This window comes from Mustela putorius, unplaced genomic scaffold, assembly GCF_011764305.1.
Source record: "Mustela putorius furo isolate JIRA1106 unplaced genomic scaffold, ASM1176430v1.1 tig00003834_pilon_pilon_pilon, whole genome shotgun sequence".
NCBI lineage: Eukaryota > Metazoa > Chordata > Mammalia > Carnivora > Mustelidae > Mustela > Mustela putorius.
In genome coordinates this window covers 24791952-24864040 of record NW_025421987.1, presented here as the reverse complement: position 1 = coordinate 24864040, position 72089 = coordinate 24791952, and the positions used below count along the sequence as shown (strand labels likewise).

Here is a 72089-nt window from a genome sequence, read left to right as displayed (position 1 = left end):
AAAGACAACTGACAGAATGGGAGAAGATATTTGCAAATGACATATCAGATAAAGGGCTAGTATCCAAAATCTATAAAGAGCTTAGCAAACTCAACACCCAAAGAACAAATAATCCAATCAAGAAATGGGCAGAGGACATGAACAGACATTTCTGCAAAGAAGACATCCAGATGGCCAATAGACACATGAAAAAGTGTTCCACATCACTCAGCATCAGGGAAATACAAATCAAAACCACAATGTGCTACCACCTCACACCAGTCAGAATGACTAAACCTAACAAGTCAAGAAATGACCGATGCTGGTGGGGATGCTGAGAAAGGGGAACCCTCCTACACTGTTGGGAATGTAAGCTGGTGCTACCACTCTGGAAAAAAACATGGAGTTTCCTCAAGAAGTTGAAAATAGAGCTACCCTACGACCAGCAATTGCACTACTGGGTATTTACCCTAAAGATACAAATGTAGTGATCCAAAGGGGGACATACACCCATATTTTTAAAAAATATTTTATTTATTTATTTGATAGAGAGAGATATCACAAGTAAGCAGAGAGGCGGGCAGAGAGAGAAGGAAGAAGCAGGGTCCCTGCTGAGCAGAGAGCCTGATGCAGGGCTCGATCCCAGGACCCTGGGATCATGACCTGAGCTGAAGGCAGAGGCTTTAACCCACTGAGCCACCCAGGGCCCCCCCCAAATGTTTATAGCAGCAATGTCCACAATAGCCAAACTATGGAAAGAACCTAGCAACAACATGCATGGATAAAGAAGAGGTGGTATATATACACAATGCAATACTATGCAGCCATCAAAAGAAAGGAAATCTTGCCATTTGCAATCAGTTGGGTGGAACTAGAGGATATTATGCTTAGCGAAATAAGTCAATCAGAAAAAGACAAATATGATCTCCCTTAAGTGATGAAGTTGAGAGGCAATGTGGAGTATTTAGGGGTAAAAAAAGAATAAATGAAACAAGATGGGATTGGGAGGGAGACAAGCCATAAGAGGCTTTTTTTTTTTTTTAAAGATTTTATTTATTTATTTGACAGACAGAGATCACAAGTAGGCAGAGAGTCAGGTAGAGAGAGGAGGGCTCCCCGCTGAGCAGAGAGACTGATGCAGGGCTCAATCTCAGGACCCTGAGACCATGACCCAAGCCAAAAGCAGAGGCTTTAACCCACTGAGCCACCCAGGTACCACATAAGAGACTCTTAATCTCACAAAACAAATGGAGGGTTGATGGGGGGAGGCGGGTAGGGAGCAGGTGGTGAGGTTTTAGGCACTGGGGAAGGTAAGTGCTATGGTGAGAGCCATGAAGTGTGTAAACCTGGTGATTCACAGACCTGTACCCTCCTGGGGGGGTGAGAGCCATGAAGTGTGTAAACCTGGTGATTCACAGACCTGTATCCTCGGGGCTAATAATACATTATATGTTAATAAACAAATTAAAAATTTTTTAAAAAATGAACCAAAATCTGGGCCATAGGTATGCTAATTGCTTCTGCAAAGTCATTGCTTCTGTGCTCTGTCAGCTGACAGAGTGAGGGTACCTATGTATGTTTCTATCATCCATATTCTTGCCAGCAACTAGTATTTATTTATTTTTTTAAAATTTTAGCCAATGTTTTACATATGCCATTATTTTTTTAAATTTTTTAAATTTTTTCAATTTCTTTTTGGTGTACCAGAATTTATTGCTTATGCACCACACCCAGTGCCCCATAGAATATGTGCCTTCCATAATACCCACCACCAGGCTCACCCAACCTCCCACCCACTGCCCCTTCAAAACCCTCAGTTTTTTCTCAGAGTCCACAGTCTCTCATGGTTCATCTTGGCCTCCAATTTCCCTCAACTCCCTTCTCCTCTTCATCTCCCAATGTCCTCCATGTTATTGTTTATGCTCCACAAATAAGTGAAACCATATGATAATTGACTCTCTCTGCTTGACTTATTTCATTCAGCATAATCTCTTCTTGTCCCGTCCATGTTGCTACAAAAGTTGGGTATTCATCCTTTCTGATGGAGGCATAATACTGCATAGTGTTACCTTTCTTTTAATTTATTAAAACTGTGGTTTGAAACATAACTTAAAATTTACCATTTTAGTTATTTTAAAGTTAAAGTTCAATAGTGTTAAGTATATTCACATTGTACAATAGAATATCAATTTTTAAGGAATTGTGTTTCAATAGTTAACTCTAATATTAATACATAAAAATTTGTTTCATGTATTTCTATAGTCTTAACATATAGATTGTAGATAGAGGATGGAGAGTTAGATAATATGAATATGTATATATGAATGTGTGAGTGTTAGTGTGTCCTATGTATTCTATTTTCTCATTGAAGCTAGATTTTTCCCCCATTTCCTTAAAGGTATTGAAAATATTTTTATTATTATTGGTAGTACAGGATTTTTGCACTTTTTTTTTCTTTTCAGCATAACAGTATTCATTGTTTTTTGCACCACACCCAGTGCTCCATGCAATCTGTGCCCTTTCTAATACCCACCACCTGGTTCCCCCAACCTCCTACCCCCAGCCCCTTCAAAACCCTCAGATTGTTTTTCCGAGTCCATAGTCTCTCATGGTTCACCTCCCATTCCAATTTCCCTCAACTCCCTTCTCCTCTCCATCTCCCCTTGTCCTCCATGCTATTTGTTATGCTCCACAAATAAGTGAAACCATATGATAATTGACTCTCTCTGCTTGACTTATTTCACTCAGCATATTCTCTTCCAGTCCCATTCATGTTGATACAAAAGTTGGGTATTCATCTTTTCTGATGGAGGTATAATACTCCATAGTGTATATGAACCACATCTTCCTTATCCATTCACCCGTTGAAGGGCATCTTGGATCTTTATTTCATTAATTTGCAATTTTCTATGGCAAACACTGAGGAATAAATTTTCATATACTTATTTACCATCTATGTCTCTTTTTTGATAAAATGCTTGTTCAGACTTTTTACCCAATTTTTATTGGATTGTTTGCATATTTTCTGTTCATTGTTTATCAGTTTATCCACAAACATCTTGGATCTTTTCGTACAAATCTTTTATCAGAAACATGTTTTCCTGGTACTCCCAAAAGCACATGCTGATGGACTTAGTGCTGGCTTTATTTCTCAGAGGGTACGGCATGTCTTCTCATTCTTTTCCTTTCTTCTTTGGATGCATACTCTCTCTTGATAAAACTTCAATTTCACAGATCTTTCTTCTGTCAGTTTACATCTACAGTTGATTTTCTTCAGTGATTTGTTTTTTTAATTTCAGTTGTGCTTATCAACTACAGAATTTCCACTTCATTTTTTTCTTTAAACTTTCACTTTATTTATAGTCTCTGCTTCATATAGCAGTGCATTCATACCTTCCTTTGTTTATTTAATACTGGTTTCCTTTAGTCTGTGACTTTTTATCATGATTATTTTTAAGTTTTTTTTTTCTGTTAAATCCAGTATATGGTTGCTCTCACAGGCAGTTTATGTTTTCTGTTAATTTTCTGATGGGTGGGTGACACTTTTTGCCTATCTCATGACCTTTTCTTGTTGAGAAGAGGGCATTTAAGATAATACACTGTATAGCTCTGTATTCCCACTCATCCTTGGGTCTTGTTATATTTTTGTTTGCTCGGTGATTGGTGGAGTGTGTGTGTGTGTGTGTGTGTGTGTGTGTGTGTGAAGTCCATTTCCTCTGCAGTGTAAAGCCTCTATGCTGCCCTTCAGGGGATGTAGCATACACACAGTCCCTTGGGATGACCATGGCTCTATCAGAAGTCCCCTTATTTCCTACTTTGATCACATTCAGCTCTTAGGCCCCATGAACTCCCAGCAATAGTATGAGCATGCTCTCTCTCTCTCTCTCTCTTTTTTTAATGCCTTGGGGAAGAAGTTGTTCCACATTCATAAGCAATTGAATTTGGGTCCCTTTGAAACATAGTTTTTGAGGCTAATGCTTGAGGATCTTTCTGACTCAAGGCAAGCTCTTCCTTATTTTCTCCCATCCTGCATTTTTCTAGGTAAACCAGCTGGATGTTACACCAATAGTTCCACCATTCTCCCACTAATCATCTTTTGCCAATAGAATCGCTTTCTTTGAGGGATCCTTTGTAAGTCCCTGATCTTAACACCTTTCTTCCCTTTGGGGTAAAATCTCTGAGACTCAACTTTAGACATGGGAGTAGTGATAGTGACCCACTTCTCTCCATGTGCTATCCCAGCTATCAAAGCCATATCTAAGAGAGAGTCTCTATCATAAGAATGTGGACTGTGCAGAAGGGATTCCCAAACTCTTGATCACAATTGCCTAGAATTTACCTTCCAACAATACATAGCTGCAAAGAGGTGAGAAAAGTTGTTGGAAGTGACCCTCCTGGGAAGTAACACAGTTAACTACTAGGAGGTAGAGGGGATGTGGGGAGGGAGTTTTGTGTTCTTGTCTGCACCTGAATAAAGTGGACCTTTCCTCACACTGAGCTGGGAAGGCCCAGGTTATGATTCAAATGCTGTAAATTCTCATAGTTCTCATTGTTCTAACCAAATTTTAATACACTTTTTGAATGAATGTTTCATTGTTGCATACCCTAGCACAATTTCCAGCCAGAGACTTTTTTCTTTTCTTTCTTTCATTCTTTTTTTTTTTTTTTTAAAGAGGACATAAATACCCACAGCCAGGAACATCATCCACTTGGTGCCAAAAAACCTGTGGGCAGTGGGAGGGATGCAGACACCATGAGCTTACCCAGACTGCAATGGCCTGAAAGCAGAGTGGCCACAGATCCAGGTCTGAGCTCATAAGGAAGTGTGAGGTTTGCAGCAAACCCTGATCTGGGAGTGTCAGGGTCCCTAAGATGGAATAGTATAGATATGGACTCACTGGTGCTCTCAGGTGAGTCCTGTGCTCACAACACTTCAGCTTTCACAGCTTAATGTGGGCACAGAACCTAAAGCACAAGGCTGGCATGACCTCTAATGAGCACAGGTGTGTAGAGCAAAGCAGCGGTATGTGCCTTGTTGATATCCATCCTCACCTTGCTGTCAATGTCAGGCAGCCCCACGTTGCCATACCTCACCTGATGGTAGTTCTCATCTGTTTCTTAGACAAAAACTTTTATCCTGAAAATGTATGAGACTTTTAACATCACACACACACACAAAAGCAATGTGATGTCATAAAACTCTTCTCAGAGCATTCAGGTAAGGAAGTATTCAGATTTATCTTTACCTTTACAATTAGCATCCATAAATATTGATTTATCTGAATTATTTAGCATTTTTAATTGTTCTCGGGTTTCAATTCTCACTGTCACAACTGAAGGCTATTGCAAATTAACATGAGATTTGAACTCAGTTCATGCCAACCTTTTCTGATTATAAGGTAGATCTTCAAAACATCCTGGTAAGAATGCAGCTTATTTCTGCTACATAATTCAGGCAAGTACACTGAAAGTTATTTCTAACATAGCTGAATAATTAAATGGCTTATCTTTAGTAATTTAAAACAAGAAAATAAAACGTTCAGCCTGTGCTTTTATTTTGATGTTTTGAGTATGGAAAAATAAACCCATTTTGACCACAGAATTTACATAATTAGACACATTGGTCAAAATATCCTAACGGATCCCTAAGTAATAAAAGAAGATAGCCTTTGAGGTAAAACAAAATTTGTTCTCAAAAATCATATTTATTTTAAGATTTTTTTAAAATTTATTCATTTGAGAGAGAGAAACAGAGAGACAGAGAGAGCTCAAGCAGAGGGAGAGGCAGAGGGAGAGGAACAAGAAGAACTCCCACTGAGCTGGGAGTCAGACATGGGGCTCAGTCCCAGGACCTAGAGAATCATGACCTAAACCAAAGGAAAATGCTTAAATATCTTAGCCATCCAGGCAACCCATCTCAAAAATCATATCAAGATTTAAGATTTTTCTCTTTCTCTAAGTGTTATAAAACTAAAATATACAGGCAAGCTTATTATTATTAGCTTTCAAACTACTGGGACCTACTTCAGAAAATATTGCATAAGTTTCTTAGGAAGCGGGAAAATAGTAGCTGGGTCACTTCCAATAAGAGAATGATATATAAAGTTTTCTTAATGATAAGTTTCCAATAATTTCCCTTGTAGCCTGTTCTTCAAAACTAGCAGTCTCAATTTGTCAAGACCAAAGTGGTCACTAAGGATCAGTGACAGTCCACTGAAAACAAGTTCACCTATCTCAGGTCTTTGAAGCTAGGACTGGAATCAATACTTCCCCCCCCCCATAGCATTAAAAACTCTTATGAGAAGTAGAAGTCATACTGAACTCAAATGACTACAATTCTAATAAAGAAACTGTAAATGCATATGTAAAAAAAAAGCCATGTGTATTAAACATAAACAATGCTAGATGGTGTTGGCTATATAGGATATGTTTGAGGATGCAAGAAGTGAAAATCAGTGTGGTCTGGGGCATTTAGTTAAAACTTTCTTAAGTAGCATAATATGTAAAGGATGCTTTACATAAAGATGGAAAGGATTTCAGGATCTGGGCAAAAATCAACAGGAATGATGGCATGGACGAAATCAGTTTTTATGGGAATGGATCTAATACCGGGAACAGGGATGAGAGAGGTGAAAATACATAGATATTTATTTCCTTGGATATCCCAAGGAATTTCCTCTAAAGATTAAAGTCCTATTCTTAAATCTTTGTGATCTTCATACAATTTCAAAGGTATAAATTTAACATATCTGTTGTAAGCTCTTTTCAAGGATTCATTCCACGGGAGAGTATATGAAAACTTTTTGCTTAAAGAAAAGACAACTGACAGAATGGGAGAAGATATTTGCAAACGACATATCAGATAAAGGACTAGTGTCCAGAATCTATAAAGAACTTAGCAAACTCAACACCCAAAGAACAAATAATCCAATCAAGAAATGGGCAGAAGACATGAACAGACATTTCTGCAAAGAAGACATCCAGATGGCGAACAGACACATGAAAAAGTGCTCCATATCACTCGGCATCAGGGAAATACAAATCAAAACCACAATGAGATATCACCTCACACCAGTCAGAATGGCTAAAATCAACAAGTCAGGAAATGACAGATGCTGGCGAGGATGCGGAGAAAGGGGAACCCTCCTACACTGTTGGTGGGAATGCAAGCTGGTGCAGCCACTCTGGAAAACAGCATGGAGGTTCCTCAAAATGTTGAAAATAGAACTGCCCTATGACCCAGCAATTGCACTATTGGGTATTTACCCTAAAGATACAAATGTAGTGATCCAAAGGGACACATGCACCCGAATGTTTATAGCAGCAATGTCCACAATAGCCAAACTATGGAAAGAACCTAGATGTCCATCAACAGATGAATGGATCAAGAAGATGTGGTATATATACACAATGGAATACTATGCAGCCATCAAAAGAAATGAAATCTTGCCATTTGCAACAACATGGATGGAACTAGAGCGTATCATGCTTAGCGAAATAAGTCAAGCAGAGAAAGACAACTATCATATGATCTCCCTGATATGAGGAAGTGGTGATGCAACATGGAGGCTTAAGTGGGTAGAAGAAGAATCAATGAAACAAGATGGGATTGGGAGGGAGACAAACCATAAGTGACTCTTAATCTCACAAAACAAACTGAGGGTTGCCGGGGGGAGGGGGTTTGGGAGAAGGGGGTGGGATTATGGACATTGGGGAGGGTATGTGATTTGGTGAGTGCTGTGAAGTGTGTAAACCTGGTGATTCACAGACCTGTACCCCTGCGGATAAAAATATAAAAAATAAAAAATTAAAAAAAAAAAAAAAGAAATGTGTATACATGAAAATTGATAGTAAATTTATTTTAAGGATTTTGGGGGGAAAGATTTTATTTATTTGGCAGAGAGAGAGAGACCACAAGTAGGCAGAGAGGCAGGAAGAGAGAGAGGGGGAAGTAGGCTCCCTGCTGAGCAGAGAGCCCAATTCCGGGCTCGATCCCAGGACACTGAGCCACCCAGGCACCCCAAGGGTCTTTAATACCAAAACTGACACTGAAATTTTCATCAACAATGAACCAAATATAAGAATGCTAGATTTCTAGGGGCGCCTGGGTGGCTCAGTGGGTTAAGCTGCTGCCTTCGGCTCAGGTCATGATCTCGGGGTCCTGGGATCGAGTCCCGCATTGGGCTCTCTGCTCGGCGGGGAGCCTGCTTCTCTCTCTCTCTCTCTCTCTCTCTGCCTGCCTCTCCGACTACTTGTGATTTCTCTCTGTCAAAAAAAAAAAAAAGAATGCTAGATTTCTAGACTATTCATATGTGAATTCATAAAGACAAACCTTTTCCTCTGTAAGCATTCTGGAAATTACAAAAATATGTTCAGTTATAAAACTGACATTTTAGGGGAATGGCTATTCCCTAGAGGTTTTTGTGCCTGTATCCAGAGATGCTAGGAAGAGTTTAAAGAAGCTTCTCTCTTTGTTGAAAAAAGAAAAATTTGGAAGGAAAGTTTTACACACTAAATAACAATCTTATAATGTTTATTCTTCTGATCCATGATCATGGAATGTTCTTTGATCTTTTTGTATCTTCTTCAATTTCTTTCATGAGCATTCTATAGTTCCTTGAGAACAGACCCTTTACCTCTTTTGCTACATTTATCCCCAGGTATCTTATGATTCTTGGTGCTGTAGTAAATGGAATCAATTCTCTAATTTCTCTTATTCTTATATCTCCAGAATTCCTATCTCAACAGAGAAGGTGGATATGACTGACGATAACGACTCCTTGACCACCGAATTTATCCTCATAGGATTTACAGATCACCCAGAGTTGAGGAGCCTCCTGTTTGTGGTGTTTCTCACTATCTATGTGATCACTATGGTGGGGAATCTGGGCCTGGTGGTATTGATTTTCATGGAGTGTCGTCTTCACACACCAATGTACATCTTTCTGGGCAACCTGGCTCTGATAGATTCCTGTTGTTCCTGTGCCATTACCCCCAAAATGTCAGAGAACTCTAAAGACAGAATGATTTCCCTTTATGAGTGCATGGCACAATTTGATTTTCTCTGCCTTGCTGAAACTGCAGATTGCTTTCACCTGGCAGCAATGGCCTATGATGGCTATATGGCCATATGTAACCCTCTGCAGTACCACACGGTGATGTCAAAGAAACTCTGCATTCAGATGACCCCAGGGGCCTATATAGCTGGAAATCTGCATTCCATTTTTCATATATGGTTTCTCTTTAGTTTAACTTTCTGTGGGTCAAATCAAATTAATCACTTTTTTGTGATGTTTTTCCATTATATAGACTCTCTAGTGTTGACCCTTTATATCAATGAATTGATGATATTTTTCTTTGCAGGTTCAGTTCAACTCTTCACCGTTGGTAGTGTCTTAATACCTTACTTCTACATTCTCTTTACTATTTTCAAAATGAAATCCAAAGAGGGGAGAAGCAAAGCCTTATCTACATGTGCATCCCACTTTCTCTCTGTCTCAATATTCTATGGTTCTCTTATCTTTGTGTACATTTGACCACATTCAGTTAAAGAAGAGGATAAAGATATACCTGGTGCTGTTTTTTATACCATAGTAATCCCTTTATTAAACCCTTTTATTTATATTCTAAGAAATAAGGATGTAATAAATGCTATGGAAAAAATTATAAAGAATATTATATAATATTTTATTTTTTTTAAAGATTTTATTTATTTATTTGACAGACAGAGATCACAAGTAGGCAGAGAGGCAGGCAGAGAGAGAGAGAGGAGAGAGTAGGCTCCCCAAGGAGCAGAGAGCCTGATGTGGGGCTCGACCCCAGGACCCTGGGATCATGACCTGAGCCGAAGGCAGAGGCTTTAATCCACTGAGCCACCCAGGCGCCCCATATATAACATTTTAAAAGAAATATCATCATCTGTGGAAAATTAAATTTGATAAAATATTTTTCAAAATCATGGAATATTGAGAAAGTAGAAAAGGACCTCTTTGTCCATAAAATATTCAATTACTTATACATGTTGGTATAGAAATCAAATAAATAACTTCTGCAAAGAGAGATTCTGCTAATATGTATTCCAAAATTATAGCTACTAGCTCCCTTCAAGAATGAGTTAAATAATTATTATTGAGATTATATACTGTGCCACAGAAAAATTAGCTAAACTATTAACTAATTGTTTCAAAGAGTAATGAGTCACAATTTTCAACAAATGCTAGGAATACAAGTCAGTATATGAAAATATCACCTCCATTTAAAATTGATGACAAGTTTCTAGAATTCTGAAGCATAACATGTCCCATTCCAGGTTCTCAAGAATTAATCCCTTCTTAAACACTACCTGTTGGAAGTATACTGTATATATTTGATTCTTAATTTTCTTTGAGTTTATTCAAAGGACTATATGTGAATATCAATTCAATTCATATGAAGTATCTATTCTTTTTTTTAAAAGATTTTATTTATTTATTTGACAGAGAGAGATCACAAGCAGGCAGAGAGGCAGGCAGAGAGAGAGGAGGAAGCAGGCTCCCCCACTGAGCAGAGAGCCCAATGCGGGGCTCAATCCCAGGACCCTGAGATCATGACCTGAGCCAAAGGCAGTGGCTTAACCCACTGAGCCACCCAGGTGCCCCTGAAGATCTGTTCTTAAATCAAGAATATTTTCATTATTAAAAGGGGAAATTTTATTCTATATCTTTTTACCACAATTTAAAAATATTAAAAACAAGAAAAGAATGCTAGTCAAAATGTATAATAAGGAAAAAACTATATTCATCTTTATTGTTAGTCAACCTTACTCTCAGATTCTCTGAAATAGAGTATCTGTATCCACATGATTTAGCAAAATGTAGTTGAAATAGATGGAATTTATATGGAAATCCCTATTTCTTTCTCTCTAATATTACTTAATATGTATTTTGCTGGGAATTCCACCAAGTTGTACTGATTCCAATGTAATTTACTGATACATTCATAGCAGTAAGAAAAAGTTGGAGATGCTGTAAGCATAAATGAGACACATAATTGGGAACATTCTAAATACCTAAATATAAATATTTACTGACCCATTACATACAGAAATATGAAGGAGTTTCTCATGGTTCATCACCCAAATGGCAAAATTTTATTCTATCTGATGGCTAATATTGCACTTTATATATATATATATATATATATATACCACTTGTTCTTTATTCATTCATCAGCTCATCTTGCCATTTGCAACATCATATACAGAACTAGAGTGTATTAGGCTCAGCAAAATAAGTCATTCAGAGAAAGACAAATATCATATGACTTCACACATATGTGTAGTTTAAGAAACAAAACAGATGAACACAGGGGAAGGGAAGGAAAAATAAGATAAAAACAGAAAGAAGGCAAACCATAAGGTGCTCTTATATAGAGAGGAATAACAGGCTTGCTAGAGGGGAAATGTGTGATGGGATGGGGTAAATGCGTGATGGGCATTAAGGAGGGCACTTGGGATGAGCACTGGATATTATATGTTAACTGATAAATCACTAAATTCTATTCCTGTCTCCTAAGCATTAAGAGAAGGGAAAAATGAAGGGGGAGGAATCAGAGTGGGAGAGGAACCATGAGAGAAGACTACAACAAAACTTAGGATGCAGAGGGATAGGCAGACTCCCTGCTAAGCATAGAGCCCACCCTGAGGTTTGATCCCAGGATCCTGAGATCATGATGTGAGCCAAAGTCAGATGTTTAACCAACTGAGCCACCCAGGCACCCACATGTTCCATCCTTAATTCACTTTTGGGCATAAGGGACCAAAATGAAATCTATTTTTCAATTTAGTCTGGAGCAAAAACATGATCTCAGTGCTGTGGCACAGACTATATTCCAAACAGTGCTTTAACGGCCATATGACATAAATGACTTCTTAAGCAAATATCCCTATGCATGCAAACTACAATCTTTGGCAAAAGTTTTCCACTGAACTCTCAGCTTCTAGCAATGAATAATGTGATTTTGGAGTCATCAGAAAATATACTCATCAGAAACTAACAACTACAGTTATTTCAAGAGAAAATGGTTGGTCCATTAGAGTATTTTGGGAGAGCCAGCTCTCATCACTAAAGGAAACCAAATATTTTAATACCTTAAATACCTGTCATATAATTGGCAATGTCATAGATACATTCTAGTAAGAATTGATCAGTTTGGCATAGATCAGTCACAGGTCCTTGGGGCTATCAATAGAACCTCTCAAACAACTGCCCGCACTAATTTCTAAATAGTAAACTCTCTAATAATGCAAAGCACACTGCCTCAGTTACTAATGAATGTTACTAAATTAAGGAACATGATGTCATTTGGAAGCTTACAATCTTTCTCATGAATACTACACTGGTTAAAAACAGAACATCCAAAGAGAGGATAGACTCGCAGATACATTTATGAGGTTACCACAACCTGGACATGAGAAAGGAAAATTGTAGGACAGGCTGACTCATAAACCTATACCTCCTCAAATTCTTCAATTGGCAAACTGAATCTTGCATTCTATGAAAAATATAATATGATCAAAGTGGTGTCTTCCAGGGATTTAAGGATGCTTTAGTGCTTGAAAATTGATCAGTATACTTTGTCTCATTAGTAGATTAAAAGAAAATAATATGGCAGTTTAAACAGATGGAAAAAAGAAGAGTTGGTCAGATTTAATAATCTTTCGAAAAAATTATTTATTTATTTATTTATTTAGATTTTTTAAATTTATTTTCAGTGTAACAGTATTCATTGTTTTTGCACCACACCCAGTGCTCCATGCAATCTGTGCCCTCTCCAATACCCACCACCTGGTTCCCCCAACCTCCCACCCCCTGCCCCTTCAAACCCTTCAGATTGTTTTTCAGAGTCCATATTCTCTCATGGTTCACCTCCCCTTCCAATTTCCCTCAACTCCCTTCTTCTCTCTAATTTCTTTTGTGTTTCAGAATTCATTGTTTATGTACCACACCAGTGACATGCCCCACATAATACCCACCATCAGGCTTACCCAACCTCCAACCACCCTCCCCTCCAAAACACTTAGTTTTTTTCTCAGAGTCCACAGTCTCTCATGGTTTCTCTCCCCCTCAAATTTCCCCCAACTCACTTCTCCTCTCCATCTCCCTATGTCCGCCGTGTTATTTGTTATGCTCCACAAATAAGCGAAACCATATGTTAATTGACTCTCTCTGTTTGACTTATTTCTCTCAGCATTGTCTCTTCCAGTCTCACCCATGTTGATACAAAAGTTTGGTATTCATCCTTTCTGATGGAGCCATAATAAATTTAGTCATCTTCTATGAAATAACACTTAACAAATTAGAAATTAAAAAGAAGTTATTTAATAAAAAAATGAAGAACCAATAACAAATAAATATTGCCTTAATAGTGAATAGTGTATGCTTCCTTTTGAGTTCAGGACTGACACTAAGATGTCTATTGTCATCACTTGTATTTGGTTTCATAATGAATGTTACAGCCACTAAAATAGGAGAAAAAAAATGAATAGAAAGTAAAGAATCAAGAATGAGGAAAGAAGAATGCCATTTTTTGTAGACAAGAGGTCAAGGAAGGAGTCTGGGATTGAAAAATATATGCAGGAAACCTCTTATGTGAATCTAATATTCCATGTCTTGGTCTTTATGAATATTTCATGGGTGTTCGTTCACTCTCTTATAATTCATTGTGTTGCACATTTTTTCTTTATTTACTTTTTATATGCATCATATTTATAATTTTTATTTTTTATATTAGAAAAAGAAATTAAATTATATTTACTGAGATTGACCTGAAGATGTCACTGCAGAAGCCTAATCAGAATGGCCTATACCAAGCACCTCTTTAAGAATGGGTCTGTCTATATCCAGCAGTCATGAAGCCATTCCTACTGGTTCCCTAAGGAGGAAAGCAAATTCTCAATTGTACCCAACTGCTCAAGACTCACTGCTTCAAGAAGCATGGTCACAGACCCGTGCCAGCCACAGAGCATATCCTACAGCCTGGCTGGTCAGGGAGCCAAGCTAAAAGCTTTGCTTAACCATTGAGCATAATTTCTGGCCCTCATATCCAAGAAAACTGAATGGTGAACTTGAGCAGCCTTGGATCCCAGACTGCAAGGCCACCCAACCATGGAACCAAGCTTACAACTCCACCCAGCAGTGGAGAAAGTTCAGCATATGGCCATGCCCAATTGCTAAACATAGCCTAGGGACTGCCCAGGCAGGAAACCCAGTGACCACATTTAATCACAGAACATAGCCTGAAGTGTCACCTGATCAGAGAGCCTGGACAGTGAACCCTCCTAACTGCAGAGCATAGTCTCTAGTGCCACCTAGTTTTAGGGTATAGCTGGAAGCCCCACATGACCAGAAAGACAAGCCAGCAATGTCACCCAATCACAGAACACAACAGTCTACTTGATCACATAGTCTAGCTTACAGTCTGCCCAATGTCAGGGCACAGCTTGTCACCTGCCTGATGACAGAGCAGTCTGAGTATTCATCTGACTTTAAAGCCTGACCTGTGACTACCTCCATCCAAATATGGAGTCCAAGGAGTGACATAATACAGGTGGGGAACACAACCTGAGGCCCATTTTGTCCAGTAGTGATTGTGGAGCATACCTCCTAGCTGTGTCGAATAACAGAATACAAAAAGTGACACTGCCCTACAAGGCAGCACATCATGCGACTCTGGAAATCAGAGGTAATAGCAGAGAGCTCAGCTAGTAACCCTACCTGATTCCATACAGCTGGGCATCATGCCCAGCTAGGAAGCTCATACACTGAGCCCACTTGAGTACAGAGCACAGCCTACAGTTCCACCCTACCATGAAGTTTACATGCTTGTACTCTTCCCCCAAACACATACATACCACCATTTCTGATTATAGGCACTGGTCTCATCCAACAAAGATCCCCAAAACAAATCCCACCTGCCAAATGGATGCCACCAGTTGAAGCATCTAGGACCTCAAGCTGACACAACTAGGGAAGGCCTTTCCAAACAAATATATAAAGTATGGAAGAACAAACCACTTACTCAAATGCACAGATACAAACACAAGGATACAAGCTTCACAAGGAATTAGGTAAACATGATACCACCAGAAGAAACTAATAATGCTCCAATAACTGACCCTAAAGAAATGCAGATCTATGACCTGACAGAGTCCAGAATGATCTTCTTGAAGTAGTACAACGGAGTATAAGAACACTCAGGCAACTAAATGAAATTGGGAAAATAATGCATAAGCAAAATGAGAAGTTTAACAATGAAACAGAAACCATAAAATTAAAAAAAAACAGAAATTATAGATTCAGGACACTAGTCCTTTATCTGATATGTCGTTTGCAAATATCTTCTCCCATTCTGTCAGTTATCTTTTGATTTTGTTAACTGTTTCCTTTGCTGTGCAAAAGCTTTTGATCTTGATGAAATCCCAGTAGTTCATTTTTTCCCTTGCTTCCCTTGCCTTTTGCGTTGTTCCTAGGAAGATGTTGCTGCGGCAGAGGTCGAAGAGGTTGCTGCCCATGTTCTCCTCAAGGATTTTGATGGATTCCTTTCGTACATTGAGGTCCTTCATCCATTTTGAGTCTATTTTTGTGTGTGGTGTAAGGAAATGGTCCAATTTCATTTTTCTGCATGTGGCTGTCCAATTTTCCCAGCACCATTTATTGAAAAGGCTGTCTTTTTTCCATTGGACATTCTTTCCTGCTTTGTCGAAGATTAGTTGACCATAGATTTGAGGGTCTATTTCTGGGCTCTCTATTCTGTTCCATTGATCTATGTGTCTGTTTTTGTGCCAGTACCATGCTGTCTTGATGATGACAGCTTTGTAATAGAGCTTGAAGTCCGAAATTGTGATGCCACCAACGTTGGCTTTCTTTTTCAATATCCCTTTGGCTATTCGAGGTCTTTTCTGGTTCCATATAAATTTTAGAATTATTTGTTCCATTTCTTTGAAAAAGATGGATGGTACTTTGATAGGAATTGCATTAAATGTGTAGATTGCTTTAGGTAGCATAGACATTTTCACAATATTTATTCTTCCAATCCAGGAGCATGGAACATTTTTCCCTTTCTTTGTGTCTTCCTCAATTTCTTTCATGAGTACTTTATAGTTTTCTGAGTATAGATTCTGTGTCTCTTTGGTTAGGTTTATTCCTAGGTATCTTATGGTTTTGGATGCAATTGTAAATGGGATTGACTCCTTAATATCTCTTTCTTCTGTCTTGCTGTTGGTGTAGAGAAATGCAACTGATTTCTGTGCATTGATTTTATATCCTGACACTTTACTGAATTCCTGTATAAGTTCTAGCAGTTTTGGAGTGGAGTCTTTTGGGTTTTCCACATATAGTATCATATCATCTGCGAAGAGTGATAATTTGACTTCTTCTTTGCCGATTTGGATGCCTTTAATTTCCTTTTGTTGTCTGATTGCTGAGGCTAGGACCTCTAGTACTATGTTGAATAGCAGTGGTGATAATGGACATCCCTGCCGTGTTCCTGACCTTAGCGGAAAAGCTTTCAGTTTTTCTCCATTGAGAATGATATTTGTGGTGGGTTTTTCATAGATGGCTTTGATGATATTGAGGTATGTGTCCTCTATCCCTAAACTTTGAAGAGTTTTGATCAGGAAGGGATGTTGTACTTTGTCAAATGCTTTTTCAGCATCTATTGAGAGTATCATATGGTTCTTGTTCTTTCTTTTATTGATGTGTTGTATCACATTGACTGATTTGCGGATGTTGAACCAACCTTGCAGCCCTGGAATAAATCCCACTTGGTCGTGGTGAATAATCTTTTTAATGTACTGTTGAATCCTATTGGCTAGTATTTTGTTGAGTATTTTCGCATCTGTGTTCATCAAGGATATCAGTCTATAGCTCTCTTTTTTGGTGGGATCCTTGTCTGGTTTTGGGATCAAGGTGATGCTGGCCTCATAAAATGAGTTTGGAAGTTTTCCTTCCATTTCTATTTTTTGGAACAGTTTCAGGAGAATAGGAATTAGTTCTTCTTTAAATGTTTGGTAGAATTCCCCTGGGAAGCCGTCTGGCCCTGGGCTTTTGTTTGTTTGGAGATTTTTAATGACTGTTTCAATCTCCTTACTGGTTATGGGTCTGTTCAGGCTTTCTATTTCTTCCTGGTTCAGTTGTGGTAGTTTATATGTTTCTAGGAATGCATCCATTTCTTCCAGATTGTCAAATTTATTGCCGTAGAGTTGCTCATAGTATGTTCTTATAATAGTTTGTATTTCTTTGGTGTTAGTTGTGATCTCTCCTCTTTCATTCATGATTTTATTTATTTGGGTCCTTTCTCTTTTCTTTTTGATAAGTCGGGCCAGGGGTTTATCAATTTTATGAATTCTTTCAAAGAACCAGCTCCTAGTTTCGTTGATTTGTTCTATTGTTTTTTTGGTTTCTATTTACTCAACACCCAAAGAACAAATAATCCAATCAAGAAATGGGCAGAAGACATGAACAGACATTTCTGCAAAGAAGACATCCAGATGGCGAACAGACACATGAAAAAGTGCTCCATATCACTCGGCATCAGGGAAATACAAATCAAAACCACAATGAGATATCACCTCACACCAGTCAGAATGGCTAAAATCAACAAGTCAGGAAATGACAGATGCTGGCGAGGATGCGGAGAAAGGGGAACCCTCCTACACTGTTGGTGGGAATGCAAGCTGGTGCAGCCACTCTGGAAAACAGCATGGAGGTTCCTCAAAATGTTGAAAATAGAACTGCCCTATGACCCAGCAATTGCACTATTGGGTATTTACCCTAAAGATACAAATGTAGTGATCCAAAGGGACACATGCACCCGAATGTTTATAGCAGCAATGTCCACAATAGCCAAACTATGGAAAGAACCTAGATGTCCATCAACAGATGAATGGATCAAGAAGATGTGGTATATATACACAATGGAATACTATGCAGCCATCAAAAGAAATGAAATCTTGCCATTTGCAACAACATGGATGGAACTAGAGCGTATCATGCTTAGCGAAATAAGTCAAGCAGAGAAAGACAACTATCATATGATCTCCCTGATATGAGGAAGTGGTGATGCAACATGGAGGCTTAAGTGGGTAGAAGAAGAATCAATGAAACAAGATGGGATTGGGAGGGAGACAAACCATAAGTGACTCTTCATCTCACAAAACAAACTGAGGGTTGCTGGGGGGAGGGGGTTTGGGAGAAGGGGGTGGGATTATGGACATTGGGGAGGGTATGTGATTTGGTGAGTGCTGTGAAGTGTGTAAACCTGGTGATTCACAGACCTGTACCCCTGGGGATAAAAATATATGTTTATAAAAAATAAAAAATTTAAAAAATAATAATAAAAATAAAAAAAATAAAAAAATAAAAAATCTTTGGATTTGAAAAAAAAAAAAACCCATAAATTATAGAGCTGAAGCATGTAATGACTGAAATATTCAATAGTATCAATAGACTTAATGAGTGAGAAAAAAGAATCCATGAACTGGAGACAAGTTGTTTGAAATTATCTAAATGGACAAGCAAATAACAGTATGAAAAATAGTGAAGAAAGCTTTCGGCACTTACGAGACACCATCACAGAAATAACATAGACATTATGGAAATCTTGGATGGTGAAGAAAAAGATAAAGGTAAAAAAGCTTATTTAAAACAAACAAACAAACAAACCAACAATGGGTGGATCCTTCTTAAATGTGGGGAGGGAAATGGATATCAGGATTCATGAGGCTCAAAGGACCTCATATACATTGAATCCCAAAAGGGATACATTGAAACATTACAATTAAAATGTCAAAAAGCAAAAGGAAAAGAGAATTTTGAAACCAGAAAGAGAAAAGTAACTTATTATATGCAAGAGAGTGCCTAAAAGACTATCAGTGGTTTCCCTAGCAGAAATTTGTAGGCCAAGAGAGATTGGGACATTATATTAAAAATAATAAAAAAACAAAAACAAAAACAAAAACCTATTAAGTAGGAATAATATACTCAGCAGAGCTATTCATCAGAAATGAAGGAGACATAAAGGCTCCCAAACAAAAACCGACAGAGTTCATCACCATTAAACCTTCTTCACAAAGAATACTGAAGGGTGTTCTATATCCAAAATGAAAGGATACTAATTAATACTTTAAAAAATATATGAAAATGTAAAACTCATCAATAAAGTTAGTAAAAATGTTGTCAAATTCAGATACTCTAATATTGTAATGGCAATATAAAAATCAAACTCTAGTTTAAAAGCTAAAAAGCAAATGTATGAAAAATAACTCAATAATAATTTGACATTGCATATAGAAATTTAAAAAATGTAAATTATAACATCACTAACCTAAAATGTTGAAGAGAAAAGAAGTAAAGGTACAAAGTTTTCTATGCTTTCAGAGTTGTTGTTACCTTAAAACAGGATAACTATAAGAAGTTTTATGTAATCCTCAGGGCAGCCACAAAAGTCAACCCATTAGTAGAAACACAGAAGATTATAATAAAGGAGTCAGAGCATACCACCACAAAAAGTCATTAAATTACAAAAGAAGACAGTGAAGAGAGGGGGCATGGGTGAATGGATCTACAGTCAGAAAATAATTAACAAATGGCAGTAGTAAGCCTTAGCATTCAATAATGACTTTAAATGAAAATGGATTAAATTCTCTAAGCCAAAGACATAGAAGGGTTTAATGAATGAAAAATAAGATGCAACAACATGCTGCCTAGAAGAGACTCACTTTAGCATTAAGGACACAGAGGAGCTGGAAGTGAAGAGATGGAAAATCGTATTCTAAACAAATGGTAAACAAAAGGAATCAGGGGTATACTTAGATAAAATAGAATGTAAGCTAAACATGGTTACAAGAGACAAAGAGGATCATTATATGATAATAAAGGTAAATGTATCAAGATGGTATAACCATTGTAGGTAGTTATGCACCTGACATTACAGCATGTAAATATATAAAGCAAATACTAACATAACTAAAAGGAGGAATAAAAATATAATAGTTCTGAAGTTTAATGTCCCACTCTCAACAATGAATAATATAGCCCAGAAAGAGAGTCAGTAAGGAAACTGTGGATTTGAGGAATACTATACACCAAGTGTACCTAGTGGTTATATACAGGACATTCCATCCAATAACAACTGAATACATATTTTTCCCAAGTGCACATAGACCATTGTAGTATAGATTATATATTAGGACACAAAACATGTTTCAACAAATTCAAGAAGATATAAATTACATCAAGTATCTTTCCCAGCCACAATGGTACAAAACTAGAAATTGATAACAGGAAGAAAGTTGGAACATTCACAAATACATGAAAATTACAATTAGATAAAATTAAAAATGAAAGAGAAAAAAATCAAGACAAATAAAAATGGAAGCACACATAGAACAACTTAAGGGATGCAGCAAAATCAATTCTAAGATACAAGTTGATATAAATGTAGCTATTAAGGAATCTCCATACTGTTTTCCAAAATGGCTGTACCAAATTCCATTTCTACCCACAGAGTAAGAGGGTTCTTCTTTCTCCACATCCTCTCCAACACTTATTGTTTACTGACTTGTTAATTTTGGCCATTCTTACTAGTGTAAAATGGTATCTCAATGTGGTTTTGATTTGAATCTCCCTGATGGCTATTGATAATGAACATTTCTTCATGTGTCTGTTAGCCACCTGTGTGTCTTTTTTGGAGAAGTGTCTGTTCATGTCTTCTGCCCATTTTTTGACATGATTATCTGTTGTTTGAGTGTTGAGTTTAAAGGGTTCTTTATACATCTTGGATGTCAGCCCTTTTTCTGTAGTGTCATTTGTGAACAGCAAACAGTGTGGAGATTCCTTAAGAAATTTGGAATAGAGCTACCCAGGCACCTGTTTGGCTCAGTGGGCTAAGCTTCTGCCTTCTATTTGGGTCATTATCTCAGGGTTCTGGGATTAAGACCCACATCAGGTTTTCTGCTCACTGGGGAGCCTGCTTCCCTCTCTTTCTCTCCACCTGCCTCTCTGCCTACTTGTGGTCTCTCTCTGTCAAATAAATAAATATACCTTTTTAAAAAAAAATAGACTCTGAAAAAACAATCTGAGAGTTTTGAAGGGGCGGGGGGGGTGAGAGGTCGGGGTGCCAGGTGGTGGGTATTGTAGAGGGCACGGATTGCATGGAGCACTGGGTGTGGTGCAAAAATAATGAATACTGTTGTGCTGAAAATAAAAAAATAAATTAAAAAAATAGAGCTACCCTATGACCCTGCAATTGCACTACTTGGTGTTTACCCCAAAGATACAGATGTAGTGAAAAGAAGGGTCATATGCACCACAGTTTTCATAGCAGCAGTGGCCGCAGTAGCCAAACTGTGGAAAGAGCCAAGATGCCATTCAACAGATGAATGGATAGAAAAGATATGGCCCATGTATACAGTGGACTATCATGCCTCCATCAGAAAGGATGAATACCCAACTTTTCTATTTAATGTGGACAGGACTGGAGGGGATTATGCTGAGAGAAATAAGTCAAGCAGAGAGAGTCAATTATCATATGGTTTCACTTACTTGTGGAGCATAAGGAATAACACCAAGGAAGATGGAGAAAAGTTGAGTTGGGGAAAATTGGAGCGGGAGACAAGCCGTGAGAGACTGTGGACTCTGAGAAATAAACTGAGGCTTTGGAGGGGAGGACGGTGGAGGGTTGGGTGAGCCTGGTGATGGGTATTGAGGAGGGCACATATTGCATGGCGCACTAGGTGTGGTGCATGAACAGTGAATCTTGGTACATTAAAAAAATAAAATAAAATTATAAATAAATAAATGCATATATTACTAAAAAAAGATTCTGTGATACACAATCTATCATTACACTTCAAAGACCTAGATAGAAGGGCACACTAAACCCAAAATGAACAGGCAGGCAGAAATAAAAGTTTGGAGCAGAAATAAATAAAAATAGAAACTAAAATGACAATGGAAAAGACCAATGAAATTAAGAGCTGTTTTTAAACACATAAAAAATTGACGGGTTTTAGCTAGATTGACCATGAAAAGAGGAGAGAGGACTAAAAACATATAAAAACAAAAAGGGGACATTACACTTGAATTCATGGAAACACAAATGATCATAGAAGATAACTACTTAAGAGTGATTATAAGCCAGGAAATTGGATAACCAAAAATAAATGAATAAATTCCTAGAAACTTGTAACTTATCTAAACTGAGTCAGGAAGAAATAGAAAATCTAACAGAACAATTGCTAGTAAGAAGATTGGTCTTTTTCAACTTGATGAGAACAATTCTGAAAAAGCCATAGCTTAAGTCCACTTCTAAATAGCAGCATGGGAAGTTCCATGGCCCAGTTCCCAATACAAAAGCATACATGGTGACAATGTTGTGTTAAAAAAACATGACTTAATAATCTTTGGGAAGGCAGGGAGGAGTCAAGATGGCAGAGAAGTAGCAGGCTGAGATGACATCAGGTAGGAGGAGATCAGCAAGATAGCTTATCAATCCATTGTGAACACCTACAAATCCAACAAGAGATTGAAGAGAAGAAGAACAACAATTCTAGAAACAGAAAGTTGACCACTTTCTGAATGGTAGGACCAGTGAAGAAGTGAATCCAAGGCAATTGGAAGAAAGACCATGGCGGGAGGGGCCGGCTCCAGGAAAGCGGTGGAGCAATGGAGCATAAAATCAGGACTTTTAAAAGTCTGCTCCACTGAGGGACATCACTCCAGAGGCTAACCCAGGGTGAAGGCCACGTGGGGACAGCATGGCCTCAGGTCCTGTGGGGTCACAGAAGGATCAGGGGTATCTGAGTGTTGCAGAGCTCACCGGTATTAGAGTGTGGAAGCTGGCTACAAAGACAGAGCCAAGGAACAAGCTCTCAACTTGGGGTTACCTTGAACTGTAATCTGCAGCACACACCACTTCTCTGTTAGTAGGATCCCCACAAGATTCAGGGGACCCCCCCTGGAAGAGCTCAGGGATCTGTGGGGTTTGGAGACTTCAGGCAGAGCTGTGTGTCAGAGACAGAAATGCTTGGTCAAAGGCTGGGTGAGCTCGAAGCACAGCTGGAGGCCAGGGAGATGGGAGTGACTTAGGGCTTTTCTCCAAGCAGGGGCCAGAGGCCAGAGAGATGGGAGTGATTGAGCACTTTTCTCCAGGGACGCACTGAAGAGTGGGTCCCCAAGCTCTCAGCTCTTCTGGGCCAGAGATTGGGAGGCTGCCATTCTCATTCCGTACTCTGGAGCTCTACGCAAAGTGTTCAGAGAACAAAAGCTCCCCAAAGTGACCCGAGCGATTGCTTAGCCCAGCCCCTGAAGGGTGGTGCAATTCTGCCTCTGGCAAAGACACTTCAGAATCACTACAAGAGGCCCCTCCCCCAGAAGATCAACAAGAAATCCAGCCAAGACCAAGTACACTTACCAAGGGGAACAGCAGAATTCCGGAGGAGGAAAAAGCAAACCAGGGAATTCATGGCTTTCTCCCCATGATTCTTTAGTCTTGCAAAGTTAATTAATTTATTTAATTTTATTTTTTCTCTTTTGCTAATTTTTTTAACTTTTACCCTCTCCTCTTTTAAAGTTTTATTTTCTTTTAACGATTTTTAACTAGTTTATTTTAACATATCTTTCATTAAAAAATTATCTTTTTTGAACCTTCATGAGTATAGTCATATTTTATCCTTCATTTTATTTAACTTTATTTTTTGTATACACATAGGGTTCTTTCTTCTAAAAAAATTGAGGTACAACTTCTTCTAATAAATGAAAATACACCCTAAATTGACCACTGGATTTGTTCCAGTCTCCAGCCTGAGAAAATTCTCTCCACTTTCTTTTTCTACATTCTCCCAACCAACTTATCTTATCAACTCCTTTTTAAGAAATTAAAAAAAATTTCTTTTCATCTTTATAGTCATATTCCATCCCTTCATTGTGTTTACCCCTATAAATGTTTTCCATTCCATAAAATTTTGGGAGGTAGTTTCTTCTAAGAGACCAAAATACTCCCAAAATTAAGTAGGTGACCCTGTTCTAGTTACTAGTCTAATATATTTATTTTTTCCTTTTTATATTTTTTCTTTATTTGTTTTCATTTTTTTTCTTCTGAACTTCCCTTTCTCCCCCATCACAATTCCAGTTCTCTTCTGATTTGGTTAAAGCACATTTTCCTGGGGTCTTTGCCACCCTTTCAGTATTTTATTTGCTCCTTCATATATTCTTATCTGGACAAAATGACAAGGCAGGAAAAACTCACCACAAAAAAAAAAAAAAAAGAACAAGAGACAGTACCTAAGGCTATGTACCAAATCAATACGGACATTGGTAATATATCAGATCTAGAGTTTACAATGATGATTCTCAAGGTTCTAGCTGGGTTCGAAAAAGGTAGGGAAGACATTAGAGAAATAATGTCCAGAGAAATAAAAAACCCTCTCTGGAGAAATAAAAGAACTAATGTCTAACCAAGTTGAAATAAAAAAAGCTATTAATGAGGTGCAATCAAAAATGGAGGCTTTTACTGCTAGGATAAATGAGGTAGAAAAAAGAATTAGTAATATGGAAGACCAAATGACATAAAATAAAGAAGCTGAGCAAAAGAGGGACAAACAACTGCTGGACAATGCGGGGAGAATTTGAGAGATAAGTGATACCATAAAATGAAACAACATTAGAATAATTGGGATTCCAGAAGGAGAATGAGAGAGGGGAGCAGAAAGTATATGGAGAGAATTATTGTAGAGATTTTCCCTAACATGGCAAAGGGAACAAGCATCAAAATTCAGGAGGTGCAGAGAACCCCCCTCAAAATCAATAAGACTAGGTCCTCAACCCATCATCTCATAGTAAAATTTCCAAGTCTTAGTGACAAAGAGGAAATCCTGGAGTAGCCTGGGAAAAGAAGTCTGTAATATGCATTGGTAAAAATATTAGATTGGCAGCAGACTTATCCACAGAGACATGGCAGGGCATAAAGAATTGACAGGATATATTCAGAGCACTAAATGAGAAAAACATGCATCCAAGAATACTATATCCAGCTAGGCTATCATTGAACATAGAAGGAGAGATACAAATCTTCCAGGACAAAAACTAAAAGAATTTGCAAACACCAAACCCGCTCTACAGGAAATATTGAAAGGGGTCCTCTAAGCAAAGAGAGACCCTAAAAGTGGTAGATCAGAAAGGAAGAGAGACAATATACAGTAACAGTTACGTTATAGGCAATACTATGGTACTAAATTTATATCTCTCAATAGTACACTGAATGTAAATGGGCTAAATGCCCCAAACAAAAGACACAGTGTATCAGAACGGATTAGAAAAAACAAACAAAACAAACAAACAAACAAACAAAAAACCCATCAATATGCAGCTTACAAGAAACACATTTTAGACCCAAACACCTCCAGATTTAAAGTCAGGGCATAGAAAACAACTTACCATGCTAATGGACACCAAAAGGAAGCCTGGGTGGCAATCCTTATATCTGATCAATTAGATTTTAAGCCAAAGACTATAATAAGAGATGAGGAAGGACACTATATCATACTCAAAAGGTCTGTCCAACAAGATGATCTAACAATTTTAAATATCTATGCCCCGAACATGGGAGCAAACAACTATATAAACAAATTAATAACAAAATCAAAGAAACACATGGATAATAATACAATAATAGTAGGGGACTTTAACAATTTCCTCGCTGAAATGGAAAGATCATCCAAGCAAAATATCTACAAGGAAATAAAGGCCTTAAATGACACACTGAACCAGATGGATATCACAGATATATTCAGAACATTCCATCCCCAAGCAACAGAGTACACATTCTTCTCTAGTGCACATGGAATATTCTCCAGAATAGATCACATCCTGGATCATAAATCATGTCTCAACCACTATCAAAAGATTGGGATCATTTCCTGCATATTTTCATACCACAATTCTCAGAACTAGAACTTAATCATAAGAGGCAATTTGGAAAGAACCCAAATACATGGAGACTAAATAGCATCCTTCTAAAGAATGAATGGGTCAAACACGAAATTAAAGATTTATTCAAGAAATTCATGGAAACAAATGATAATGAAAACACAATGGTTCAAAATCTGTGGGACACAACAAAGGTAGTCCTGAGAGGACAATATATAGCAATACAAGCCTTTCTCAAAAACAAGAAAGGTCTCAAATACACAGCCAAACCCTACACCTAAAAGAGCTGGAAAAGAACAACAAAGAAAGCCTAAACCCAGCAGGAGAAAAGAAATCATAAAGATCAGAGCAGAAATCAATGAAATAGAAACCAAAAGAACAATAGAACAAATCAACAAAATTAGGAGCTGGTTTTTTGAAAGAATTAATAAGATTGATAAAGCTCTGTCCAGACTTACCAAAATGAAAGAGAAAGGACCCAAATAAATAAAATCATAAATGAAAGAGAAGAGATCCAACCAACACCAAAGAAATACAATTATAAGAACATATTATGAGCAACTATATGCCATCAAATTTGACAATCTGGAAGAAATGAATGCATTCCTAGAGACATATAAACTACCACAACTGAACCAGGAAGAAATAGAAAACCTGAACAGAGACATAACCAGTAAGGAGATCAAATCAGTCTTCAAAAATCTTTGAAAAAACAAGAGCCCAAGGCCAGAGGGCTTCCCAGGGGAATTCTACCAAACATCTAAAGAAGAATTAATTCCTATTCTCCTTAACCTGTTCCAAAAAGTAGAAATGAAAGTCATTTTATGAGGCCAGCATCACCTTGATCCCAAAACCAGACAAGGATCCCATTAAAAAAGAGAATTGCAGACCAACATCCTTGATGAACACATATGGGAAAATTTAATGCAATCCCTATCAAAATCCCATTCTTTTTTTTTTTTCCAAAGAAATGGAACAAATAATCCTAAAATTTATATGGAACCAGAAAAGACCTCCCATAGCCAGAGGAATATTGAAAAAGAAAGCCAAAGTTGGTGGCATCAAAATTCCATACTTCAATCTCCATTACAAAGATGCCATCATCAAGACAGTATGGTACTGGCATAAAAACAGACACATAGATCAATGGAATGGAATAGAGATCCCAGAAATAGACCCTCAGCTCTATGGTCAACTAATCTTCAACAAAGCAGGAAAGAATGTCCAATGGAAAGAAGAAGGTCTCTTCAACAAACGGTGTTGGGAAAATTGAACAGCCACATGAATAAAAATGAAACTGGACCATTTCATTACACCACACCTGAAAACAGACTCAAAATGGATGAAGGACTTCATTGTGATAAAGGGATCCATCAAAATCCTTGAGGAGAACACAGGCAACAACCTCTTCGAACTCAGGCACAGCAATTTCTTCCATCACCAAAGGAAAGCAAGAACAAAAAGAACTATTGGGACTTCATCAAGATCAAAAGCTTTTGCACAGCAAAGGAAACAGTTAACAAAACCAAAACACAACTGACAGAATGGCAGAAGATATTTGCAAATGAGATATCAGATAAGGGGTTCCTATCCAAAATCTATAAAGAGCTTAGCAAACTCAACACCCAAAGAACAAATAATCCAATCAAGAAATGAGCAGAGGACATGAACAGACATTTCTGCAAAGAAGACATCCATCCAGATGGCCAACAGACACATGAAAAAGTGCTCCACATCACTCAGCATCAGGGAAATACAAATGAAAACCACAATAGATACCACCTCAAACCAATCAGTCTCATAAAATTAAGAAGTCAAGAAATGACTGATGCTGGCAACGATATGGAGAAAGGGGAACCCTCCTACACTGTTGATGGGAATGCAAGCTGCTGCAACCGCTCTGGAAAACAGCATGGAGTTTCCTCAAAGAGTTGAAAATAGAGCTACCCTATGACCTAGCAATTGCACTACTGGGTATTTACCCTAAAGATATAAACGTAGTGATCCAAAGGGGGACGTGCACCCAAATGTTTATAGCAGCAATGTCCACAATAGCCAAACTATGGAAAGAACCTAGATGTCCATCAACAGATGAATGGATAAAGAAGATAGTGTGTGTGTGTGTGTGTGTGTGTGTGTGTGTGCAATGGAATACTATGCAGCCATCAAAATAAATGAAATCTTGCCATTTGAGACCACATGGATGGAACTATATTGTATTATGCTGAGCTGATCGAAATAAGAAATAAGTCAATCAGAGAAAAACAATTATCTTGTGATCTCCCTGATATGAGGAAGTTGAGAGGCAACATGGGGGTTTTGGGGTTAGAAAAGGAATAAATGAAACAAGATGGGTTTGGGAAGGAGACAAACCAAGAGATACTTAATCTCACAAAACAAACTGAGGGTTGCTGTGGGGAGGGAGTTAGGGAGAAGGTGGTGGGGTTATAGACATGGGGGAAGGTATGTGCTATGGTGAGTGCTGTGAAGTGTGTAAACCTGGTGATTCACAGACCTGTAGCCCTGGGGCTAATAATACATTATGAGTCAATAAAAAATTAAAAATTAAAGAAAATATGCAGATCTGAAAAAATTTTATATGTTACTCATATAATTTTTCACTAGAAAATCCTATCAAGATATATGGGAACATCCCAAATATGTTTTCATAATTCTATGTGTATTTCATGGTTTCTTTTTGGAAAATAATTGCTTTCTACTTAAATATGACAGTTATATCAAAGGACAAAATAAAATGTTAATGACTTTTGAAGCAGCAAATTTAGAACACTTGTCATTTATTAGCAGAAAAGTATATAACTCCTCCTAAAATTAACAAATTTTTAAGTATTAACATAAAGATCAAGAGGACAAGAAATAAAAAGTATTTCTGAGGATGTAGAAAAGGGGGAACTATTGTGCACTTTTTTTAGATTCTACATTTTAGTGAGAAACAGGATTTGTCTTTCTCTTTTTAACTTATTTCACTTAGCATAATGCCCTCAAGGTCCATCTATGTTGCCAAAAATAGCAGGATTTTCTTCTTTTTTATGGCTGAATATTTCATTGTATGTCTATATCTATGTGTCTGTGCATATTTATGTGTATATACTTACATATACATACCCACACACATATTTTCTTCATTTGTTGATGAACACTTAGGTTGTTTTCATGTTTGGCTATTGTGAGTAATGCTGCAATAAATATGGGGATGAAGGTACATTTTCAAAATAGTTCATTTTCTTTGGATATATACCCAGATAGGGATTGCTGGATTAGATGGTAGTTCTATTTTTTTAATTTTTTTTAATATAATTTTTTATTTTTTATAAACATATATTTTTATCCCCAGGGGTACAGGTCTGTGAATCACCAGGTTTACACACTTCACAGCACTCACCAAAGCACATACCCTCCCCAATGTCCATAATCCCACCCCCTTCTCCCAAACCCCCTCCCCCCAGCAACCCTCAGTTTGTTTTGTGAGATTAAGAGTCACTTATGGTTTGTCTCCCTCCCAATCCCATCTTCTTTCATTTATTCTTCTCATACCCACGCGTATCATGCTTAGCGCAATAAGTCAGGCAGAGAAAGACAACTATCATATGATCTCCCTGATATGAGGAAGTGGTATTTTTTTAATTTTTTGAGAAACTTTTATAGTGTTTTCCACAGTTGCTATACCAATTTACAATCTCACAAATAGTGTATCAAGTTTCCTTTTCTTCACATCCTCACCAATGCTTCTTTCTTGTCCTTTGAAAATAATCATTCTGATAGGTGTGAGGTGATATCTAATTGTGGTTTGGATTTGCTTTTCCCAGATGATGAATAATGGTGAGCAACTTTCCACAGGCTTGCTGGCCATTTGTATGTTTCCTTTGGAAAAAAGTCTATTCAGGACCTCTGCTCCTTTTCAATCAGATTATTATTAGTAGTATTTTGCTAACAAGTTAAAGGAGTTCCTTATGTATTTTAGATATTAACTTCTTTTCAGATATATGGCTTGCAAATATTTTTCTTTTCTTCCATGGTTTCCCTTTTCCTTTTGCTGATCGTTTCTTTTGGTGTACAGAAGCTTTTAAGTTTGAAGTAATGTTTTTTTTTCTACTTTTATTATTTGTGCTTTTTGGCAATCCATCCAAAATATCATTGGCAAAGGCACTACCAAGAATCATTTTCCTATGTTTTTTTCTAGGAGCTTAATGATTTCAGGTCTTACATGTGTACATCTTAAATCCATCTGGAGTCAATTTTTGAAGTTATGTAAGGTAAAGATTAAATTTTAGTATTTTGCATGGGAATATCCAGTTTCCCTAACATTATTTGCTGAAAAGATCTTGGATTCTTTTTCAAATATTAATTGGCTGTTTGTGTGTGGTTTTATATCTGGGCTTTCAAATCTGTTTCATTGATTTATGTAACCATTTTTATACCAGGGTTACATACAGTTTAGATTATTATAGATTCTTAGTTTATAATCAAGAAGTATGATGCTTCTAATTTTATTCTTCTTTCACAAGATTACTTTTGCTTTTGGATTCTTTTGTGGTTGCATAAAAACTTTAGGATTTTTTCTTTTTATGAAAATTGCCACTGGAGATTTTATAAGAATTGCATTGTATCTACATATGACTTTGGGTAGCATGGACATATTAACAATATTAATTCTTCCATTCCAAAAACATGAGCTATTGTTCCACTTATCCACATATTTTCCAGTTTCTTTCATCAATGCCTTATAGTTTTTGGTGTACAAATTTTTCACCTCCTTGGTTCAATTTTTCCCTTAGTATTTTGTTGGTGTTCAAAGATATTGATAAATGGTATTATTTTATTTCTTTTTCAGCTATTTTGTCGTAAGTGAACAGAAATGCAACTGATATTTGTATGTTGATTTTTATTATCATGCAATTTTAGTTACTTTGGTCATTACTTCTAACTGTTTTGGTGGTGTTCTTAGAGTTTTCTACATATAAGATTATGCTATCTGCAAACAAGGACAATTTTATCTTCTCCTTTCCTATCTGAATCCCTTTTATTTATGTTATTCTTTTAACCTAATTACTATGGCAAGGATTTCTAGTACTGTGTTGAATAGAAGTGATTAGGGTGGCACCTTTGTGTTCTTCCTGACTTTTGAGGATAAATTTCAGCTCTTCACTGTTGCACAGGATGTTAGCTGTGAGCCTGTTGTATATGGTTTTTATTATGTCGAGACAATACTTCTAATTCAAAGTGTTGAGAGCTGTTGTCGTGAAAGGATATCGAATTTTGTCAAATGCATTTTCTGCATCTATTGAAAGATCATATGATCTTTATCTTTAATTCTATTAATCTGGTATATCACATTGATTTGTGGATGTTGAACCATACTTGGATCCAAGGGAGAAAGCCCACTGGATCATGGTGTATATGATCCTTTTAATGGATCCTGTTGAATTTAGTTTGCTGGAATTTTGCTTAAGTATTTATTGGGATATCATCTTGTAGTTTTGTTTTCTTCTAGTGTTCTTATCTGATTTTGGTATTAAGGTAATGCTGGCTTTAAAAAAACTTGAGTTTGAACATATTTCTTCCTGTTTTGGAAGAGTTTCAGGACTGACATTAACTCTTCATTAAATGTTTGGTAGACTTCCCCAGTGAAACCACCTATTCCTGAGCTTTTCTTTGTTGGGAGGTTTTTGATTACTAATTCAATTTTCTTACTTTGTTATTGGCCGGTTCACGTTTTCTATTTCTTAATGGTTCAGGCTTGGTAGATGGTATGTTTCTAGAAATTTATCCATTGGTTTATTTTATCCAACTTGATTCCTTATCATTGTTCCTCATGCCTTCTTATAATCCTTTATATATTTATAGTGTCAGTCATATTGTCTCCTTTTTCTTTTCTTTTTTTTTTGAAGATTTTATTTATTTATTTGACAGAGATCACAAGTAGGCAGAGAGGCAGGCAGAGAGAGAGAGAGAGAGGAAGAAGCAGGCTCCCGGCTGAGCAGAGAGCCCGATTCTGGACTTGATCCCAGGACTCTGAGATCATGACCTGAGCGGAAGGCAGAGGCTCTAACACACTGAGCCACTGAGCCACCCAGGCACCTCATGTCTCCTCTTTCATTTAAAACTTTATTTAAGTCCTTTTTCTTTTTCTTGGTTAATAAAGCTAAAGGTTTTTTGTTTGTTTGCTTACCATTCAAAAGACAAACTTATTTTTACTGGCCTTTTCTATTGTATTTCTGGTGTCTTTTATTTATTTCTGCTCTAATCCTTATTATTTCCTTCCTTTTCCTAACTTTGGGATTAATTTTTCTTCTTTTTCTAATTATTTGAGATTTAAGATGAGGTAGTTTATTTGAGATATTCCTTTTTTAATTACACATTGCTCACTCTAAACTTTCACCTAAGAATAATTTTTGCATTATCTTGTATGTTTTAACATGTTGTGGTTTTGTTGTCTAAAAAAGCTTTCTGATTTCGCTTTCATTTCTGCTTTGAGTTCAGTAGTGCATTGCTTAATTTCCACATATTTGTGGATTTTCCAGTTTTATTAATATTACTAATTTTCAGCTTCTTATCATTGTGGTTGGAAAAGATACTCAATATGATTCTGCAATTCTTTTTTTTTTTAATGATTCTAATATTCATAAAATTGCTAAGGCGTACTTTGTGGCCCAACTTATGATCTATACTACAGAACGTTCCATGTGGCTTGAGAAGTAGGTATATTCTGGTGTTATGAAATAGAATGTCCTGAATAAAGCTCTTACACCCATTTTCTCTATCGTGTTATTCAGTTCTGCTATTTACTAATTGATTATTGGTCCGGATGATCTATCCAGTGCTGAATGTGAAGTATTGAAGTTCCCTTCTATTTTGTAATGGCTGCCTGTTTCTCTCTTCATTTCTGTGAATATTTGTGTTATATATTCATGTCCTCCAATGTTAGGTGGGTATACGTTTAGAACTGTTGTATCCTCCTGATGAATTGACACATTTATCATTATATAGTGACTTCTTTGTCTTCTCTTACTGATGTTGACAGAAATTCTGTTCTATCTGATATCACTGTAGCCATTTTGGTTATCATTCTTATGATTCTAAGTGTATTTTTAAAGGTAAAATGAATTTCTTATTGGTAGCATATTGTTGGATCTTGTTTTTTGTTTCTACTTTTATTCATTCAGCCACGCTGTCTTTTAATTGTAAAATTTAGTCCATTTACATTTAAAGTAATTATTGATAAGTAATGACTTACTATTGCCATTTTGTTAATTGCTTTCTCATTTTTTAGTGCCTTTGACCCTTTCTTCCTCCCTTGCTGTCTTCCTATGTGATTTATTTTTTATAGTCATATGCTTTGTTTCCTTTTTATCTTTTATGTATCTACTGTAGGTGTTTGTTGTTGTTATCATGAAGATTAAATAAAACATTTTGTAGATCTAACAGTCTATTTTAAATGATAAAACTTCCCTTCAGATGCATATGAGAGTATACTTTGGTTTCTGTTCCCACATCTTATGTTATTGTCACACTTTGCATCTATTTCTATAATGCATTCATTTTTTAAAATTTTATTTTATTTTTTCAGTGTTCCAAAATTTATTGTTTATGCACCACACCCAGTGCTCCATGCAATACATGCCCTTCTTAATACCCACCACCAGGCTCACCCATCCCTCACCCCCTCCCTTCCAGAACCTTCAATTTGTTTCTCAGAGTCCACAGATCTCTCATGGTTTGTCTCACCTTCTGCTTTCCCCCAGTTCACTTTTCCTTTCCTTCTCCTAATGTCCTCCATGTTATTCCTTATGCTCCACAAGTAAGTGAAACCATATGATAATTGACTCTCTCTGCTTGTCTGTAGTGCATCCTTTAGGAAATTATTGTGTCTATAGATATTTTTAATATTATTATTTTCTCACTTTTCTACAAGAGATAAAAAAAATGGTTTATATATCACCATTATAGCATTAGGATAGTCAAAGTTTGGCTACATATTTACCTTTGTAGGTCAGTTTTATACTTATATATGTTTGCATGTTGTTGCTTAGTGTCCTTCCGTCTTCTCCTGAAAAACTCTCTTTAGCTCTTCTTGTAAGGCAAGTCTAGTGGTGATGGAATCCCTTAGCTTTTGTTTATCTGAGAATGTCTTTATTTCTCCTTAAGTTCTGAAGCATAATTTTACCAGGTATGGCATTCTTAGTTGGCAGGATCTTTTTCTCTCAGTCTTTGACTATATCATTATTCCTCCTAGAGGAACAAGCAGACTCCACACTGAGTGGGGAGCCTGATACAGGGCTCAAACCCAGGACCTTGAGATCATGACCTGAGACTAAGCAGACACATAAGTGAATGAGCCACCCAGGCGCCCTTATTGCAACTATTTTTCTATGAAACTTCTGATTTTGTACATTGTTCCTCATTTCATTTTGTTATCTGTTCTGTTGCATTGCTTTGCATTTCTTTTAGATAATTATTTTGAATGCCTTTTCAGGCAAACTATAGAGCTCTATTTCTTTGGAGTCAATTACTGGGTTAACTAGTCCTTTGTTGGTGTTATGTCTGCATGATACTTCATGATCTATATAGCCTTACATTAGTGTCTGTGGATTTGAGGGAACAAGCACTTCTTCTAGTCTTCACTGATAATGTTGACAGGTAAAGATTTCTTTTTCTTATTGGTTCCCCGTGTCAATAGGATTAAACACAGAATTGTAGTTGTGCTGGTTTGTAACCAGCTATGAAGCTGTTGCTGAGCCTGCAGTGGGGACCATAATTGGCAGTCTTTCTACCAGGCTTTCAGGAAGTTGTGGATCCTGTCTGGTACAGGTGGACTTCCTTCTGTACCTTGTTTGGAAGAGTTGTACTGGGACAGCTAACTGCTTCAAGGTAAACAATTGGGTTCTCAGTCATTAGGCCCATTAACAGGTATGAAGACATGTGTAGATCCCACTACACTCCAAGAGGGTTCCTGACAGGTGACTGCATAGGTTCCTGGGTGGGTCCTGGACCATGGCTGAGAGGGACTGGAAATGACCGAAACACAGGACTTGTTATCTGTTCTACAGCCAAGATTGAGATCTTCAGATATGACTCTAGATGCATGGACAGGCATGTCTCATGCCAGTTTCTGGGAAGACTGGGCTACTCTCTGTCCATGGCTGAGGAGGCTAGAGTTTAGTATAGGTACTTACAGTATCTCTGGAAGTACAGATGGAAAGATCTTCAGCTGGACCCTGTGCTACTATGACTTCTCACAGATTGTAGCTAGAAAGGGATCTCTTGCAATTCCTGGGTGCAGACACACTGTCTGCTGCTTCTTCCCTGGGCAAGCAATTCTGCTGATAGATTGAACTATGAGGGTTGAAGCTGAGTAAGGTCCCTTTAAAATCTCTGAGGGCTCAGCTGTGAGCATCTCCTATCTTGTCCCTGTGCCAAAAGAACTGCTTATGAATTATGACTGGGAGATCAAAGCCAAGTATAGGGCATTTTAGCATCTTCAGGACTATAGACAGGTGTTTCTCCCATTGGAACTTTGGACTCTCAGGACTTCTGGAAGACTGTGACTAGAAGTATGCAGGAGGTGTTTAGGGCCCTTTCACGACCTCTAAAGTTGTAGACAAGAGTGTCTCCTTTTGGGAGTCTCTGCCAATAGAAATGTTCAAGGAGTACAACAGGGTGGACTGGAACTCAGTTCCAGGACCAATAGTCATATCAAACCTGGTGAGCTTATCTCTAATGGCCTTTGGATCACAACTGAGAGGAGCTGGAAACTTTTCATGGACGACTTCAGGGTCCATAGCAGGGACAGAGGTTTGTGTGCCTATATCCTGATGCACAGGTGATTGTGATGACTCCTGGGTCCTTTTGGTGTATGGTGCTGGTAACAGAACTAAAGCTAAATAAAGCTGTATCAAGTCTTCAGAAGTGAAACTACTTCTGCGTCTGTAGCTGGGATCAGAGTTAGTGAGTTAACTTTCTTTGTACAAGACTGCTTTCTCAAAGCAGTTCTCCTAGGTTGTAGAATGCACCACGGTTTCAGTCTCTTATCTGGATCTGAAGACACTCTAATCTGTGAATGGATGTGAAATTGTCATTGAGCAAGAGATGTCTTATTCAGCCATTTTGATGATGTCCCATGGCAAATTTTTTAGAGTGAAATTAATGAGATTGGGGAGTTTAAATAAGGCAGCCAAGAGAATAGGAAAAATCAGGAAAAAACCCAGCTTTTTAAAAAACAGTTTTTTACAGCTTTATTGAGGTATAATGTATATGTGGTAAGATCTATTTAAGAGTATTATTTGATAAATTTTAGAAATGGTATGCAGTTGTGACACTACCATTGTCGAATTTTAGGACACTTTCATTATCTAAATGTTTTCTAATACCTCTTTGCAGTCAGTTTCTGCCTCCAGAAATTGCTAGGCCTCAGCCAATTACTAATCTGGTATCAATGACTAGCATTAAATAGAATAATTAATCTTAGACATTTTCACAACAAATATCTACAGTCACTGATATTATTCTACTCACCCCCAACTTACAAATGAGGAAACAAAGTCGCAGAGAGTTTGTGACTGAGGATTCTACAGCTAATAAGTGGCAAAGCCAAACTTCAAAAAACCCAGGGTTCTAAATTTAGAGTTTATGCACTTCACTACTCTATTGTGATATCATTAATAATTGAGGGGTTACTGGGTGGCTCAGTTAGTTAAATGTCTGCTTTTAGCTCAGGTCATGATCCCAGGGTTCTGGGATCAAGCCCCACATCAGTCTCCTTGCTCAGTGGGAGCCTGCTTCTCCCTCTCCCCCTTCCCCCTTCTCTTGCCCTCTGTCTCTCTTTAAAACAATAAAGATAAAAAAGAAATAATTGAGTATACTGCTGACCCAAATCAGGCCACTATCCAATTTCTTATATATGAATAGTTCCTGGAGATTTTAGGGGGAATTGGAAATACAGTTGGTCCCTGAACAACATGGGTTTTAACTCATGTGGGTCCAATTATATGTGCAAATTTTTTTATGTAACTCAGTACAGAAATGTAAATATATTTTCTCTTTCTTATGATTGTTACATAACATTTTCCTTTCTCTAACTTACTTTATTGTAAGTATACAGTATATAATATATATAACATACAAAATACGTGTTAACTGTTTATGTTATCAGTATGCTTTTCAATTAACAGCAGATTATTAGTAGTTACATTTTTGGAGGAATCAATAGTTTGTTGCGGATTTCCAACTGTGTGAAGGCTCAGTGCCCCTAACCTCCACATTTTTCAAGAGCCAATGTACTAATGAACTCCCAGTGCAGATTTCTATTAATGTAATCTGGGGTCAATTTTTAATTCAGATGAGGAAAAAGAGACATTTCCTTTGGAGTACTTAGAACTCAGGACTACCAAATCTAAGGAATTCCCAAGAAGGTATGGAATTGAGAATGGAGTCAGATGTTAGAGGGAACAAGCATAAGTGCTGACATGCAGAGAGTAGGGTTATAAAAAATTTCAGAGAGCATTCATTAGCATTAGGATCTTGCTCTAACCTCAGCTTGATAACAGGTGAGGGATGGTAGGATGTGCCGTCAGTTTGGCTTTAGTCCAGAACAGAGGAAACACATCTCTGTCCTTAATGCCAAGATTAACTTTTGGGTTTTATTAATACTATGTAAACACATTTTCCATATCAATATTAGATAAAATGAGGTTTATGTTTTCTCATTTGGTGGCAACAATGTTACCTTCCATAAGAAATCCCTATTGATTTCCTAATAATATCCTCTGAACATTGCAGGTAAATTACATATACACATTTACAATTACATAATTTTCCCTAGTCCCAGTCTCTAATCATCAAACTTTTAATAGGGTCTCTAGAGAAGAGTCTCAGATTCACTACTATATCTTTAATAGAGAATGTTAATTGTCTATGTATGTCACCATGTAACAAGTGAATGAGAGCATTAAGCATAGTACTGTCCTTAATGGTTCTCACTGATGGATTATTTTTCAAAGACTGATGATAGTCTTGGAAAGGGAAATATGTTGACCATTTATGTTCTAGAAATAGTTGAAGAAGCCCATCTGCCTGTTTCATAATAAAATGAGAGAAGAATTTCTGGGCCTTCTGTATGAGATTTGTGGAAGCTATTAATTTATATTTAGAATACAGAAAAAATCAGTATAAATATTGGAAACTGGTCTAGTAGTGAACTTTGAGATATTGAATAAAGGGGAATAAACTTTTGGAAAACTGTAATTTCATCCATTATAGTGGTATAATGGTAAAGCATCTAAGACTCTAAGACATCATGGAGTGAGTTCCACACCTATTTTTTTCCCTTTTAAATCCCTTCTTCCCTTTTCCAAGTTCTAGCTCTACTTTTATCACTTACCCTGGCCTAAATATTTCTCTTCTGTCCTCCATTATTTCCTATCTCCATGTTTATTTTGTAGTTGCTTTTCTTGTATCTCTTATTCCTGTGCTTTGTTCTCCTGACTTGTCTCCAGGTGTGAGAGCGAAACTAGGAAGATTCTGCTGACAATCAGGGTAATCCTTTCAACTATTTCAATCTATATATTGAGGTCTATTCTGGGTGTTTTAACTGTTTTAAGGATAAAGATAGCTGATTTGGATTTGTCTTGGGTCCAATTAGATCATCTCCAAAGGGAAGTTGGTCTAGCGTAAGAGAGAAGAGTCAAAAATTCATTTTCTTCTCAAAACAAAGTTTTTTTTTTTAAACTTAACTTCTTTTTATTTTTTTTATAAACATATATTTTTATCCCCAAGGGTACAGGTCTGTGAATCACCAGGTTTACACACTTCACAGCACTCACCAAAACACATACCCTCCCCAATGTCCATAATACCACCCCCTTCTCCCAAACCCCCTCCCCCCAGCAACCCTCAGTTTGTTTTGTGAGATTAAGAGTCACTTATGGTTTGTCTCCCTCCCAATCCCATCTTCTTTCATTTATTCTTCTCGTACCCATTTTGACCCAAGGAGCACTAAAGCTAGTTCTTCAGTTATAAACTGTCAAATTCATCATGTTTTATATCCAGCTGCCTACTTGATATCCCTATGTAAATGTCTAATAAGCATTTCAAATTTATCAAGGTCAAGCTTGAGTTTTGTTACTACTATTAATGTCCAATTCTATTTCTCCTGTGTCATATCTATTTTAGAAAATGGTCACCCAATTATTTCAGTTACTCAGGCAAAATACGATCCAGTCATCAAATAAATGTTAGCATTACTATCAAAATGTATTCAAAATCCACAGTTTGGCAACCGTGGCCATTGCTGCTATAAACATTGGGGTACAGATGGCTGTGCTTTTCACTACATCTGTATCTTTGGGGTAAATACCCAGGACGGCAATTGCAGGGTCATAGGAAATCTCTATTTTTAATTTCTTGAGGAATCTCCACACTGTTCTCCAAAGTGGCTGCACCAACTTGCATTCCCACCAACAGTGGAAGAGGGTTCCCCTTTCTCCTTCTCCACATCCTCTCCAACACATGTTGTTTCCTGTCTTGGTAATTTTGGCCATTCTAATTGGTATAAGGTGATATCTCAATGTAGTTTTAATTTGAATCTCCCTGATGGCTAGTGATGATGAACATTTTTTCATGTGTCTGATAGCCATTTGTATGTCTTCATTTGAGAAGTGTCTATTCATATATTCTGCCCATTTTTTGATATGATTGTCTGTTTTGTGTGTGTTGAGTTTGAGGAGTTCTTTATAGATCCTAGATATCAACCTTTTGTCTGTACTGTCATTTGCAAATATCTTCTCCCATTCCGTGGGTTGCCTCTTTGTTTTGTTGACTGTTTCCTTTGCTCTGCAGAAGCTTTTGATCTTGATGAAGTCCCAAAAGTTCATTTTCGCTTTTGCTTCCTTTGCCTTTGGAGATATATCTTGAAAGAAGTTGCTGTGGCTGATATCGAAGAGGTTACTGCCTATGTTCTCCTCTAGGATTCTGATGGATTCCTGTCTCACGTTGAGGTCTTTTATCCATTTTGAGTTTATCTTTGTGTACGGTGTAAGAGAATGGTCGAGTTTCATTCTTCTACATATAGCTGTCCAGTTTTTTCAGCACCATTTATTGAAGAGACTGTCTTTTTTCCACTGCATATTTTTTCCTGTTTTGTCGAAGATTATTTGACCATAGAGTTGAGCGTCTATTTCTGGGTTCTCTACTCTGTTCCACAGTCTATGTGTCTGTTTTTATGCCAGTACCATGCTGTCTTGGTGATCACAGCTTTGTAGTCCAATCACTGTCTATCCAAATGCAAACTACCATTTCTTACCTGTTAATGAAAACGCATCTAATGAATTTCCCAGCTTCTAACCATGCATCTTACAGTCTTATCCTAATAAAGCAGCCAGAGTTATAAGTTATGTAATGTCACTGCTCAAGAAACTTCAGTGGAACTCCATTTCAATTAGTGTAAAGGCCAATTGACTGCCCATTTTTCACTGAAAGACTCATTTTTTTTTCTAATTGTATTGTAGTAGCTTTTTATATTTATATTGTTTGTCTGTTGGCCAGTATAGTTTTACAACTATTTGCTCCCAATTTTTGACCTACCTATTCACTTCTTAATGGCATCTTTTCATAAACAGAAAACTGCGTTTTGATGATCTAATTTATCATTTGTAAGGTGCTATTTCTCTCTATGTCCTTTTTAAGCATTGTTGCATACCCACAATTCTTGAAGATAATTTTGTTTACTTCCAGAAGCTTCATGGTTTAGCTTTTAGTTTTAGTTCTATGGTAAATCCTGAATTAGTTATTGTGTGTGATAAGAGTTAAAGACCAAGGGTTTTGGGGGGTTTTGTTTGTTTGTTTGTTTTGGTTTTGTTTTGTTTTTTTTTTAACAATAGGCTGCTAGTTTTTCAAGCATAACAGATTGAAAAGACATTCTTCCTTCATGGAATGCTTTCAAGTCTTTTATTTAAAAAAAATTTCTTCATATGTGTGAGCCTATCTTTGCTTTGTCTCTCACACAACTACTTGTAGAAACATTTCCATAGCACACTGTATTAACTACAATAGCTTTATGGTTAGCATTGAAATCAATCAATAAGTCCTTCAGTCATTTTTTAAATTGCTTTAGATATTCTAGATATTTTTACATTTTTATTTAAATTTTGGAATTTGCTTGTTAATTTCCATACAGGATCATAGTTTATTTTTTAAATTTGTTAATTCACATACAGTTCAATATTGGTTTCTGGAGTGGAATTTAGTGATTTATCACTTACATACAGCACCAGTGCTCATCACAAGTGCCTTTATGGGGCATAATACCTATCACCCATCTAACCCATCCCTCACCTGCCTCCCTTCATCAACCCTCAGTTTGTTCTATAGCAGTAAGAGTCACTTATGGCTTGTTTACCTTTCTCTTTTTTTTTTTTTTTTAATTTTCTCCTTCCTATATATTCATCTGTTTTCTTTCTTAAATTCCACATATGAGTGTGATCAAATGGTATTTGTCTTTCTCTGACTGACTTATTTCACTTAGCATAATACACTATCTTCATCCACATTGTTGCAAATGACAAGATCCCATTCTTTTTGATGGCTGAATAGCATTCATTGTGTATATATATATATATATATATATATATATATATATATACACAAAGATAAAGAAAAATGGTGTGTGTGTATATATATATTTGTATATACAAATATATATATACACACACACCATTTTTCTTTATCTTTTCATCAGCTGATGGTCATTTGGTCTCTTTCCACAGTTTGGCTATTGTTGATAATGCTCCTGTGAACACCAAGGTGCACATACCCATTTGAATCTATATTTTTATATCCTTTGGATAAATACATAGTAATGTCATTGCTGGATTGTAAAATAGTTCTATTTTTAACTTTTTGAGGAAACTTTAAACTGTTTTCCAGAGTGACTCCACCAGTTTGTTTTCCCACCAACAGTGCAAGAGTGTTCCCCTTTCTACACATCCTCACCCACACCTGTTATCTCTTGTGTTGTTAATTTTAGCCATTCTGAGGTGTGAGGTATTATCTTATCATGGTTTTTATTTGTATTTCCCTGATGACGAGTGATGTTGAGCATCATTTCATATGTCTGTTAGCCATTAGCCATCTAGATGTCTCCATTAGAAAAGTGTCTATTCAAATATTCTGCCCATTTCTTTATTTCTTTTTAAAAATTTATTTATTTTTTTCAGCGTAAGAGTATTCATTATTTTTGCACCACACCCAGTGCTCCATGCAATCTGTGCCCTCTCTAATACCCACCACCTGGTTCCCCCAACCTTCCAACCCCTGCCCCTTCAAAACCCTCAGATTGTTTTTCAGAGTCCATAGTCTCTCATGGTTTACTTCCCCTTCCAATTTCCCTCAACTCCCTTCTTAATTGAATTTTTAGTTTTTGGGTGTTGTGTTTGAGAAGTTCTTTATAGGTTTGGGATACTAACCCTTTATCTGATACGTCACTTGAAAATATCTTCCTCTTGAAAATAGCCTTCCTTTTAGTTTTATTGATTGTTCATATGTATTTAAAGAGATTAAAGAGAAAATACTCATTTCTATTTATTTACAGAATTATTATCTTCAGTTGTTTTTTCCCAAATATCTGACTTTCCACATGGACTCATTTCCACTCATTCTTAAGAAATTCCTATATCACAGTGATATCCATGGTAGGTTTTCTTAGTTATTATTAACAAAAATATCTTTACTGTGTTTTATTCTTGAAACATATTTATAACAGATATACAGTTCTTCATTGAGATATTTTATTTTCTTTCATCCCTTTAAAGATGTTGTTCCTACTGTCTTTGTGGCTCTATTTCTGATGAGAGGTCCGTGATCTTTTTTTGTTGTTGTTACTGACCATTTGTGTCTTGGTTCCCTCTAGGTTCCATTGTCATAGAAAACAATTCAAAGTTTACAGAACCAAAATATTTAAATTTTTTAGTTATATGTATATTTTTTGGTAAATTTTCTTAATAGTTCATAAAGATGTCTAATATTGTAATAAAACTTACCTAAATATTTTTATATTATAAACAATATAGAAATCATAGCGAATACCTCAGAAGAAAATAATGGAAGTCATTAATGTCAAGGTGAAGAAAGATTTATTTATTAAATATTCTTTATGTGTGTGATTAAATTTAAACAGGTTTCCTTTAAATTTGTCTTTATTATCATGAAATATGCAATATGCAATAAATTATGCAATATGGTGCAAAAATAAAGAGGAAAAATTTATCCAAGTTCAGTATCTCACAAGAAGGGTCATACTTACATGAAACAAGTTTCATCTCCACTGATTAGCTATGCCAAACTCAGAATGAATTAACAGAGATGAATCATGAACTCAAAGGACCAGAACAGATCACTAAATAAGAATTGTAAAATTGTGGATTTAAAAACTATTGCTGAAAAATGACTAGAGATAAAATGTAAAAGTGTGGAGTATTTTTCTGTTTAAAAAGCATTTTCTTGGGCCACCTGGTTGGCTCAGTCGTTAAGCCTCTGCCTTAGGCTGAGGTCATGATCTCAGGGTCCAGGATTGGGCCTCACATAGGGCTGTCTCTTCAGCAGGGAGACTGCTTCCCCCTCTTCCACTTCCCCTGCTTGTATTCTCTCTCTTGTTATCTCTCTGTCAAATAAATAAAATCTTTAAAAAAAAACTACATTTTTTTCATGTATTATTTCCTTTAAGCCTTACAACAGTTCTGGAAGGATACTGCTGTTTTCCTCATTAGCAGATGGGATAGGTTGTTTATAATTTCCCCAAATCATGCACCTAATTGTTTCTAGGTATTCAGATTCTAAATCTAGTTATCTTTTGATTATTTTATAAACTTCTTAAAAATTTATAGGATACAAATCAATTTTAAGCATCTATAATTTATTGATTGGCTGACGGTTTTCTGGAGGCTGTGGTAGTTAAGTGATGGTGTTAGTTTCAGTTCAACAGGGGTATTTGATGACTACCTTCTTCCAACAGTATAAATTATATCCTAGTCCACTGGTGCTCTTATTTGTGCTTAAATAATAGGGAGCTTGTCCTTTTACTGCAATTTTTTTTATCACTATGAAATACTCTGTTCTTTTTCATGTATTTCTCTATTTTGTTGAATCAAGATAGTTATTTAGTTATTTTAAAGTTACAGAAATGTGTTCTAAGAGACTCTGATGTTTTGATGCAAAAAACAGAAACCTTTATCCAAATAGTGGGAGAAGTAGGGAATTAGGTGTCCTCAATTAGGTACTATGATACAAAGGGGCGCCTTCCTCCCAATGTTTATAGCAGCAATGTTCACAATAGCCAAATTATGCAAAGACCCTAGATGTCCATTGACAGATGAATGGATAAAGAAGATGTGATATATATGTATATATATATATATATATATATATATATATATATATATGAATACTACACAGCCATCAAGAAAACTGAAATCTTGCCTTTTGCAATGACATGGGAGGAACTAGAAGATATTATGCTAAGCAAAATAAGTCCATCAGAGAAAGACAATTATCATATGTGATCACTGATATGCAGAATTTAAGAAACAAAAAAGAAGATCATAGGGGAAGAGAGGAAAAAATAAAACAGAATGAAATCAGGGAAGACAATATATAAAATTCTTTTAATCATAGGAAACAAACAGGGTTGCTGGAAGGGAGAGGTTTTGGGAGATGGAGTAACTGGGTAAGGGACATTAAAGAGGGAAAAAAGAGTGAATTTTACTCTATGTAAATTGTACCCTAATAAAGCGGGCTTTAAAAAAATCAGATTTTTAAAAAGATTTATATTTATTTATTTGACAGAGAGAAGGACAGTGAGAGAGGGAACACAAGCAAGGGGAGTGAGAGGAGAGAAACAGGCTTCCAGCCAAGCAGGGAGCCCAATGAAGGGCTCAATTCCAGGACCCTAGGCTCATGACCTGAGTCAAATGCAGGTGCTTAATGACTGAGCCACCTATGTGCTGCCCAAAAGTCAAATATTAAAGAAAAACAATCACTGGAAGGGCTGGAGGATCAAAAGCCAGGATTTGACTATTGGTCTTCATTTTCAAGGTCACAGCTCTATTGCTGCCTCTAGAGTTCAGGAAACTGCTACTACCACTACTAGCACTGTGACTACAACCCCACCTTCCCATTCCCACAAAGTTGATTACTAGACAATGAAATATGGAGGATATCTTCTGTCCTGCTCATGTCATCTTGAGCCTGCTTACATGCACTGTGAATGAAAGCGGGCATCTGCCTTACTTTCTTTTCCAGATGTTACATGAATTTGTCAAATTGGAAGAATCTAATCCATTTAGAAAATACTAGTTATCAATGAGTCTACATAAAGTTGCTGAAAACTAATAGGACATTGTTAATTATACCTCAATTAAAAAAAAAAAAAAGACTTGGCTGAGAATGATCTGGCTGTGACATCTGTCACCCCATTGATTTTCAGGGTTGATTTAGCTGATCTGTCTGGTTATCTGGGTGTCCCCCTTCCTCCCTCACTGCTTCATGAGCATTTCTCCTGAAGCTGCATGCTGGGTCAAAGAGGATGAACTTCCCAGCTAGAGGAGGATTGTTCAAGGGCATACAAATAGCAGTGCTTCTCTGTTAGAACCTTCAAAGAAGCTCCTAAGGTCCATTTGTAGGAGAATGTAGGGTGGTCAAGCTTCCAATGCTCCAGACACATGGGAATGAGGCACTGCTTGTGGCCCTCTGCATTTCTTAGGGGGGGGGGGCAGGGAACTTCAATTTAAAAAACACTGTTAAGTTTTTTAATGACTCCCTATAGAGAAGTAAAAAGAGGAAAGAAAAGAAGGGGGGAAGGAACAAAAGAAAGAGAAGGAAAGAAAGGGGGAAAAAGGACAAGAAAAGAAAGAAAGAAACCAACAGTATAAAAACTTTGCTCCTTTGTTTTGGAGCATTGATCTTCTATAAAAGGCAAATTCTTTTGGGAAGCATAAATTGTCTGGTTTTAATTTGTCAGTAACTTTTTCTTCACTGAAGATAATGAGTTTGAGATTCTTTCTTGATAAAGAATTAGCATTAAAAATTAAAATGTCCTTCCATGTTTTAAAATATCTCTCCAATTTAATTTATTTCAAAGGAGAGTGGAATGCAATGGAATATTTCAAACAAACAAAAAGCACATGTAAGTAACATATCCAACTCAATAATTGATTCTATCTTGATAGATGTTAATTGTGTGTGTTTTAAAATACTATGCATTCTGCTGCTGTTGGGAGAAGTGTTCAATAACGTCAATAATATCAAATTGGTTGATACTGATATTCTTTCCTAATATTTGCATGACATGCTTATTTCCCATCCTTTTGTACTTTCCTTGAGTGTGTATATTTCAATTAGTTTTCCTGTTTACAGTGTATAGTTGGTTATTAGTTTTTGCTTGAATCTTATAACCTCAGACATTTTGAAATTTCTTTAACCCTGACTATACATTTAATGAATTTCTTGTCCTTGAAAAATACAGGATGTCATAAGGTTGCCAGTTATTGCTGTCAAATAAGAGGGTTATCTCCTCAAAAGAGATAAAAATCATATTATTGCAGCTGTGGAAAATCTTAAATATGAATTTTTGGGGGAGGGATGGCACAAATGTAGATCCAACCTTATAATTTCTTTTCTAATAAACAGATTTCCCTCCTATTATCCTTGTTGAAGTGAAGCAATCGTGTTATGTTTGATACTATCACTGTGTATCATGCTTCCTAAGAAAAAGTTATAAAAAGATCCAAACATCTTCATCCTTTGTAATAGATGTCCTATTGAAATCTACATCTACCTACCCAAAACAGAAAGGAAAGTAGTAGACAGAGAGTGGAAACTTTTAGAATATTTGTATAGGGGTATTTAAATAAGAAATAGAAGGTGTATACATACTCCATTTTGACTGGTCCCTAAATATCTTATTATTAGAGTTTTGCTTCACTGATTATTTTAAAACAGTGGTTGTCTCAGCCTGGTTGGTGGCTATAAAAATACCACACACTGGGTAACTTAAACAACAGATTTTTATTTCTTACAGTGCTGGAGGATGGGAAATTCAAGATTAAGGTGTCACATGGTGAGATCTTGGTTCTTGGCTTATAGACAGCTGCCTTCTCAGTGTGCTTACATGACTTTTCCTAGGTGAGTACTCAAGTAGAGGGAGAGGGCTGTCCTCTCTCTTCCTCTTCTTACGAGGACACTATTCACATTGTGAAGTTTCCATAAGGTTCCTTATGATGACATAACTTAATACCTCCCAAGGCCCCACTCCAAGTACCAGTGCATTATGGGTTAGGACTACAACATATGAATTTAGGGAATATTCAAGACTTAGTCCAAAGCAGGGATTCTAATAAACATTGCTGAATCAAAAACTCTTGGTAGTGTCTGTCAATCTGTGTTTTAAGAAGCTTTCTATTCTAGTTGACTCTAAGCCAAAGTTTGAGAACTTTCTTTTTAAAAAAACTAAAAAGAAGCCTAGAACAGAGAGATTTTAACACATACCTAAATGCACTCAGTGAGATTGTGCCATAGTCTGTCAACAAACCAAACTTAAGTAATACAATTCCAGTTTTGATTGGTGCTTCTTTGTGTAAATCTAAATTTAAATTCCTTTGTTTTTTTTTAATACAATTTTAGAGATTCTGTCAGAAATCTTCTGAAGGGTATAAGGTATTAGAAAATGATAAGAAAAAAATAGATAGGTACATTCATGTATATAAAATGAGAGGGATTATGAGTTCTTTTAAATCCCCAGGTTAAGAAAATGAATACATCTGCATAATGAAGAGAATTTCATGTATATTGTTGGTAGTTTCATGAGATGGTTTAGTCAACATCATCAGTGTTCCAGACAACTGGGTAAACTTAGCAATGTGATATTATATTTTATACTTCAATAATCATTAAATAATACAAATGTAATTTTATAGTTTCTTTTTAAAGGAATCAGCAGAATATCTTGTCCAAACTGTGTATTTTGCACAGATGTATATTTTATCTTTTTCCCACATGTCACTGAAGCAGTAAAAGTAAAGTACAAAGATAGAAATATCTATAAGAGAGAATGGGATCACATCAGTGGACTAGGAACTTTGATGGATTTCTGAAAGGCATAAAGTAGTTGGTATTGCACTGATGGTCAAATTAGAGCAGAGGAATCTATAGACCAGACATGCACAAGAGGTTGCAGAGGAGGTATGAGCTTCTGAGAGGCCCCCAATTTTCTGACCTATACTCATAAAACCTAACCTAAGACTTTTCAGGTAACATACCACACTCCTATACTCAGCTTGATGTGAACCTTCTCATTCAAGGAAAATACCACTTAGGGAACTGGACTGTTATGATGGCAGGAGATACTAATTGTTGCATTATCAATCCAGTCCTTGGGTTGTAATAATGAATGAATAAGTAAAAATCAAGACAATTAAAGGAAGCTGTCAGTACACTGAGAATATTATACAGCAACGAAAATTTTAAAAACTATAGACATAGCAACAATATGGATTTTTCTGGGAGAAAAGCATAAAAACGGCTTTGTTGTGATCTACTCCTCCCCTTCCTAGAGCTTGGTGATATCCCTCAGGAGCAGATGATCTGCTCTAATCTTGTGATGTGGACTTCCAGACTATAGAATAGTTACAATTTTTGAATGCTTATCTATTTTAAAACATATTTTAAACAAATAACTGTTTAAACCAAACAACTAATTGAAGCCCAGAAGCCAATCCTAGCAATAAGAACAGAAATAATTCACCTTAAGTGTATGACATATGTAACTGTCATTAAAGAAGCAAGAAGGTGAGCTAGGCTGCAGCAACCATCCCAGGGCTGGTAATCTCCTGGGGCTCGTTGCCATATTGAAAATGAGTGATGTACTCTTACTGTATTCTGTTCATTTGGGCTCTCAGATTCAGATCACTTTTACAAATATTTTACAAATACTTATTTAGGACCTCATGTGTGTACGCCATCATCCCAAGCACTGGGAAAAATAGGGACTAGGACATTGAATTCATAATAATAATCTTGAAAAGCCTGTAGCCCAGAAATAAGTATTATACAAAGTCAAGTGTGACCTAACAAGAATAAGCTGCTAAATGTTTCAAACACAAAAACTAAGTGTTTCAAGTGAGCGTTACTATCCTCTTCAAGATAATCAGGAAAGCTGTAATATTAGAATAGACCTTGAAGAAAGTTCCTTTCTCTGTGAAAGAGACCTGTATTAGCAAAAGCATGTATTGGAAAGAGTAGAAAGTATTCGAAAGCTTTCTGCAAACTCATTTGGGGTATAAAACAAGGAGAATTAGGAGAATTTTGGAAGAAGCGACTTCAGAGTTAACTAAGGTTTTATTTGAAAGGACCTCAAATAACACCAAGATGGCAAACCAGAGTGATGAAGATAAATATAGACAGAAGGAATGAATGGATAGATATATATGGAAAAATATACATGTAATATATATAAAATCTATGTATCTAAATAAATATATAAAATGTATAATAAATATATAAATCTAGACATACACATGAACACAAACATACATGTGTATATATGGAGAGCTAGATATACTGTACTTGCACATAATCTGGTAGCAATGATAACCCATTAAAAATTATTGAAAATAGATGTGATTTAGTCAGAATTTTTTTAAGAATAACAAGGTGACTATGTTATGGAAGGAATAGTATCAGGATGTAAAGGATAAGTAACTAAAGTTTTACAAAACACAGAATCAGGGCCAAGGCTTCAGGAGTATCAGTTTTTAGAAAAGTGTGTGGATTTTCCATGTTGAGAAAGGAAGTACAGGATTGGACTTGAAAATGGTTTATTCATTATATTTAGAGTATGGAGTAGAAGAAAGTTAACATTTAAAAATTCTTAGAACAAAAAAAATTAAAATTAAAAATTCTTAGAACAGAGAACATCCAAAATCTTGCTCATTTTCATGTCTTTCCCAGACACCCACTAGGCGCTCTGACATCATATTATCTTAACATTATTAGAATTTTGGAAACATGCTTTTGAAGCCCACACATCAACAACACATTAAAAAATTATATATTACTGATATGTCTTACTAGCTTCATTCTTTAAAAAAAAAAAAAAGAAAAGAAAAAAAGAAAGAAAGAAAGATTGACCATTTGCTTTCTCTTCTGCTTCTTCTCTTTTTTTCTCCCTGACCATCCCCCTTAAAATTCTGTAGTCTCCTTTCTTAGCTTTCTGAATTAGTGTACCTTTACAGATTACCCTACAACATCCAAACACAGCTAGAAAGGGCATGTAGAAGGCATCATAGACAATGAGAGACAACATTCCCCTTCCCCCCTGCCTGGCTCCATTTCATTTCTCATAGACACTGGACTAAGACTCTCTCTTAAAATTTGGATGGACCCTCACTGTTTTAACTCCCTTCTTATATTTTCCTCATGGCTCCCCCATTTCTTTTTACTTCCCTTAGTGCTTTGAGAATTATTGAATAACCAGATGAAGTAAAATTTACTATGCCCCAAATAAAGTGGAATGAGAGACCTTTAAATGGCTAGCAGAATTCTTGGGATTTGTTGTTGTTGATTCAACCATAAATCTGCCTCCTCTGGTGTGTATGGCCAATGTGTATGGCCAAATGTGCATGGCCCTCCCTCCAGGCTATATGGCTATATAATTATCAAAGACATCATAATCAATTCCTGTTCAGAGGAAGTGCAACCTATAGTACTGAATGATTTTATAAAACTACAAGGAAGAATATGTAAGCATATAAAATATTTTTATTTGTTTTATGCTTCAATGATTCTAGTATGATATGAACACATGTAATAAATCATTAAACCCTAGGGCAATTATAATTGGAAAGTCTGCACACTTACCAAACGGAACACATATAACCTGCATAATTTGTGATGCTTTAAATGAAAAAGAGAACAGATAATAGTGTAAGATCTAAACATTTCTCTTTAACATTTTTCTTAGTGAATCTATGACTTTTTTATTTCTCAGGCTATAGATCATTGGATTTAACAAAGGAATTATGACAGTATAAAATAGAGAGTCCATCATATCTTGATCATCTGATTGTGCAGATCCAGGACAAACATATCTGAAGAGAAGAGGGCCATAATATAAAGACACAGATAAAAGATGAGCTCCACAGGTGGAAAAGGCTTTTTTAATGCCTTTCAGAGACTTCTTTCTTAAGATTGTAAAGAGAATAAGTATATAAGAGACCAGAACAATCAGAATGGTAAATACCTGTATTGACCCAGAGAAAATAAAAACCATCAGAACATTAAGTGAAGGGTCAGTACAGGAAATCTTAAACAATGGCATGATGTCACAGTAAAAGTGATATAATATGTTAGAATTACAAAAGGTTAATCTGAATAAAAAACCTATATGAATTACAGAATGAACAAAGCCACCTACAAATGATGAGACTAACAGCGAGGTACAAAGTCTATAGGTCATAATCACTGGATAAAGTAACGGTTTGCATATGGCTACATAGCGATCATATGCCATTGTTGCCAAGAGAAAACATTCTGTTGTTCCACCGAATGCAAAGGAAAAAAACTGTATCATGCATTCAGAGAGAGAGATCATCTTACTCTTAGCTAGGAAGTTGACCAGCATCTTTGGGGTCACGGTGGATGATATCCAAGCATCCATAAAAGCTAAACTCCCAAGGAGTAAGTACATGGGGATATGAAGGTGAGGGTCATTGATTATGAGAGCAGTTAGCCCAAGGTTTCCAACAATGGTGATGAGGTATACCACCAAGAACACCAGGAAGAGGGGGATTTGCCACTGTCGTTGATATGTGAATCCTGTGAGAATAAACTTTGTCACCAATGTTCCATTTTCAGTATCCATCTTGTTACAGGATGACCCCTGAAATGAAATGCAGTAAGTATAAAATAGCATTCACTAGGATTATATAGAAAGAAAAGAGGAAGAAAGTAGTTGAAATAAAGCCATAGACTAATCAGAATGCTCTTACTTTTATTTACTGCTACTATAAAATATGAAAACTATTTGGGGAACTGAGGTAATAGAAAATGAAATTATTTCAGTTCAAAAAAGGAAAAGGAATTAACAGATTCAGAAGAAAAGAAAGACATTTCAAATATTTTTATTAAATTACTAAATTTATGGGGATACCTGTGTGTGTTAGAGAATTTATGGGGAAAACTGAGTGTCTTAGATAATTCTGACACATGATTGAGGGGAAAAGAAGGGAAAAGAATTTTGTGACAAAATGAATTGAATGACATGTGAAGAATGTTGAAATTTATTCCTCAGGCAATAGGCATACACCAAAAACTTTTAAGACAATCAGAAGCACCACAGATAATTTTTTTTAAAGATTTTATTTATTTATTTGACAGAGAGAGATGACAAGCAGGCAGAGAGGCAGGCAGAGAGAGAGGAGGAAGCAGGCTCCCTGCTGAGCAGAGAGCCTGATTTGGGGCTCGGTCCCAGGACCCTGGGATCATGACCTGAGCCGAAGACAGTGGCTTAACCCACTGAGCCACCCAGGCGTCCCACCATAGATAATTTTTTTTTAAACATTTTATTTATTTTAGAGAAAAAGAGAGAGAGAGAGGGCACGTGAGGAGGGGGAAAGAAAAAAGGAGAGGGAAAGAATCTCATGCAGACTTTGTGTTGAGCACACAGTTGGATGTGGGGTTTGATCTCTCAACTCTAATATCATGAACGGAGCAGAAACCAAGAGTCAGACACTGACTGAACCATTTAAGTGCCTCACAATAATTTTCAAATTAAATATCTTGTAGTGAAGAGAATATGCTGTAGGGAGGGGAAACTAGAGTCAGGAGTACTACTTAATGAGTTTTTAATATGGTTCAGTGATTCTCAAACCAGATTACACAACAGAATTTTGGGGGAACTTCTTATACAAAATATAGATTGTGAGGTATTACTCTAGACATTGACTCAGAAGGTAAAGAATGAAGTCTAATAATCTGCATTTTACAAATCCCTTCTAGTTGATTCAAGTGTATATAAATTTCTTAGTTTATGTGTAATGTAATATTGGAAAGGATGAGGAGAACAAAGAGATAAAAATAAATCAGAAGGTAGTCATCATGCTAGATGTGAAGGAGAGAAGAGATACATGGAGACTGGGTAGATGTTGAGATTGAGAAGTTGAGATTGAGAAATCAAATGCCTTATTTGTGGAGAAAGAGCCCTCTGGACATCTAGGTGAGAGAGCTTAGTAGTATGAGCCTACTGAAGCTTAGTAGAAACAATGACTTGGGAGTCATTTTGGTAGCTGAAGGCATACTTACAGGTGACCTATCCACTGGAGAGTAGATAAGGTAAACAGAAGAAGGGCAAAGAAAGAAACTTGAGAAAAGACATTAAAGAGGTTGTACAATAGATACATGTGTTTTTCGGATAGCTGGGAACTGATTCTCTTTGCCACACAAGTATGGGTTTAACCAAAGTCTACCACTCTAGAAGTCAAAAGAGCCAGAAACTTAGTTTCCTATCCCCATCATATCTAGTGTGACAGGACTTGATGTAGGTTTAAGCAGCCAGTCACCTGCTGCTTTCTGGTTTCACTTGGAGTACTAGTTCTCCACCAGTTTTTTCAGCAGAATAAAATTGAGTTAAACTCTGGAACTTAGTACAGGTGACACAAATAACCACTAACAAAATTCCAGTGGTTAATTGTATTTTTGTTTAGAATGGATTCTCTTAAATGCAGTTCAAAATCTCAGATTTAATTTCTGTGATGTATGTATTAAACCATATGGTGTAAAGAGTATTGGAGGCACATTTTTCTATAAATTTCTTACTAATATGTTTTTAAAATACTCAATGAAATTGTTGCTAGAAGTGGGAGAGAGGCTAGAGGAATTAATATGTATATGACTTACCTTAAAAGTTAAATCACAGAATGTGATTAATTAAAAAGGATAGATCATCTAGTCAGCATAGTCAGAAAGACTTGTTATGTAGGACACACGACCTGATATTAAAATTCATCTTAAATAGTTTAACATTCTAGTTCACTAAAATTTATAAAGTCATTATAGATATCTTAGAAAGGTAATAAATTAAGTTAAGGTGAAAATTTCAGTTTTACAGGTATTTTGCTTATCCAGATTTAGTCCTGAAAATAAGATATACAGATAATTAAAAGTTTTACATTTTTTGCATGCCATTTTTGGCATCTAGTAAGTTGATCTAAAGTTATTACAAATTATACAGTATTTTGAATTTTTATACAAAGAGTGAATGTTGTAGATACTATTTCTCTCTTACCCATATCTTATAACAAAATGTGGAGATCCTTTGGAGAGTTACACTTTCTAAAGTAGAAAAAATATAGTAACACTGGAATGACAAAACACAAGTAACAACACTTATTCATTTTGGATGCTTCGTTTGCCAAGTTCAGGAAAATGTTGTTTATATCAGTTTTCTTCAAACACAAGAGTCAACCAATTGTACAACTGTGTGCTTTTGCCAGAAGAGGAAGGCATGAAGAGCTGAAAATCCCCTAATAGCTCCCACAGGTTCCCTTTAGGACAAAACTAAGCTGTTCCTCTGGGCGTTGTAAATCTGAACATGTGTGAGAAGTCCAAGTGTCCCACTGGGCATTATGGATTCTGAAATCATTAACATCAAGTCACTATATACAGTACTAATGCTAACAATTGAAACTACTTTATGCTATTTTCCAGCACAGATGACACTTCTGACAGGTTTGTGTAAACTTCAATTTATCTAAAAATTTTGATGTTCTTATTTCTTTGATTAGTATGATCTTCTGAGCTAATCAATCATATTCCAATTTAATGAGACCAAAGTCCTTGATTGTCTTCATGATTTAAATTTAAATTCAGTTGTCAACCCTCATACAAACTGCAGGCCACATTCCAGACCTACAATGAACTTTCCATTTTAATATGAAAACACATGAAAATCTTTGTTAGGCATAGGGCAGAGGAGAAGAAAAGGAAAACAAAACAAAGGACCACAGGGGAGGTGGCATATATGAGTGCTTCTCAAACTGTAATGTAGGTGAATACTCTGTTGTTGTTGTTTTCTGAAAATGCAGATTCCACTTCAATCGGTCAAGAGTGAGGCTGAGAAATTTTGTGTCTAACAAGGTGATGCTTATGAAAATTTGTCATCCCAGAGCCTCCCAGCATTAGAGGGTCTAGATAATCTCAGAGACAGAAAACTGCAGAAACATCAGCCACAACAACAAAAACAGGTAAATGTAGCTGACATGCAAAAAGGAAGCAAGAGGAATCAGATGGGGCAAGAAAGACCAGCATAGATGGGATCACCTGGGGCACTTCGTTCTTTACCCGTTTCTTTTTTTTAAATTTTATTTACTTTTTAAATTTCTTTTCAGTGTTCCAGAATTCATTGTTTATTCACCACACCCAATGCTCCATGCAATATGTACCCTCCATAATACTCAGCACCAGGCTCACCCAGCCTTCCACTCCCCTCCCCTCCAAAACGCTCAGTTTGTTTCTGAGAGTCCACAGTCTCTCATGCTTTGTCTTCTCCTCCAATTTTCCCCAACTCTCTTCTCCTCTCCATCTCCCCATGTCCTGTGTTATTCTTTATGCTCCACAAATAAGTGAAACCATATGATAACTGACTCTCTCTGCTTGACTTATTTCACTCAGCATAATCTCTTCCAGTCCTGTCCACACTGATACAAATGTTGGGTATTCATCCTTTCTGATGGAGTCATAATTCTTCATAGTTTATATGGACCACATCTTCCTTATCCATTTGTCTGTTGAGGGGCATCATGGTTCTTTCCATAGTTTGGCAACTGTGACCATTGCTGCTATGAACATTGGGGTACAGATGGCCCTTCTTTTCACTACATCTGTATATTTGGTATAAATACCCAGTAGTGCAATTGCAGGATCATAAGATAACTCTCTTTTTAATTTCTTAAGGAATCTCTGCACTGTTTCCCAAATTTTAAAAATTACTGAGATATTTTGAACATAGTGGTAAGGTGTTCATCTTTGTCTTTCATCAATAAAAGAGAAGTGGCAATGAAAGCTCATTCAGGAAATAATGACATTATTTTTAATGTCAAAGTATTACTATGTAGAAATAGTAACATTTTCATTTGATATGTGAAGAGAAGGAAAATTGCTTAAACTCCAAATGTGACTTGATAGGAAGCTGGGGAAATCAAAGTATCTATATTTTGGTACTCATTAATCATTTAGCTTGTGTCCTTAGAATTTGTTCATGAAAACCAAAAAGAGAAGAAATAAAAAACACAGATAAAAGAAAAATCATTGTCAAAACTGAACAGAAGAGTAGCTCTAATGCTGCTTCCAGTATGAGTAGTAGTCTCATTTTTTGTCATTTTTATAAGTAGGTCATGATATTTCACTATGGTCTTTATTGCATATCCCCATTGATCAATTTTATTGAAAATATTTTTGTGCCCTATTTGATGTCTATATGTATTGTTTCCCGAAGTACCTGTTCAAGTATTTCCCTTTTTAAAATTCAGTTATATACATATTATTCAGTTTTGAGAATTCTTCGTATAGTCTGGGTACAAAGTTCTCATCAGGTATATGCTTAGTAAATATTTTCTCAAGGATCTTGATCTTCTTTCATTCCCATAAGACACGAGTGTCTTATGCTGATTGGACCTAATGAGTAAGAAGTAATAATTACTGTAGACTCTCTGGTAGACATTTTCATACTAGAGGTTCAGAAATAAATCCATCAAAATTCAGGGCCTATTTATCTCAGTGACATTTCTAGAGGTCCAGTGGATATGTCATGTGGAGATATATATTCTTTTTTTTAAAGATTCTATTTATTTATTTGACAGACAGAGATCACAAGTAGGCAGAGAGAGGCAGGCAGAGAGAAGGAGGGGGAAGCAGGCTCCCCGCTAAGCAGAGAGCCCGATGCAGGGTTTGATCCTTGGACCCTAGGATCATGACCTGAGCTGAAGGCAGAGGCTTTAACCCACTGAGCCACCCAGGCTCCCCTGGAGATATATCTTCTAAGTAAAAGATAAATTGTTGCATCTAGCCCTTCTGTGACCAAAGAGGTACAACACATAGTGGAACTGTGGATTTTGGAGGCAACAGCATCTTTATTTGAGTGTATTATTAGAACACATTTACTAGATGTACAGAAAAGCTGCTAGGGTTTTTTTTTATTATTATTATTAAGATCATTTACCCAACATATGGTACATCATTAGTCTTTGATGTAGTTTTCATTGATTCAGTTGCGTATAACACCCAGTGCTCATCAGATCAGGTGCCCTCCTTAATGCCCATCACCCAGTTACCATCTCTCTCCTCCCCTCCACAACCCTGAATTTGTTTTCCTGAGTCTGCAGTCTCTCATGGTTTGTCTCTCTCTCTCTGATTTCCTCCCATTCAGATTCCCTCCCCTACCCCATGGTCCTCTGCACTATTCCTTATATTCTACATATTAATGAAACCATAAGATAATTTTGCACTATTTTTGAGTATGATTCAGAAAAGGAGGACTTGCAAAAGGTGTGGGCTGCTATGCAAGTTGCGCTGGCACTTGGGTTACCTGATCCACCAAAAACAGTGATGGTCCAATTGGCAATAGCTGTATGGGAATGCTGTATGCAAGGGAATTCCCTGCAAGGGAATGCTGTATGGAGTCTTGGGCTGCTATCTGTGGGTAAATCATAGCACAGATGCTAAATTTCATGTTAAGCTCTGCCATCACTGTGGACAACTACTTTTCATTTGATAAAGAGCTATTGGTATGCTACTAAGCTTTGGTAGAGATTGAATGCTCAACCACGGGCCAGCAATTTCCCATGAAACCAGAGCTGCCTTTCATGATCTGTGTATTGTATTACCCACCAAGACATAAATTTCAGAGTACATGGCCACAGCATCATCAAATGGATGTGATATACACATGATGTAGCCTGAGCAGTCCCTGAAGGTATCAGTAAGTTACATGAAGAAGTGGTCCAAATGCCCATGTCCCCCATGCCTGTTAGACTGGCTTTGCTATTTGAGCAATAGTTATGGGCTCATGGAGGGTTCACTATAATCAGTAGACAGAGGGAGAGATGACCCAGGCCTGGCTTACTGATAATTCTGCAAGATATGTAGACACCTTTCAAAAGTGGACAATTGTAGCACTACTGCCATGCTCTGAAACATCCCTGAAGGATGATAGTGAGAAAAATTCCTCCCAGTGGGCAGAATGTTGAGTAGTGCACCTGGTCTTTCACCACAGTGGGTGGATTTGTGATGGTTCATTGTATATGCCAATTGGACTAGTGCACAACATGTCTAGATAACTGGTTAAATATTAATTCTTGTTGTATGTGTGAGGGTGTATCCAGAAGAAATTGGTATTATGTCAGTTGACTTGAGTAAGTAGAGGGTTCTACCTGATGCTGGTGAGCATCATCCTAATCCACTGAAAGCCTGAATGGAACAAAAAGCCAGAGGAAGGTGAATTCACTCTGCCTGACTGGTTGATCTGTGACATTGATAGTCTCCTGCCCTCGATGCTCTTGATCCTCAGTCCTTCCTTCAGACTTAATGGATGGAATTTATACCTTTCATTCATTCCCCTATTCTCCCATTTTAGAACTACAACATCATCTTTCCTGGGTCTCAAACCTTGCAGACAATAGATCATGGAACTTCTCAGGCTCCATGTTCACATGAGCCAACATCTTATATAAAATGTCATATATATTTATATAGAAATATATTCATATTTCTATATATATAATATATAGAAATGTATATATATACATATATGTATATATATAATCTATAAGTATTTATACAATCTATAAGTTATACATATATATATAGGTATATATACCTATATATATATACCAATAAGATATACCAATCTATAAGTTATACATATATATATATGTATAACTTATGTATATATGTATATATATGTATAACTTATAGATTGGTATATCTTATTGGTTCAGTATTCTGGACAACCCTGAGCAATATAAACTTTACCTGTACATTAGTGACTTATTCTTAATCTGAGAAAGAGACTGAAGTATGATGCAATTGTTAGCTATTGAACTCAAATAACTCTGTCTTAAAAGGTAACTTTTATGAAGAGGTATCATTACATGTTCCAAGATGTGTATTATCTTATATATAAAATTAATTTGAGAAAGATGACTCAAAAGTTGACCCAGCATGACATTACATTTTCTAATGAACGGATAGCCTTGTCATTAACCTTTGAGACAGTGGGCTCTTAATTGGCTATCATCATTGTTAATCATGTTTTCAAGGAAAAAACTATAGAATCATGCACAATACTTCATTTTTTGAAGCATATGTTCCCTTGAAACCTGCATTCAGCTGCCCAAACAGAGAGAAGTATAAAAGTCCTAGAGGACAGGAGAAGCCATTGCCTTCACCCCTTCTCCTCTCTGTAAACCCTGTCCTTCCCTTCTAAGGATCTGTGAGACTTCTCCTTGATGGTCCTTGCTCTCTTCCTTGCACAAGTCCCACTACTAACTGCTGCCCCTTCCTGGGGAGCTGGTGCTCCCCGCCCCCTCCTTTCAGAGAGGGGAAAAGCTGAGGTTGGAGAAGGGACAGAAGCAGTGAAGGCAATGTTATAGCATGTTCATAAGGTGATGTTGTTTGGGGTCAAGCCCTAACTGTTGACCTATCAGAGGAAAACAAGACAAGGGGAGCCAAAGAATGAACCACTAGAGCCAGAGGCAGGGCCAGAGATAGAACTCTAGGGTTCCAGGGTAAACAGAGGGAGATCCAGGGATTAGGCATGCTTCCTGGGGATGAGGGAATACAGCCACATGTCCCCGACCTTTCTTTCACCCCAGCTCCAGCTCTGGTCTTTTCTCTTCATCCTTCTTCCTCATGACAAAAGCTGTGGCCCTAGCCATGTCCTCATGTTCCTGTGTCCCCTGCATGTTCTCTACCCTTCCCTCCCTCTTTTTTTTTCATGGATCCCATTACAATAAATTTTAAATAAAAACCAGTCTCTAGAAAAAAAAAAAAAGACAGTGGAAATCTTCACAATACTTTCAGAGTGCTATTTAAGTAAGGAATAGACAATATGCAAAAACTGCATTTTAAAGAGTAGTTATCTAGTATGGTCCCAACCAAACAACATAAACTACTGAAGAAAGAAATTTAGAGATGGAACCCATCAGTCTTTGTTTCCACAAAAGCTCCATGTGATTCTGAGGTCAACTAAAGTTTAAGAACCATTATTTTAAAAGAAGAACAAGAACAAAAGGAGGCCTAGACTACAGAGGTGTTCACACACACTTAATACATATGTACTGATAAGATTGTATCCTAGCTAGCTTACAACACAGGTTGTGAAAAACTGTTCAGGATTTGATTGGTATTTTTTTGAATTTTAAAAATAAGCTCCTTTTTTTTTTTTTCCCTTTTTTCATTGTGCGAAGTAACAAGTAAACCCCTGATGTCAGTGTTTATCCTAAAAATAAGCTCCTTTATCTTATTTTATTATTTGGGGGTATTTTTTTTATCTTGGTTTGTGGTTTTTTTTTTCTTCTTTTGTAGTTTAAAGTTTTGATTTAAATTCCAGTTGGTTAACACATAGTATAATATTATTTTCAGATGTAGAATTTAGTGATTCATCACTTATATACAACACCTAGTGCTATCAGAAGTGCCCTACTTAATACCCATCCCTCATGTAGCCCATCCCCTGCCCATCTCCCCTCTAGCAAGCCTCACTTTGTTCTCATAGTTAGGAGTCTCTTTTATTGTTTACCTCTCTCTTTTGTTTCCCCCCATCTCCCTTTGTTTTGTTTCTTAAATTCCATATATGAGTGAAATCATATGTTATTTTTCTTTCTCTGACTTAGTCTAGTTCATCTACATCATTGCAAATGGCAAGATTTCATTCTTTTTTTCAACTAATATTCCATTATATATGTATATATAATGGAATAATAATTTCATTCCACATTCTATATATAATGGAATAATAATATTTCATATAATAATACATTCCATATATTATATTCTATATAATAATATTATGCCACATGTATATTCCGTGTGTGTGTGCGTGGAAATATCTAAGCTTTTCTTTCTCTATTCTTCATTCAATGACTCAATGATCATTTTGGGCTTTTCTCACAATTTGGGTATTATTGATGATACTGCTGTCAATATTAGGGTACATGTATTCCTTAGAATTGGTATATTGGTATCCTTTGGGGAAATACCTTATAGTTAAATTGCTGGATCATAGGGCAGTTCTATTTTTAACTTTTTAAGAAACCTCCATACTGTTCTCCAGAGTGGCTGCACAAGTTCGCATTGCCATCAACCACATCCTCACCAACATCTTCTGTTTCATTTATCTTTAATTTTAGCCATTCTGACAGGTGTGAGGTGATATCTCATTGTAGGTTTGATTTTTATTTCCGTGATGTTGAGTGATGTTGAACATCTTTCCATGTGTCTGTTAGCCATCTATATGTCTTCTAGAGAAAAATGTCCAGTCTTCTTTTCTGCCCATTTCTTAACTGGGTTTCTTTTGTTTTTGAGTTGTTGAGTTTGATAAGTTCTTTACAGATTTTGGATATTAACACTTTATCAGGCACGTCATTTGCAAATACCATTTCCCATTCTAAAACTTGCCTTTTAGTTTTGTTGATTGCTTCCTTTCCTGTGCACAAGGCTATTCTCATATGAATGAAATCATATGTTATTTTTCTTTCTCTGACTTAGTCTAGTTCATCTACATCATTGCAAATGGCAAGATTTCATTCTTTTTTTCAACTAATATTCCATTATATATGTATATTAAGGCTATTCTCTTGATGAGGTCCCAATACCTCACTTTTGCTTTTGTTTCCTTACCTCCAGTGTCTAGTAAGAAGATATTACAGACAATGGAGAGCCCAGATGCCTCAGTCAGTAAAGTGGCCAACTCTTTTTTTTTTCCCTTAGGAAATCTTATATTTTATTAGAAAGTTGTGCATTTCATGCATATTTTTATTTCTGAAAATATGTCCTAAATTTTACTTACAGTTTATTATAGCCATGGTTACATCTTATTTCTCATTATTTTTATTAATTTAATTTAATTTATTTTTTTCAGTATTCCAAAATTCATTCTTTTATGCACCACACCCAGTGCTTCATGCAATATGTGCCCTCCATAATACCCACCACCAGGCTCACCCAACCCCCCATCCAAAACTCTCAGCTTGTTTCTCAGAGTCCACAGTCTCTTATGCTTTGTCTCTTCCTCTGATATCTCCCAACTCATTTCTCCTCTCCATCTCCCCAAGTCCTCTGTGTTATTTCTTATGCTCCACAAGTAAGTGAAACCATATGATCACTGACTCTCTCTGCTTGACTTATTTCATTCAGCATAATCTCTCCCAGTCTCGCCCATGTTGATACAAATGTTGGGTATTAATCCTTTCTGATAGAGACATAATATTCCATTGTATATATGAACCATATCTTCCTTATCCATTCATCTGTTGAAGGGCATCTTGGTTCTTTCCATAGTTTAGTGACTGTGGCCATTGCTGCTATGAACATTGAGGTATATATGGCCCTTCTTTTCACTACATCTGTATCTTTGGGGTAAATACCCAGTAGTGCAATTGCAGGGTCCTAAGGTAGCTCTCTTTTTAATTTCTTAAGGAATCTCCACACTGTTTTCCAAAGTGGCTGCACCAACTTGCATTCCCAGCAAGAGTGTAAGAGGGTTCCCATTTCTCCACATCCTCTCCAACACTTGTTGTTTACTGTCCCAGAAATGGACCTTCAACTCTATGGTCAAGTGGCCAACTCTTGATTTTGGCTCAGATCATTATCTAACAGCCTTGGGATTGAGCCCCATGTCAGGCTCCCCACTCCTTAGTCTGATTGAGAATTCTCTCTCTCCCTCAGTCCCTTTCCCTACTCAATCTCTCTCTCTTTTTCTCTCTCTCTTTCTCTGGAATGAATGAATGAATGAATGAATAAATAAATAAATACAGAAGTTGCTATAGCTGATGTCAAAAAAGTCATTTCCTGTGTTCTCTTCCAGGATTTTGACGGTTTCCTGTTTCAAATTTAGGGCTACTACCCATTTTGAATTTATTTTTTGTGTATGCTACATGAAAATGGTCCAGTTTCATTCTTCTGTTGCTATCCAGTTTACCTGAAAACTTTTGTTGAAGACACTGTCTTGTTTCCATTAGATATTCTTTCTTGCTTTGTTGAAGATTAGTTAACCATATAGTTTTAGATCCATTTCTGGGTTCTCTATTCTGTTCCAATGATCTATGTGTCCGTTTTTGGGACAGTACAATACTAACTTGATTACTACTGCTCTGTAATATAGCTTGAAGTCCAGAATCATGATGCCTATAGCTTTGTTTTTTGTTTTGTTTTGTTTTTATTTTTGTTTTTGTTTTTTTTTTTTCAAGACTGCTTTGGCTATTTGGGCTCTTTTTGTGGTTCCAAAAAAATTTTTAATTGTTTTAGTTCTGTGAAAAATACTGTTGATACTTTCATAAGGATTGCCTTAAATGAGTTGATTGTTTTCGGTAGTAAAGGCAATTTAACAATATTTGTTTATCCAGTCCATGAGCATGTAATGTTTTTTTCATTTCCTTATGTTATCTTCAATTTCTTTTGGGAGTGTTTTAAGGTTTTCAGAGTACACTGTACCTCTTTGGTTAGGGTTGCTCTTAGGCATTCTATGGTTTTGATGCAGTTATAAATGGCATTGATTCTTTTACTTACACTTCTGCTGCTTCATTATCAGTTTATAGAAATGCAACATATTTCTGTATGTTGATCTTGTATTCTGTGACTTTGCTGAATTCATATACCGATTCTAGCCATTTTTTTGATGGAGTCTTATGGGTTCTCTACACAGAGTATCTTGTTGTCTGCAAAGAGTGAGTGTCTGACTTCTTCCCTGCTGGTTCAGAAGTCTTTTATTTCTTTTTGTTGTCTAATCATTGACACTAGGACTTCCAGTACCATGTTAAACAATAGTGGTGAGATTGGACATCCCTGTCTTTCTCTTGACCTTAGAGGGAAAGTTCTCAGTTTTTCCCCAGTAAGGATGATTTTATCTTGTGTTGTTCATATATGGCCTTTATGATATTGAGGCATATTCCCTACATCCCTACTTTGCTGAAAGTTTCTATTGAGAAAGGATGCTGTACCTTATCAAAAGCTTTTTCTGCATCTATTGAGAGGATTTTATGGTTCTTGTCCTTTCTTTTATTAATGTGGTGTATCATGTTGATTGATTCATAAATATTGAACCACCCTTGTAACCCAGAAATAAATCCCATTTGATCGTGGCGAATGATCTGTTTAATCTCCTGTTGGATTCAATTTGCTATTATATTGTTGAGAATTGTTTACACCCATGTTCACTAGAGATAGTGATCTGTAATTCTCCATTTTAGTGGTGTCTTTGGTTTGGGGATCAAGGTAATGCTGCCCTTATAGAATGAGTTCCAAAGTTTTTCTTGCATTTCTGTTTTCTGGAATAGCAGGAGAAGAATAGGTATTAACTCTTCTTTAAGTATTTGGTAGAATTCCCCTGTAAAGCCATCTTCCCCAGGCTTTTGTGTGCTGGGAGATTTTTGATTATTGATACAATTTCTTTCCTGGTTATTGGCCTGTTCGGGTTTTCTATTTCTTCTTCTTTCAGTTTTGGTATTTATATGTTTCTAGAGATGTACCCATGCCTTCCAAATTGCCCAATTTCTTGGCATATAATTTTCCATAATATGCTCTTATAATTGTTTGTATTTCTGTAGTGTTGGTTGTGATTCCTCATCTCTCATTAGTGATTTTATTTACTAGGGTCCTTTCTCTTTTCTTTTTGGTAAGTCTGGCTAGAAGATTATCAATTTTATTAATTTTTTCATGGAACCATCTCTTGGTTTCATTAATCGGTGCTACTAGGTTGTTTCATTCCTATATCATTTATTTCTGATCACATCTTTATGATATCCTTCTTCCGCTGGCTTTAGGCTTCATTGGTGGTTCTTTTTCCAGCATCTTTAGGTTTAGGGTTTGGTTGTGTATTTGAGATTTTTCTTGCTTCCTGATGTAGGCATACATTGCTATATATGTCCCTTTTATGACCTCTTTTTCTGCTTCCCAAAGGTTTTGAATCATTGCATTTTCATTTTTCATTGTTTCAGTGCACTTTTTAACTTATTCTTTTATTTCTTGGTTGATGCATTCATTCTTTAGTAGGATGATCTTTATCCTCCATGTATTTGTGTCCTGTCCAAATTTTTTCATAATACTGACTTCAAGTTTTATAACTTTCAATAGGCATGATATGATTGCAGTCTTTTTTGTACTTATTGAGCCTGATATGCGACCTAGTATGTAATCTATTAAGGGGAATGCCCTTGTGTACTTAAAAAGAACGTATTCTGCTGTTTTAGAATGAAATGTTCTGAATATATCTGGTAAGTTGATCTTGCCCACTGTGTCATTTAATGTCATTGTTTCCTTGATGATTTTCTACTTAGATGATCTGTCCATTCCTGTAAGTGGGGTGTTAAAACCCCCTACTATTATTAGTACCAATGAGTTCCTTTATGTTTGTCATTAACTGTTTTATACACTTAGGTGTTTCCAAATTTGAGGCATAAATATTTGCATTTGTTAGATCTTCTTGTTGGATAGATCCCTTTATTTGGATGCAGTCACCTTCTTCATCTCTTTTTACAGTCTTTGTTTTAAAATCTAGTTTTCCTGGTAAAGTATGGCTATTCTAGCTTTCTTTAGTCATCCTTTTGTGTTCTAAATATTTCTTCATCCCCTCACTGTCAATCTGCTGGTATCTTTAGGTCTAAAATGAGTCTCTTGTAGGCAACATATGGATGTGTCTCTTTAAATTTATTCTGATACCTTGGTCTACGTTTTTTGTTTTATTCAAATTCAAGTTAGTTAACATGTAATGTATTATTAATTGGGGGGGTAGAATTTAGTGATTCATCAGTTGCATATAACACCCAAGGCTCATTACATCAAGTGTCCTTCTTAATGTCCTTGACCTATTTACCCTATCCCCCCCTGGTAACACCCCCTTCCCCAGGAAATCCTCTGTTTGTTATCAGTAGTAAAAGTCTCTTATGGTTTGTCTCCCTCTCTGTTTTTATTTTATTTTATTTTTCCTTCCCTTCCCCTATGTTGGAATTAGAGTGTATTATGCTAAGTGGGGTGTATTAAGCTAAGTGGGGTGTTAAAACCCCCTACTATTATTAGTACCAATGAGTTCCTTTATGTTTGTCATTAACTGTTTTATACACTTAGGTGTTTCCAAATTTGAGGCATAAATATTTGCATTTGTTAGATCTTCTTGTTGGATAGATCCCTTTAAGTCAGTCAGAGAAAGACAAAGTATGATTTCACTCGTGTGGAATTTAAGAAACAAAACTTATCTCTTTTGATTGGTACATTTAGTCCATTTATATTGAGAGTAATTATTGATAGAAATTTTCTGCCATTTCATTACTTTTTTTTTTTTTTTTTTTGGTCATTGTTTCTGGACATTTTCTTTTCTCGACTAGCCTTTGTTGCTTTTGGTTTTTCTCTTTCCTTCACAGTTCCCTTTAATATTCCTTGCAGGGTTAGTTTAGTGGTCATGAGATCCTTTAATTTTTGTCACTTTCAGTTCTGAATGATAGCCTTGCTAGATAAAGCATTCTTGCCTCCATATTTTTCCCATTCAGTAGAGTGAATACATCTTAGCACTCTCTTCTGGCTTGTCAAGTTTCTGTGGAGACATCTGCTGCTAACCTTATTTCTCTTCCCTTTTAAGTTAAAGACTTCTTTTGTCTTGCTGCTTTTAGGATTTTTTTCTTTATCTCTGTATTTTGCAAATTTAACTGGTACGTGCTGGTGTTGGCCTGTTTTTGTTGATGATGTGGGGGTCTATGTGTCCCCTGGATTTGGATGTCTGTTTTCTTCCCTTGATTGTGGAAGTTTTCAGGTAGAATTTGCTCAAATTGCACTTGGATGGGAGGGGGCTGGGCAACTTGGTGAGCCTGCTGTTGGGTATTATGGAGGGCACACATTGTATGGAACACTGGGTGTGGTGTATAAACAATGAATTCTGGAACACTGAAAATATTTTTTTTTAAATGCTACTTGAGAAAAAAAAAAGAAAATCATAAGAAACATTGGGGGTACATATGGCCCTTCATCTCACTAAATCTGTATCTTTGGATGAACCATGAGAGACTGTTGACGCTAAGAAACTGGGGTTTTGAAGGGGAGAGGGTTGGGGGATGTTGAGCCTAGTGGTGGGTATTAAGGAAGGCATGTATTTCATGGAGTACTGGGTATGATGCACAAACAATGAATCTTGGAACCCAAAAAATAAAATTAAAAAAATAAAATTATGTAAGTATAAAAATCAAAAGGAAAATGCATTTATAGTACAGTATGTAGTTATTGAAATAAATTCACAAGTAAGTGGCACTCTGCAGTTCAAACCTGTGTTGTTCAAGACTGAACTGTATAGCAGTTATACATAAATACTGGCTGAGGTCTGTTCTTGGTGGGGAGGTGTGTCCTCAGCTCCCTGACACTTCTGACCTCACCTGAAGGAGGACAGAATGGGCTCTGTGGCCAAAGAGAAAACAGGTCTGAAAGTTGGAAATCTGAAAGGTTTACATGAAGGAATATATGTACTTTGTTTTCTTCTTTTTGCTTCTGGAACTCCTATGATATAATGTTATTATGCCTTATGGACTCACTGAAGTCTCTAAATTTACTTTTGTGATCCAAGACTTCTCTTTTCCTTTTCTTTGAAGTTGCATGGTTTTCCATAATTTAACTCTATACAGCTTATTCTTCCTCTGCTTCTTCCATCCTTGTGGTCATTACACTCAATCAGATTCAAAACTCAGGTATTCCATTTTTCATTTTGACCTGATTAGTTTCTAGATCTTTTATTTAGTGGTGAGGGACCCCTTGATGTCTTTTAAGGTTTTCTCAAGCACAGCTAGTATCCTTATATGATTGCTTTAAATTCTGCATAAGGCATATTTTATCTGTTTTGATTAGATCCCTGGCTGTGACCTTTCCTTGTTATTTATTTTGGGATGAATTCTTCCACCTTGGCATTTTGTTTAGGTCTCTGTGTCCTTCTGTATGTTTGCAAAGCCTGTGACATTAACTATTCCTGAAAGTAATGGCTTTTTGAAGAAGAGGTCATATGCTGTCCAGGGCCTGGCACTTCAGGAAGTGTCTCTGGTGTCTGCTGTGTATACTCTGCTGCTGTGTCTTTCCCACAGCTCAGTCTTCTGCAGTTTCTCCTTGCCTGTAGTGGGGAATGTCTGGACCTTGACCAGAGTATGGTGAGTTTTTACTTGGTGTGCTCTGGTTTGCTTGTTAAAAAGAACTGATGCTATTTCCACTAGAGCTGAAGTTTTGCAGAACTCTATGGTCAGTAGATATGGTATGTGCAGGGGATGTGCTGGTCTTTGGGTGGGGAGTGTCCCGCTGCTCTGGTTCTCAGGCACACTTGCCCAAGAAAAGCAGTGCTAGCAGATTTTGGGTGGGGGTGCTGTTTGGTGTAAGCAGTTTCGGCCACCAGTGTTGGCACGGTACTACTTATTGAAGTTGGTTTATGCTGAACAGCGTGGGAGGGAAATGGCACCAGCCTTTTCCTTGTCACCAGAGAGGAGAGTTCACACCTGCTTCTGTCCAGGAAGCCTTCACACAAAGGCTTTGGAGTTTTAAAACTCCAAACTTTAAGGACCTGGCATGGCATGATACCCACTTGTTCTTTGTGACAGGGTCTTGTCTTGCTGGACCTACTGCAACTTGACCCAGAGGGGCAATCACATCAAAGCACAGGAGCATGGGTTTTGCACAGCAAAGCACAGCAAAGAAACAGTGTCCAGGTTAATGACCCTCAGTAAGTACCTCTTCACCTGTGCTGAAGGGTGGTGTTAGGAAATGATGCTCAGGCTCTATTCTCCATGAAGAGGCCATTTCATCTTATCCAGGTCACTCCAAGAAGGAGGAATCATCTCTCTGAGTGTCCCATGGGATTCTCAGTTCATGTCTTTTGCCCCTGGGCTATCTGCCCACCTTCTCCACAGGAGCACTGCAATGCCCCCAGGGCTCCACGCCAACCATACCACAGACCTTTATAAACGCCAGTCTTTGAGCCCCACTGGTTGTAAAAATTCATAGAAAGCAACCTTTTTCTTTGTTCTAGTGAATGGCTTTGGGAAGGTGTTTTCCTTGTGCAACCCCCTGTGTGCTCCTCTTTCCTTATCTCATTCTCTCTCTCTTCTTTCTTTTTCTCACCTTTCTCTGTGACAAGGGCTCCCTTCGCTCCACAGCACCGGTGATCCGTTTCTCTCCCAAACTGCAGTTCTGCACCCCCACTTGCAGGATAATGCCCTCTTTTCTTCCTCTAGTTGTGTGCAGTTTGTTCTGTCAATCCTCAGATAGATCTTTTGGGTATTCACAATGATTTGCTATTAATCTAGTTGTGTTTCATGGTCAAAGAAAGCTTAGGGTCCTCCTACTACTCCACCATTTTAGCTGCCTACCACTGGTATCTGCTTTTTGGTTTTTGTTTTGGGTTTTTTTTTTAAGATTTTATTTATTTATTTGACAGAGATCACAAGTAGGCAGAGAGGCAGGCAGAGAGAGAGAGAGAGAGAGGAGGAAGCAGGCTCCATGCTAAGCAGGGAGCCCATGTGGGGCTCAATCCCAGGACCCTGGGATCATGACCCGATCTGAAGGCAGAGGATTTAACCCACTGAGCCACCCATGTGCCCCTGGTATTTGTTTTTACCTAAGTACTAAGTGTGGTGATTCTTTGAGCACAGTCTAGGATAATGTTGTCAACAACATCTCAATGGGTATAACATGATGAAGACAAATATGTATTCTGAAAGAGGTACTATGAATTCTTTTAAATCTCCAAGTAAGAAAATCAGTATTTCATAAGAAAGGGTGTTTATGTTATAACAGTATTACTTTAAAGGGGTAGTTAATCTACCTTCAGCATTAGTCCAGACAACTGGATGAACTTAGCATTGTGATGTCATCCTCCACAGGTAAATATTCATTAAGAAATACATACATAATTTTATAGTCTACTTTCTAAAAATTTGCAGAATAACTTGTCTAAAATGTGGGTTTGGCAGAGATATATATTTTAGATCTTTCCCAACATGACACTAAATTGACAGAAATGATGTACATAGATGAAAAATTCTGTAATAGAAAAAAGAATGGGGACACACCAATGAACAGAAGATTTTTGTCAATTTCTGAAAGGCGTAAATTAGTCAAAAATTTAACAAAAGAGACATAGGGTAGTGGAATCTATAGATGAGACATGAACAAGAGAAGTCTGCACAGGAAGTCTGAGTTTCTGAGACCCCCAAATCCTATTTCCACACACACCCAACCTAATGTAGGACCAGTCAGTGTATACACCACACTCATATACTCGTGGATTGATGTAAACTGTTTCATTTAAAGAAAAAACCAGTTGGGGAGACAGATATTTATGGTTATAAAAGAAATATACACCAGTTGTTTTTATTGCCAATACAATCTTTGGTTCATCATGTTACATGAACAAGCAAAAATGTAGATAATTTAAGAAAAAAATCAGCACAATGGAAATGTTATATAACAATAAGAATTAAACCACAGACCTATGCAAAAACATGGATTCTCTAGTGAAAAGTAGTAACAATGTCTGGACCCTGCTGTATTCACTCCCTTTCCCTGGACTTGAAGGTATCTCTCAGAGAAACAAACACATAGCAGTTGATCTGGTCTAATCTTGTGATCAGAAACTCCAGGAATACATATTAGTATTTGTTTTAAATGTTTTCCTGTTTTGTATCTTTAAACAAACACCTAATTGAAGAGCTTCTCCCTAAGGTTGTGCTGTACTCTGTCCCTGGGGCTAATTCTCATGATAAGAATAATACGAATGATTCACTTTAGGTGTATGATACTCATGATTGCCCTGGAAGAAGTTCAAGAAGGTGAACTGGCATGTCTCATGCACTCCAGGCCTAGTAATCACCCAAGACTCATTACAGTATGAGAATGAGTGATGCAGGGGCACCTGGATGGCTCAGTGGGTTAAGCCTCTGCCTTCAGCTCAGGTCATCATCTCAAAGTCCTGGGATTGAGCTCCACATCCAGCTCTCTGGAGCCTGCTTCCCCTCTCTCTCTGCCTGCCTCTCTGCCCACTTGTGATCTCTCCCTCTCTGTCAAATAAATAAATAAAATCTTTTTAAAAAAAAAAAGAGAGAGAGAGAGAATGGGTGATGCATTCTCACTTCATTTGAAATATTTGTGCTGTCAGTTTCATTTTCAATTTACATGTTTTGTAAATAGTTATTTACTAACTCATGGGTTTCAGCCACTGTGCTAAACACCACAAAAGATTGGAAGAGTACTAGGACTTCTAAAGTATAATTTATGTATAAGCTAAAAGTAAGTATTACACAAGAGCATTTGTGACCTAAAAGAATAAAGGAAATATACAATACCTCAAACAATACCTCTTTAAGGTAATCTGGAAATACATCAAGGAAGCTGTAACATTTAAGATAGATCTTAAAGAAAGGACCCATTTCAATTATAAGTGAAGGTGGGTGCAATTCAGAAAGGATTCTTTGCAGAAAGACCTGTATCAACAGAACTGTGTACTTAAGAAGAAAGAGTCCAGAAGAATTTCAGTTAACTCATTTCAGCATAGCACAGAATCCATTAGGAGTGTTTTAGGAGACTTCAGAGTGAAATCAAGGTTTTGGGGGGATGAATCTCATGTAATGCCAGGGAGAACAAGTGTATATGTCCACAAACATACACAGATATTAAAGATGGGAATAAAATGACTTTAGGACTGAAGTCATTAACACTAGGGCAATTATAACTGCAAAAATTGTTTAAAACTAGTCAACACAAGAGCATCAAAGTGACTCAGTCAGTTGGGTTTCTGACTCTTGATCTCACCTGAGATTTTGATCTCAGGGTCATTAGATCAGTCCCTGTGTTGGGTCCCAC

The 72089-nt window shown here is 36.7% G+C and overlaps 1 protein-coding gene and 1 pseudogene across 1 annotated transcript; one reads left to right on the top strand and one right to left on the bottom strand.

Annotated features, from left to right (window-relative positions):
- The first annotated feature begins 8738 nt into the window (after positions 1-8738).
- LOC101677645 lies at positions 8739-9662 on the top strand (annotated as a pseudogene).
- A 41275-nt stretch (positions 9663-50937) lies between these two features.
- On the bottom strand, positions 50938-56135 carry LOC101677933 (olfactory receptor 5H2-like). Its single transcript, XM_004772993.1, has 2 exons — positions 56127-56135; positions 50938-51867 (listed from the first exon to the last, which is right to left on the bottom strand). The coding sequence occupies exon 2, from the start codon at positions 51865-51867 to the stop codon at positions 50938-50940; it is 930 nt and encodes a 309-aa protein (XP_004773050.1). The 5' UTR covers positions 56127-56135.
- Positions 56136-72089: the final 15954 nt, after the last annotated feature.

Coding starts and splice junctions, on each gene's coding strand:
- LOC101677933 (XM_004772993.1), bottom strand. CDS start 51,867: ATGGATACTGAAAATGGAACATTGGTGACAAAGTTTATTCTCACAGGA.